Below are 72,089 nucleotides of genomic sequence, written 5' to 3'. Positions count from 1 at the left end.
ATTGAAATATTTGGTTGAATTAAATAAACTATTAAAAATTGAGAACCAAAAAGAAAAAGAAAATTAGAGATAGAAAACTTATATATTTAAGTTGAGGCGTGACGTAAATCACTCGGCTTGAAATCAAAACCACTTGCAGTTTAACCCGAAAGTGCTGAGTGAAACCAGTAAACCCAAATAGAGAGAGTTTTATAAGAGGAGAAGAGATTTTTCATATATTTGAAACTGCAACGGAAGTCCTTATATAGACTCTGAAGTAGTACATCAAGCTTTAAACACCCGCACCCGCACCCAGCCCACGCCCAATCCAACCCATCCCGTCATGCACGCGGAAACGGACACAAACTCAGATTCGGACTCAGCTTGGCGTGCATGCGCGTGTGTGGTCAATGACATATATTAGAACTATTGGCATAGCCCCCTATAGGACCAAATTCACATGCCTCCTGAATGAGGCTCAAGCCCCAAGGTAAAAAAACCTATCTTATATACAAGAAGATTTTCTTTGAAAAATTCAATGTGGGACAAAACCCATAACCTAAAAGCACCAAAATTTCAAATGTGGAGAGAAACCGAAAAATTTGAAAATCAAATTTTAATGTTTATTTTTTAAAAAATACAATACACTAATCCAGATCATTAGTTTGTTGCATCCCAACGTGAATAGACAATGTTCAAATACGTCCTCGATGGAATGATCCTAACCCTTGGATTTGTAGCCCATAAATCTACTTTTAAGAAAATAAATATAGCAATGGTCCACACTCGACCAAAAAGTCTCAAGAACGTAGTAGATAGTGATTTCCATTCTGCTAGGATTTTGGAACACAATCCATCCAAGGGGGGTAAATTCGATCAATGGTCTGGATTACCATCATGGGCTCCACTTATCAGAAACAAAACCCAAATACAGTTAGAGCTGGGCATTGAGTCAAGTGGGACCGAGTTAGGGCTGACTCGACTCGATCCAGTTTTGAAATAGCCATGACCAGAACTCGATCCGACTCGATACTGAGTCTAGCATGCCTGACTCGATTTGAGTCCAGTCTGACCTGGATTGATCCGGACCAAGTTCAATCTAGTCAGAAGTACCGAGTTGGGTCGAGTTGGCATCGAGTCGGATTGAGAGATGAGGGAGGGAGAGACCGAGAGAGTGGAGAGGAGAGAGAGGAGGAGGAGGAGGAGGAGGAGGGTGATGGCTGTGGATGGTTGCCGAGCTTGGAATATAAGGAGGATGAGGAAGGGAAAGAGAGAGGTCAGGCTTGGAAGATGAGGAGGACGAGGGAGGAAGAAAGAGAGTTTGAGATCGGGTCGAGGTAGGGTGCGGCGGGTAAGTTTAGAAATGATAGAAATTAAATTTATTTATTTATTTTTATATATACCCAAACTCGAGTCGAGTCTAACTGAATCGAGTTTCAGGTCGAGTTAAGTCAATTTACTAGGTAACTCGAACTCAACTCGATTTGAGTTAGGATTGGGCGAAGCCTACTCGGTTTGGACCAAGTCATCCATTTGGTTTAGGTTGAGTCGGATCTGAACGAGTTGGACGAGTCGAGTTAGCCGGATCGAGTCGTCCCGTGCCCACCTCTAAGTATAGCATTGAAAGGCTTTGGAATATGCATAGGGGGGCTACCAATTCCAACTGGAATATGCATATCATCTATATTAAAAATAAAAAATAAAAAAATACAACATCCTGAAAAATAAGAAAATATTGGAAAATGTAACCTACATTGTCTGGTAAATCAAAAGAAGAGGCCCACTTTTTCTTAATCCAAATCGATCATCTAGCAAGCCCCTATCATGAAAAATACTCATCGTCCAAAGTTCGCCTAACCGATGGTTCCTATTTTCCATAGGTGGGTAACACCTTTAAATCAGCGGACAACCAACAATCTGACCTAACATCGTACACATGTGATACATTGATGGGAAAGATGGTGTAACGTGGTAATCTTAGCCTGATGTGGTTGTATGGATCATTTGATGGGAGTGATTCTTAGAGATAAAATACTTTCTTAGGAGAGCCATACTTCTAATAGGTTAGTGTGAAAAAACCATCTGTTCTTGTAGATTAAAAAAATGGCACAAATAAATTTAGTAAAACTAGTTATTTACTTAGTTTAACTAACTAAAATAGAAACAACTAAATATTTCATAAAAATGAGATTTTTCAAGGAAGCTTCAACTAATTAGACCAGTGGGATGACACTTGTGACTCAAGTAGAGCGAGGGAATTTAAAGAGAAAGGGCAAGGAAATTCGAAGAGAGAAAGAGGGGAGGGCGGATTTCTCCTGCATAGCCCACCATTTTTTAAGTATAAAATCTACTTGCTCATCATATTCTATACTTGATGTTAAGTCTTTCAATAAAAAAAAATCAACTAGATCTACAACTCAGATGAGTCACACCATATGATGAGGTGTGAATGAGATTCTGAACATGGGTTCATGTGTGGAACCCATGTGGTGTTTCTTTCATCAAAATTGTTAATTAAGTGTAACTCACCAAAATAAAGAGGAGATACAACTAAACTTATTAAAAAACTCAACTCACACTCAAACATGTGAACTTAGCAATTTTGAGAGTTTACATGGTCTCAATTGTTGTGATCAAGATGACTTTTCATGATGTTGTTATTCTATATATACAATTCAAATAATGATTCTTACTTAATAAATAGAGTGAATTTTACATTTATATATAATATGTTATACCTTACAAAGCGTTGCACCATCTCCTTTTCGTGCATGATAAGTACTGAGAAGAGGAGAAGAAATTGCAAGTTAACCGTGTTAAAAGAAGTTAATGAAGTAGCTAGGTGGACTTTGAATATTGAATGCATTTGGAGTGAAATCTTAATACTATATTGTTAAGCAGACACATAATATCATTTCAAAAATGTCTATAATTTTATTAAAAATGTTCTTTCATATCGATATATATATATATATACACACACACACACACACTATCAAGAGACTTTAATACTCCCTCGCACATGTGGGGTGGAACTTCGCACAAGAAAATTATGGGCAAGGGTGGAGGGACACTCACAACTCACACTATAATAGCATTTGTAATATCATGTTAAACACGAGAACTCCTACTTTGATACTACGTCAAATAACTATTTTTTTTTATAAAAACTCAAGCATTTAGAGAATATTGATGTATCAATGTATATCAATGGACTTCAACATATGCAACGTTGGCCGCCAACAGAAACTACTAATTTCGAAGCATTGAAATTATAAGAAGATAATTACTTAAGAAATGGAATAAGTTGCATTGCCAAAACTTATTATTTTCTCAATACAAGATTCATTAAATCTTACACCCTCATAGCATAACAAGTTATTATTTAGCCCATCTTCTGTTGTACTTTAAATTATTTTAAAATAATTTAGTGTTTTAAAATATCCATTGCGACGAGCTATGACTGTGGCCATAGTACCCTATGAATGTGTCTTTTCACTTAAGTTTGAAAGGTTGCATCCTTTCATTTTTTTTTTGAAAAGTTATATCCTTTTAAGCCTAAGGGTCGCACCAATTGGGTTTAAACCCTATAGTCACAATCCTCTGTGAAACGATGTCTCTACACCCTCAAGGGTGTCTTCATAAAGTTTATAAATAGACTTCTGATTTTAAGTTTTGAAATGGATTATAAAATCAGGTTTTCTCTTAAAAATGTGTTCAAGTATTTTCTAGTTCGGGTTAAGACTATAAGTGGTTCGAGCCTGTGTACAGTGAGTGCACAGCTGGGATTGGGTCATAGTTGTTGTATCCTGGAGGTCGATTGCTCTAGAAACCTATTGCACTTGAGACGCTATCTAAGGGGAGCAAATTCGATTTTAACCCGAGTGACTCACGTCACGCCTCGACTTCTATAAACTGATAAGTTTTCTCTTTTTCTTAATTTAAATTTATTTTATTTAAATAGTTTTTCAAACTCCATATCCCAACAATCTTGAAATCGAATATGTTTGAAAAACTATTTAAAATTATAGTTGTATCTATATGGTTGGAATAACCCAAAATAAAATCACTCCAACCTGATTTGTGAGCCATGACCCATATAATCTAGAGTCGTCATATCCCACCTAATGGTCAAGATCTTGTAAATAATTGTTATGTAAATTCTTTGCACCATATATACAAAAGTGAATATATGCACCGACTGAGAATGGTTAGAGTACTTTAGATCTTTATATCTATAAATAAGAATGGTTAGACTATGATCAAATATATAAGATGTCTGGATTCCTAAACAATTGGCCGAGTTCGTTGTAACCCCCGTCAGCATAGAGTATGATCCTCAAGTTGTTAGATGGGTTGGGATAAGACCATCTTAGGTACTAGAGTTATGACATACATATGGTCTTTATATCCCAAACACATGCCATTTTATCACACACATGTAATATCCAAGAAATCTATAGTGCCTACCTTTTGGATAATGTCAGGCCCTGTTTACTCATAAGAAAGCCTGTATTTAATAGATTTTCTCAAAATCATGATATGATATTAATGAACATTTCTTTTTAGATCTCAAAATTTACAATTTATTTTCTCATACCTTAAGCTAAACGTAACCTTCCCATGAAAATACTTTAACAGAGCAATGTGGTTCATACACATACAATCTATAATTTTATATGCTATATGTCTTTGGATAATCTAATCCAAGCCCAATTTTGTTGATCAAGACTATTAAGTTAATGTGCCGGACCATGTATAATGTATCACCAAAATATTCTTCCATTTGACAATCTTACATGTCCAACTTTATAAACTGCAAGTGGATGGTTTATTGTCTACTTTATGATGGAAGATTTTGGAAAGATATTTAATGGCGACTAATGGTGGGTGGCACAAGAGTGCATGGTTTGAATCGTGAAAAATAGGGTCTACTATATTGTTGGTGCTAAAACAAATATAACATATCATTTTGATCAAGTGCACGTTAAAGAGTTGATTTTTGTGTGATTGATGCGCATAGAATGAATATGTATATTGACGTTGATTTTTATAAATGCAGTAGAATGCACGATTTCACACTAAGGTATCACTGCACACATATTTATAATGTGAATAGTTCATTGGTGGGTTGTTCTTTGTATTTATAGTGACCTAAAAATTAAGTTATAACGTGGACCAACCATTAGTATGAATAACATTTATGATAATGAGTGCACACAAGGAATAAATGAGTATGTTATATTAAACTTGATCAAATCAATGGCCAAGTCTATCAAACCATGGGCTCACTTATCACTATATATCTATAGATAACGCACATTATTTTTTTGTATCATTGCATGTATCTTGTGGCCTTTGATCCATTCTATGTGTATTTATGATTAATATATTTGAGTCTTGTGTCCATGTGTCACATGTACAAAATATAGTCTTCCTATTATAATATGAAACATTAGACAATGTATGACACTTGATACGTAGACACTTAGAAATTGTACATATGTGGAAAAGATCTCATTTTTAAAGATTTTAAATTATGGGGGTTATGTACTTAAATACACTAGAATGTTCCAAAGTTATAAATCTATACAAATATTATATTGGCTCATGTGGTATGATTGGGCTGGTGTATTTTTAAAATATTATATTTTGAGGGCTCAATAAATGAAAGGTGTAGATCTTGCATGTATATTACTTTTATGAATATTAAGTACTTAATAACTAATGTTATATGAATGCTTATCTTTCTTGAGTTTCACTTACCATGAAGCAAATGGTGACTTGAATTTCTCAAGTAGACTAGTAATGAATGTGTCTTAATTCAATGTTAATTCTGACTTATATTTTATTATGTAGAAAGTGATATTATAAAATATTGGGTTCAATAATAGATGGACCATCGGCACATATTACTTAACTGTTTAACACACTTATCACTGCTTTTCTATAAACAATTCATATTATTGATCTTAAACATAAAGTTATTGATAGGGTGACGAGTACGCATGTATAATTTATGAGACAAGTCACATTCACTTTTATCATCATTTACAATACTTTCTACACAATATTACCTGCTTAGAAAGGTAGAGGAAATGTTATTTCCATCCGATTATGTAACAACCTAGAACACCTGTTAGATCTAGTCAATTCATATGATAGTTCCCATTAAAGATTTTTCTTAACACTTAATTAATTAATAGATTTATCAAGTGAGCCATAGATATATCTATCAAGGCAAATATAAATTGTGAGGGTGCACTCGGATACATAAACCACTTAACGCATGAAATCCAAATTTAGTCAATATGTATTTGATAAATGGGTTAACATATATAAAATTGAAGATTTGCACTAAGGAAACTATATGTTGAATAATATAGATCAATATGCACATGTTTTATGTTGACATGTATATCTTTGAGACAAGATATTTAAAATTAAATAGATTGCATGTTTTAATGATCTAATTGGTAGTTATCAAATAAATGGTCAGAAAGAAAAATTATTAGTGGTTTGAATTCAAAGATAATTGTTGGATCAATGAGATTTTTAAGTTATATTTTATTCTCATTGGAGGCTAGATTTGGACATTTGATATTGGTATTCATATGAGACTATTATAAATTTATGTGATGAACTATGTTGTTTTACCATCAACAAATGTATCTAATGGCCAAACTTATGCACATATGGAGCTCATTGTTTAATCCATCGAATAAGATACTTAATAATGAACTTAGACATTTCTTCTCCATATTCAGTTGTCAAATATCAATTGATTGTATTGAATTCTAATCACTAATTGATAAATTGACCAACCTTTCATATGTTAGGAAACATGTGATAACATAATAATGTTGGAATATGTACGTGAAGGTTATACTCTATTTTAGTTATCATATGTCTATGCATGACAGATTACTTCAGCCTCTTTGTATTGCAAATACAATAAGTTCGATTGACTTTACCACCAGTTGATTGAACGTGGGCTAATGAAGTTGGTTGAATAGTAAAAGTATATTCAAGTCCAAGAAAGTTGGTTGTATTCAGAACCGGTGATACGATAACTATCATAATAAAAGTGATGCTTAGCATATGTTAAATGATGGAATCGTAATTATTGACTCTGTGAGATTAAAAATGAGTTTAGTATGCGCTATCTTGAGATATAAATAATCAAAGAGGATGCGGCTGACTGCCGAAGACTTGACTAAGTAAAAAGAGGAATCTGCCTAAACAGAGGCCCATTTTTTTGTAGCTAGTTAGTGAAGCAATATCTTATTAAGATGATGATCCCTAGCTAATTTGAAAGGATGATTAGCCACAATGGGACTAAGACATGGCTAAACTCGTATGGGAGGTAACAATGGTGAATTTTTCGTAATAGGCGAAAATCTGATGGAGCAATGATGGGTGGAGGTAAAAGGTCTACGGGTCATAAATCTTCAGACCAAATGACTATCTAAAAGATTTGTTAATGATACATGAAAGGGAATGGGGTTGAGCCTAATATATGAGCTACCAGTGTTGACAACCCAACCTATACGAGTAGAGATCCTATTAAATAGGTTCAATGGGTAAACAATAAGATACGAGGTATACGATTGCACTGATATAAATAAGCCCCTTCTATGGTATACAGTGCGAGCAGCAACGCAAAAGGATGAGTTTTTTAGAACTTTCAATGAATCCATAGTTATATATTTGGTGGTGCATACAGTTGTTGCATATACTTGATGGAATTCACTTATATGGGTGTGGAGGTAGAGGCCGCTTCCTATGAGAATCTAGGCGAATTCTCTAGAGCACTCATGAAATCCAAGTAATGGTGCATGGCCGAAACGCACCGAACCGCAGAATCACTTGTTGTGGAAAAGTTGTGTGAGTGACATGTACTTGCGATCTACATCAAAAGGAATCAAGTTCAAGACTATGGTGTCACCTGATTCCTGTAGACCTGTCATGCTTACTCTAATGTCGGTTCAAGTCTATGGTGACACCGGCACCATTGCACAACTCTTCCATCTTAACCCGAAATGTCAAAAATTTTGAAACATGCGAGGGATTGTTGTATGTTAAATTATTTTAAAATAATTTAGTGTTTTAAAATATTCATTAGGACGGGCTATGGCTGTGGCCATAGTGCCCTATGAATGTGTCTTTTCACTTAAGTTTGAAAGGTTGCATCCTTTCATATTTTTTTTTTGAAAAGTTGTATCCTTTTAAGCCTAAAGGTCGCACCAATTAGGTTTAAACCCTATAGTCACAACCCTTTGTGAAAGGGTGTCTCTACACCCTCAAGGGTGTCTTCACAAAGTCTATAAATAGACTTCTGATTTTAAGTTTTGAAATGGATTATAAAATCAGGTTTTCTCTTAAAAATGTGTTCAAGTATTTTCTAGTTCGGGTTAAGACTACAAGTGGTTCGAGCCACAGTGAGTGCACTGCTGGGACCGGGTCATAATCGTTATATCCTGGAAGTCGATTGCTATGGAAACCTGTTGCACTTAGGACGTTGTCCAATAGAAGCAAATTCGATTTTAAGCCGAGTGACTTACGTCACGCCTCGACTTCTACAAATCGATAAGTTTTCTCTTTTTCTTAATTTAAATTTTTTTATTTAAATAGTTTTTCAAACTCCATATCCCAACATCTTCTAAAGGATTTATGTGATTGGTAGATACATCTTTGCACATTTTACAAGGGTTTTCAAATTTCACAAAGGAGCCTTTATGGTTTGCTAATCTAGACTGCTGGTTTATTTGAGCCCGGTCAACAAGGGAAAATGCACAAAAAAAATGTAGTTTATAACATGATATCTGGTTTCAACACTGGGGTCTTGGTATCGATTCCCTAGTGGGGGTGGCTAACAGTGAAGTGTGAACTGACAGTGGGTGTACTAACAAGCTAACAAAAAAAAAAAACTTATATCGATTTCTTTTCGGTTGAATTTGGACCGTTCTTGTAAATCTTAACCGTCTATCTATATGCCATAAACTAAAGGTTAAACTTTCAAGGCATCGTCCATCAAGAATGGGACACAACAAAACAATGGTCCAGAGTGCCAAACCATGGGCTAGTTGTCAGAGTTGAAAACCTGTGTATACTCTTGGAAAATGCAAGCGACATTTCATGTATTTCATCTACTATGGAAAAAATGTATTAAAAATCATCCAATGTATTTATAAACCATTTATAAATACTCATAAACTAAGGCCATACGTTATGGTAAAACAAGAGAATGGTTTAATACTCCTAGAGTCGAAAATCAGGCAAGGATGCTATACTTATATGCTACAATTTTTTAAGCATCCACATGTCATGTACCATCCAAACAGACCGTTTTAGTATTATTTGGACCATGTAGAAGGTCCACTGATACAGCCTTCTTCATCAAAACTACTATCGTTTTGGATAATGTAGGATATCCACTGATCTGATGCCCATTCATTGAAATAGATAATTGCAGTGATTGCGTGGCCAAAACATCAGACTGGAATCAATGCAAGGATGCTTCGGATTCAAATTTCGGCAAGTGGGTCAGCAATGGATCCATCATCATACACATCTTGAGAAAAATGGGAGCAGATTAGGTGAGACCACAGATTCACTCAAGACTGTGCGACCCTTACTGTGGGGCCCACCTTGAGGTAGGTATTCCATATCCACACCATCCATTTTTTCATATGATTCTTAATTAGGGCATTATCCCAAAATTGAAGCATATCCAATTATCAGGTGGACCGTACCATAAGAAACAGCGGTAATTGACCATTAATGAGCCACAAATATTTGTTTTTTTTTTTTCCCTTCATCCAGGCTCATGTGACCTTTCAACCGATTGGATGGTAAATAAGCACTATGTAAACATTAAGGTGCGCCCTAAGAAACTTTTAATGGTAAGGTGGTCAATCACTATTGTTTCCTTTGGTATAGGCCACCTGATAATTGGATCTACCTCATTTTTTGGATAATGTCTTAAAATGGTATGGAAAAATAGATGGACAGTGTGGATGGACCCCATAGTAAGGGCCGCACTGTCTGGGGCGAGGCTGGGGTCTCACCTAATCCACTCCCAAAAAACTTAGCCATGATTTAATTAAACAATACCATTTTAATGTGATCTTTATTTTGTTGGAAAGCTAATTCAATAGGCTTTCAAATAGAAAATTTTAATATCTTCCAATACACGAAAAGGTTAATTGCAAAATAAGTGTCCAAAATATTAAGAAAACTAAAATTTTATTTAACTCAAATTAAAAGAAATCTCTAAATAAACAATGTTGAGTTATTAGTCTTTGTTAGAGGCTCCTCAAGTGGGACCAACAATTTCAGCCCACTCTTCATTTAATCATGATCACGGTCCCCCAAGGTCAAAGACGTCGATCCACACGTGGTCCAGTGAATATTTGGGCCGTTGAATATCTGGATCACAAGACATTTGCCAATCAATGGTGTAGAAAATTTTGAAATCATTCTACTTACATCATTACACATCTGAGGGGCGGCATGGATTGGGATTATTTTAACCGTCCAATCAATAGCCAGCGTTTGATGGTCAACTAAAGTCATAGCCAATAGTCCAAAAAGGCGATCCGTCATCAAAAAAGGCTAACGATAATCTTGGTTAGGGTTTAAGAAGTGGGCCATCTAAGGAGGTGGCCCACTAGTGGCCTTTATGTCTGGAGGAGATGGCTTAGGCACTCTATTAAATATTAAACTATTTAGGAAATGAATGGGTTTATGACTTTGGGGAGAATGTTTGAAAATAATGCCATGGAAAAGCCAAAATGCATTTTCCTCTGTCATCCTTAGCTTTGACATTACAACGTCTTATCAACATCGAAAGAATAAAGAAAAATGAAAATTCCTGTCTCAAATAGCAGCTTGAAAGCTCTACCACATGGGTTCTATATTTCTATGAGAAATGATCCAGTGCTCCTTAGAGTATTATAAGTATTTTGGGACCCTTAGTGCCACATGGACATGTGGACAGTCTAATCAATTGATCTGGAGAATCAGTTAGGTTTATCTAACAGCTGATGGGCCACCTTGTGAAAATCACTCTGAAATGATGATTCTATACATCTGAACCTTGGCCTTCTTTTTCTGTCCATCATTTTGTGGAGGATTTTTATGATGAAAATAAATCCTGAGAAAATTAGGCATTGACTATTTTGAATTTTCAAAAGGATCCTCTGACTAAAACACCCTCGTCTATTTTCTTGTAAGAAAAGTGGCAGAGCCAAGCATTGTGAGGCTATGTGATGTGGACATCCTACCCATCAAACAGGTGGATCCCACCATGATTATCATATGACCAAATAATCAAGCCGATCTAATTATTAGATAGGACACATCACAGAAAACAACATACATTTCTCAAAAATCTTCAATTCAACGTGTGACCTATTTGATAATAGGATCAAGGTAATTTTTTGGGGCTCTTGATCATCACAGCTATGTTCACCTTTTGGACGGCCTGGATTTCATACACAAGCCATGTCAGCACCACAACACTTGGAAAAAAAAAAAAACTGACCGAGGGCATTTTTGTCACTGTGTCATCCAACCGTACAGTAACGGTCCTAATGAAAATTCAAAACATTCAAGGTTATTTCTTTTCATAAATTCAAGATTTTTGAGGTTTTTTTTTTTTTTTTTTTTTTCACAAAAATCCATTTTTTTAAAAACCTATGGACACCATGGTCATCGATCGCCTAATCAATATGTTTCTTTAAACAAATAATAAATCCATGGTGGGTCCCACCAAATGGATGCTTCAAACAGTTGACTGAACCTATTAGTCAAAAACACCAAACATAAAATAAAATCTGAACCATCCAGATTTATCAGCTAGCAATTGGATGGCTAGCTAGAACCATCCAAAAATGGATGCTTCAAACAGTTGACTGAACCTATAAGTCAAAAACACCAAAAATAAAATAAAATCTGAACCATCCATATTTATTAGCTAGCAATTGGATGGCTAGCTAGAACCATCCAATCCGTAATGACGTAATTTTCACTTGGTTATATACCCATGAAAAGTGTTCTAAACTAAATGGACAATCCAGATCAAAGAAGCGAATGTGTCCATTATGTTCCGCTATCATTTACAGTGCTGGTAGAGACGTGTCTGCATGTTTGAGTGATCCATTTCCATCACAATTGTAACCCTAACCTACTTCTATCCCCACCGTGACCACACATCACGGTGGGCCCACAGAGCTTGACCTCATGGGAAACCTCACGGTAACATATCTTAGACAGGCGCGCAAGCCTCATAGTACCATTTTCCACACACACATGGAGACACAGCTCAACATGGATTCAATGAATTTGTGGGACAAATTAAAATAAAAGGAAAAAAGAAGTAGAGAAGAGAATATTAAAGGGAGTATAAACATAGTCATTTTATTAGAAAATTTCAAGTGTCAAAATCACAGACGTTTTAATTTATATGTTTCATTCACGGAAAAAGAAAGACAAACTATCTTCCATTGTTTGCTTGGCCTACAAACAAACCTCATGTTGAGAAGTCGGAATTTTATTATTGTTATTCCTTTGTTTCCTCCGTCCAACTTCCTCTTTGTTAAAAAACACATACAGGTGCACATAACAAAATGTTCTTATTGTGGTTGTTGAGAGAGAGAGAGAGAGACCTAATGCTGAAATAAATAATTAAACAAGATTAGGTATAGCTGAACACCTCAACAAAATAAAATAAATCTAGAAAAAATATAAACTAAAGGTCTTTCAATTGAATTGATTGGAGCAGCCATGGCTTCCACCCACTCTTCTCAGTTATCTAGGTCACGCCGTTTTTCCAACCCGAAAATGGCATTAATTGCCTAAAAGGAACCAATTTTTTTAATTCAAATCCATAGGAAATAGCTCCATAATACATCTAATACCACATACATCCTATCGTACTATGAAATCTGGACCGGATCGACAAATGCGACCTATATACATTAGTAGTACTTGTTCTGCCATAACTTGTTGTGGTACGAGGCTATTGTGGGGCCACATGATGTGTGCATATCATCCACTCTGTTGGTTGTATTAGCCCTGTCATGTTCACCTTAGACCTGAAAAATCAGATTGATCCAAAACTTGGGTGGGCCATACCATTGGGAAAAATGTCAAATCCTGCTTAAAACATCTAAATAAACTTGGTGTGGCCCATATGAGTATTGGAATGGCTCAAGGTTTTTGGTGAATCACTCATTCTAGTGGGGTGTGTTTGATGAATGGCTTGGATGACACATATACAATATGGTGACCCCCACAATTCCAAGAGGTTTTATCGGTTGCCTATCCCAACCCAATTGCACCTATGGTGTGATACACCTGAGTTTCCGGCTGAATTTTGCCCTATACCCCAACGTGTGATGGATGACTGCGTTGGAGGAGGCAGGACTTGATGCACATATCACGTGGACCCACAGTAGATGTGAGTTTTTTCCTATATATTTATATTTATATATATTAATGTAGCACATTTGCCATTATGAATGTTGGACTGTTCTTTGAAAATCAGTTTGCCATTGTGAATGTTTGAACATTTTCTGAAAATCAGTTGTGATGCGATTGGCCAATGCAATATTTGAAGTCAGCATATCAAAGGGCTGCCCGGGCCGCCGCCGGATGCCCTGCTTGAAAATATGAGTTATGCCACATTTTTCATTCGTGGAAGTTACCAATAACATCACATATTCACATGTCATAAAAAAAGTTTGAGAAGTTCTTAGAAAAGGATCAATTAAATAAAGTCAAAGTTGATCAATTAAAATTAACACCCTATTTGGTTGCCACTTAAGAATGATTTCATCTCATTTTAGTTGACAATAATTACACATTAGAGATAATAATTTATATTAGTTACAGGTTACTAAGATTATTTATAATCTTTATTATAGCCAGAAAGAGATAGGCTTAAGGTTCCTCCCCCTTTCCATCTTAATCTATGAAAACAAAAAATGACATGATAGTAGGGATCACCCAAAATATATACACCTTACTAATAAGTCTGGATGTAACATAGAGAGATGAGACTCTATGACACCTTTCATGAAGATATCAAGTAATTAATCTTTAGAAGCGAGATGATGGGCAAAGTTGACGCCAGTAATAAGTTTTATTATTATTATTATTATTATTTTAACCAAATGATGATAAACTTTAATATGCTTGATGTCCTCATGGAAGGCTTTACTTGATTATTACAGAAGAAAAGCACTATGGTTGTTATAGGAATATTAAGATCATGAAAGAATTGTTGGCTCTAAAATGCATAGATATAACAAAGAATATAAAATAAAAAAATAAAAAAATAAAAATAAAAATAAAGAATCTAGAAAGTCAAGGTACGTTACTGTCACTACTGTCTTAAAGATAGATTTGACCCTACCGAAAGACGATTCTTGATGCACTGCATCCTAGCGAGTCCGCCCCCAGAATACAACAATTCTTCTCCGAGATAAATGACTTAGAACTAGTGCACTCTTGATCATAGTTACACGAATTCAAGAACACTCGAACTGATTTACCCATAGAGAACTCAAAAAGAAAAATCAAAGAGAAGAAATTTTCAAATGAATTTGCAATGAAGAATGGATATCTTTATAAGGAAAAGTTAGGTATGTTGATTAATGTCTTAAATCTGTAAATTAGCAAGTATGTCAATGACGGCTTGATGCTAATGAGCATACTTCAATGCCCTCGAAGGCTACTCAATGTCATCGGGAAAATTCGAAAATCTCACGATTTCATGCTGGACACTTTTAGTGTCCTACTCGATGCCATCGAAAAAATTCTGAAAATATATGTTTAGTCGCTAGATTGTTTTGGTGTTTTTATTTGATGAAATCGAAGACTATTCGATGCCATCGAATGTGTCATCAAACGATCGCGCAGAGTTATACAGAATTGCGCAAGTGTGGGATTTATTTCGTATTTTGATTGTGATTCTTTTAGAGGATATATATATATATATATATATATATATATATATATATATATATATATATATATATATATATATATATATATATATAGTGTAAAAGAATATATATGGGGTATCTTAGAGCTTTCTAATTCGTTCCTAGGGTTTCAAGGGTGTAGCTTGGGTGATTCGAGGTTTGTTCGAATTTTGGTAATCTCTATCTCTTATAATTTTTGCTCTCATAGTGAATATATGTTGCTTTGTGCCATGATTTTTTTTCCGCAAGGATTTTTCTACGTTGAATTCAAAATGTTTGTGATTGGACTTGATTGTTGCAATTGGATTACTTTTCTTAATTCATCTTTGTGTGCTTCCATGGTCCCCCCATAAGGTAGTCGTAGTAGCTTGGGCCGCGTTATAAATGCATGTCGGTGCTTTCCTACTCATTAATTATTAGGTAGGTGTGCAATGATTCTGTCTTCTCATGCACGAGTAAGACAACATGTGCAGAGAAAAGCAAAAGTGTCCGATCAAAGACACACCGTACTGCACATTGTCACGGCCCTGGCTACTCGCGCGTGTGTAAGGTTGCTCCCATGACATACTCTTTTACTCGAATAGAAATAATTAGTGAGAATTTTAATATAAAGGCTTGATTTTAGTAACAACTTTTCAATGTGAGACAAAACTAATCTCAATTAATGCAAGTTAATTAACAAAGGTAAATAAATTTTTTTTAAAAAAAAACACTATTTTTCTAAAATTTTTGAATCTATTTTTTAAACCTTTTAATCTAACAAGAATAAGTGTAACCAAATCACTTCACTAGTACTTTTACCCATGGCTCTATACTCTACCTTTATTTGAGAGTGAGCCATCATATATTACCTTTTACTATTTCAAGAAACGATTATTGCCCACAAACCTGCACAACCCAGTACAAATTTTTTTCTCTTTCTCTCTCTGTCCTGAATGTATTTGCAGTAGACTAACCTTGCATTTATACAATAGGTGAGACGACTGTTTTAAGAAGATTACAATAAATCAATCTTCAATCATATATAAATTTTTACAATGGTACGATAGTAATCAAATCTAACAAATTTGTCAATTAATCTTAATAAGTCATCTTAGTCATCCTGACTATTCAATGGATGAACGGCCATGATTGTGCAGTGCTTTAACACATGGACCCATGATTCATATTTGTAATGTTTACTTCCTTCATCTAAGTTGACTTACTTGATGAATAGACCAACCTAATTTTTAGGCCACTAAATAAATTCGGTGGTGCCCTTAAGATGGGACAACTTGAAAAAATGGGGGAGTGTGATCAGATGGCTACAGTGCGACTAGGCTTAATCTCTGTCTAATTTACAAAATCAATTTCTAACCACAATTTATGACAATTTATGGGTTTAATGCATTTTAGATGCATATTTTATCTATTAAACCATGATATATATATATATATATATATAAAGGTTCTATGCGGTCGAGCTCATGGGAACTTCCCATGAGGTCGAGCTGGGTGGGCCCCACCGTGATGCATGTCGAACATCTACCCCATCAGTGAGATGCACCATTCAATGTTGGGCCACAAAATTAAAAATCAAGTCAATCTATGATTTGGGTGGGCCACACCACATACAATAGTTGAGAAGGGTTATCCTCCCATTAAAACATTCACAATCATTTATTGGGCCCACCGAGATGTGGTTCACAAATCCAGACCATCCATTGTGTGTGTCCCACTTGGATGAGGGGTCAGACCAAGTTTCAGCCGCATCCAAAACTCGGGTGAGCCCCACTAAGTACTTTTATTAGTTTTAGGCATGTCTTCACATGGTTTTAGATGATATGGCCCACCTGAGTTCTCTATACGGCTTATTTTTTTTATATATCCCATAATTTAAGGGGAACCCATCAAATACATGTTGTTGATGTTCAACACGCATCACGGTGGGGCCCACACAGCTCGATAATATATATATAGGGAAATGCTCACTTGCACACCAGTTCGCACGGAACTGGTGCAAACTTTTTTGAGAACCCATCATATGTGATGTGGATCCAAAATCTGAACCGTTCATGTGAAGCAGCACCTCGTGAAACCCCCTAGGCCCAAGTTTTACTTTGATCTAAAACTTTGATGGGCCATGAAAATTGAAAATAGTTACCTCTCTTGATTTCCATTTCTCTTTGCTATGGCCCACCAAAATTTTAGATCAGGGTGAAAATTTATCACATGAGGTTTCATGGGATTCCGCATCACATGGACCATTCAGATTAGACACCCATGACACGTGTGCAAAGGTGCGCACGTGCGTAGGTGCGCAGGTGAGCATGACTCTCTCTCTCTCTCTCTCTCTCTCTCTCTCTCTATATATATATATATATATAGTTCTTATGAAACTTGTGCGAACTTTTTGAGAACTCATCATATGGGATGTGAGTCCAAAATCTGAACAATCCACGTGATGCAACACCCCATGAAACCCCAGGCCCAACTTTTACTTTGATCCAGTGGGACATGTGAAAGGAAAACAGTTTCCTCCCTTGACATGCATCTCTCTTTGTTATGGCCCACTAGAATTTTAGATCAGGGTGAAAATTGGTCCCTTGGGATTTCTTGGGATGCCGCATCACATAATTGACACTGTTCAGATTAGACGCTCATGATACGTGTGCAAAGGGGCGCACATGCATAAGTGTGGAGGTGAGCATATGTGTGTGTGTGTGTGTTGGGGGGGGGGGGGGGGGGGATTTCTATGCTGTTGAGCTCATGGGAACTTCCCACGAGGTCGAGCTGTGTGGGCCCCACCATGATGCATGTTGACCATCAACACCATGCATTTGATGGGTCCCCTTCAAATTATGGGATATCCCAAAAATCAGCCAGAAATCAAGTGGGCCATACCATCTAAAATCATGTGAAGACATGCCTAAAACATATAAAAGCACTTGGCGGGGCCCACTTGAAATTTGGATGCATCTGAAACTTGGTCTGACCCCTCATCCAAGTGGGACACACATAATGGATGGGCTGGATTTGTGAACCACATCTCTGTGGGCCCAACAAATGATTATGAATGTTCTAATGGAGGGTAACCCCTCTTGACTTTTGTATATGGTGTGGCCCACACAAGTCATGGATTGACTTGATTTTTAAGCTCCAGCCCACCATGGAATGGTGCATCTGACTGATGGGGTAGATGGTTGACACGCATCACAGTGGGGCCCACATAGCTCAACCGCATAGAACCTTTTCCCTGATAACGGAAGGAGAAAGAATCCAAGATAAGTCATATACTATAATTGGGAGGTTTTATTCAATACATCCCGTGATATGTGGGGGATGTAGTCATTTGGTGGGAGGTTCTTTCCAATTATCCAAACCATCTATATCCTGATGTGAGGGATTAGAAAATCTCAACTTGAAATATTTCAATCCTTTAATCATTATGGTTAAATAAACTGTCCATTTTCTAAAGGGAAAAAAAAAGTCAAATGATTAAAGGTTGTAGCATCCCAGTTCCGAAATTTTTTTAATCTTTGGAATATCTCATCCATGGTCAGGCTCATTCTATAAGTGGAACAAAAAACTGAAAGATGAACCCTAGTATATAGACTAAAGTTCTGATGTTGTAGCAATATATATATCCAAATATATTCTAGCAAATCTCTATAACTGGACCTGACTTCTAAGGTGGGCTGGCCACCAACTTAGCGTATGTTAAGTTCAGATACACATAAATTGGGTGTATGTTATCATTCATGAATTTCCAATCTTATGAATTATGGGGTTGATACCATTTACTAAATGGTACTGTACGCACACCCGTCCATTGTCGAATTTTAAATATAGGTTCATAAGACAGGTGGGTTTGGACATGGAGATTGATATTAGTATTTTAATCTTTTATTTTTTAAGTATTTGTGTGGGCTGTTACTCCATGGCTAAGATATTGACTCTAATTTTCATTTCTCTCTCATTATTGGAAGTTCAAGGTTGCGTTTGGGTGTCTTGATATCATGGTTCTTTGGAATTTGAATTTCTTTCAAAATTGGTAGGTGTTCATTTCATCTCATGCATGAAATAATAGGAAGATGGTGGAAAAAGTATGACCTCTAGACTTAAGAATGTTGTTAAAAAGGATATCTTAAATCTGAAAAGTTCTGGAAAAAGTTCGAATAGTCGAAACAAGTTCGACTAGAAGTCCGGCAACAATGTTTATAAAATTTCCGAGGTCTTCGACTAATCGAGGGACAGGCTCGACCAGTCGAAGCCCAGGCTCAACCTGTCGAGATGTGTACGGATTCTGTGCGGACTGCGTAAATTTGAGGTGGTTTCAGATTGGTGCGTAAGTGGAGTTTCCTAAACTATAAATAGGAGTTCCTAGGGCCATTCTAAGGTATAATAAGGCTTTCTAAAGGTATTTTAAGGATTTTTAGAAGGAGTTTTAAGGTTTCAAAGGGTGTAACAAAGGTGAGATTTGAGGTTGTTCAAATTGGATAAGTATTTCTCTTTGTAATTTATGTTTTCATAGTGGAGTTCTGTCGCTCTGTGCCGTGATTTTTTCCCGCAAGGGTTTTTCACGTTAAATCTGTGTGTTCTCTTGTGTTTGTTTGGTGCCATTGAATTGTTATCCTAGATCCATATCTGTGTGATTCCTCAGACCAAATCTCAATAAGTAGTATCAGAGCAATCGTTAGGGCACAGATCTGAATATGAGGGATAAGCAATAATGGTAAGCATTAGGTATGATATTGAGAAGTACTCAGGGAAAAATAACTTTGAGTTATGAAATATCAAGATGATCAGCTCTTTAATCAAGCAAAGCGAAAATGGTACTCGAGAAGCGAAAGTCTAATATGATTGATGATAATTGGAATACTCTTGATAAGAAGACCTTATCTTCGATCCATTTATGTCTCACGGATGAGGTTCTTTACAACGTCATTAGGGAGAAAATTGTGGCTAAGTTATGAGTAAAGTTAGAGGATGTTTATGCGAAAAAATCCTTTAAAAATTGCCTACACTTGAAGCGGCGGTGGTATAACTTCAAGATGACAAAGGGTGGAGATGTAGAGCCTCACATCAACAACTTTAATAAATTGTTTTGCAAATTGCTGGTATAGAGAAAGTAATGAAAGATGAGGAACAAGAATGTATATTGTTGAATTCTCTTCCGGCATCGTATGAGTTATTCAAGGACACAATGTGCACAACTAATAAAACCCTGAGTGTCGACATCGTTATCTCAACCCTTCAAGGAAAGGCCATGAGAAAGTTTAACGGTGATATGGGGACATCTTCTAATGCACTGTTTATGAGGGGCAGAAATTTTGAACAAGGTATAGGATGTTCAAGTTCTAGATCCAAATCCAAGGCCAAGGGCAAAGGTAGGTTAAAGTGCTAGAACTGTGGGATGGAAGGATACATGAAGAATGATTGTACAAATCCTAAATATAAGAGAAAAGAATCTAAGGCTTCATACAAGGAGGCCAATGCTGTCACGTCAGATGGATTGAGTGGAAGTGATGGTGATGTTTTGTTTGTGTTTATGATCAGACAGCCATATGATGATTATAGGGGCGAGTGAATTCTAGACATAGGGGCATCCTTTCACATGACTCCTCATCGGAGTTGGTTCACTAATTACAAAGAGTGCGATGGTGGACAGATGTTTATGGGAATAATATTGCTTGTAATGTTGTGGTTGTTGGTACAGTGCGCATCAAGATGTTTGATGGGGTGGAGCGTACCTTAACTGATGTTAAACATGTTCCTAAGTTAAAGAAGAATATGATTTCTCTTAGTGTACTAGGCAATGGGCTGCAAGTATACATGTATTAATGGTGCTCTTAAAGTATCTAAGGGGGCATGGGTAGTCATGAAAGTGCAATAACTCGGTAATCTTTACAAGTTGATTAGGAGCATTTTAAAAGGCGGAGCTGCAGTGGCTGTAGCGAATTCCACTTCTGCACGCGTGTGGCATGCTGGGCATGACCACGTGAGTGGGCAGGGCAGAAAGGATGTGACGTGCAGACAGAGATACGAGGCAGGTGGAGCAGCCACCTATTAGAAGAATCATACAGGATAATCGTAGGATATCGGTGAGATACATGAACGACTCTAATATCGCTTATGCTCTCGTTATAGGCGAGGGGGATCCGTCTACTATTCAGATGACTCTAAGCCCGGTGCTGAGAAGTAGAAGGTGACTATGGGCGATGTGATGGACTCGTTGTACCAGATCGACACATGGGAGCTGGTGGAGATTCTAGTGGGCCGAAAAGTGGTTAGATGTAGGTGGATCTTCAAGGGACACATCATAGATATAGAGCGAGGTTGGTAGCGAAGAGTTATGCTTAGAGAGAAGGGATCAGCTTCTTAGAGATATTCGCGACGACGGTATAGCAGGTATCTATAAGATTTGTATTAGCGTTGATTGACTAATACGATCTTGAGCTGAAAATGATGGATGTGGAGTCTGCACTTCTGCAAGGAAAATTTGAAGAACAGATCTACATGAAGCAACCAGAACGGTTTGAAGTTTAAAGGGGTTGAGAAAAAAGTTTACAGGAGGTCGTTGCATGACTGCACAACCTGTTGCCTAGGTAGTGGTTTATAATTTGATTCCTTCATGGTGAGTCAGGAATTGTATGTTGATGACATATAGATCACCAATCATGACTTGTCTAAAATCAATGTATTAAAAACTCGGTTAAGTGGGACATTCAAGATGAACGATCGGGGGGTGCAAAGAAGGTTCTCGGCATTGATATTCATATATACTAGAAGAGGAGTATGCTTTAGTTATCTCAGGTAAAATACCTTGGGTAGGTATTTCTTAAGTATGTGATGGACTAGACAAAACCAGTGAGCGTTCCCTACGTGTCTCTCCTCAATTTTTCCTCAAGACATGTCGCAAAACAGATGAGGAAATGCAAGATATGTCTCATGAGCCTTATTCGAATGCGGTTGGCAATGCATGCCCGTTTATATTAGATCGATTATTTCACAGACAATCGGTGTTGTGAGAAAATACCCCGGCAAGCAACATTGGATGGCGGTGAGATGGTTACTTCGATACATTCGAGGTAAGAAGACTACGTGTTTACTTTTGGAAAGACTGGTACAAAGTTAGTTGGGATATGGATTCAGATTAAGCAAGCAGTGTAGATTCCAGAAAGTCAACTTCAGGTTACTTGTTTGTACTAGCGGATGGAGAATTAGTTAGATGTCCATGTTATCTAATAGGTGCTTAAAGAAGGAGGCGTAACTCTGGAGAATATTCACACCAGTGTGAATTCGAAAGACATAATCACCAAGGTCGATCCTAAAGAGAAGTTCAAGTTTTGTGCAACTTCTCTGGGCTTGGCGATGACATAAAAGGAGGACGGAGTGTCTTAAATATGAAAAGTTCTGGAAAAAGTTCGACTAGTCGAAGCAAGTTTGACTCGAAGATTGCAACAATGTTTCTGAAATTTCTGAGGTCTTCGACCAGTCGAAGGACAGGTTCGACCAGTCGAAGGTTACACAGATTTTGCGCAGACTACGTAAATTTGAGGCAGTTTCAGAGAGATGCGTAAGTGGAGTTTCATAAACTATAAATGGGAGTCTCTGGGGTCATTCTAAGGTATGTTAAGGCTTTCTAAATGTATTTTAAGGGTTTCTAGAAGAGGTTCTAGGGTTTTAAAGGGTGTAGCAAGGGTGAGATTCGAGGTTGTTCAAATCGGGTAAGTCCCTTCTCTTTGTAATTTATGATTTCATAGTAGAATTCTGTCGCTTTGTGCCGTAATTTTTTCTCACAAGGGTTTTCCACGTTAAAGCTGCGTGTTTTCTTCTGTTTGCTTGATGTCATTGGATTACTATCCTAGATCCATATCTGTGTGATTCCACAGACCAAATACCAACAAAGAAGAGAAATTATCACATGCAAAAGGTGGGCCACAATATGATGATCATGTGGCATAAAAATGAGCTCAATCCATTGATTGATGGGTCATAAAATCCAAAATCTATGGACACGTGATGAATATTTCATAGTGGAATTATGTCGCTTTGTGCCGTGATTTTTTCCCACAAGGGTTTTCCACGTTAAATCTACGTGTTCTCTTGTGTTTGCTTAATGTCATTGGATTACTATCCTAGATCCATATCTGTGTGATTCCATAGACCAAATACCAACAAAGAAGAGAAATTATCACATGCAAAAGGTGGGCCACAATATGATGATCATGTGGCATAAAAATGAGCTCAATCCATTGATTGATGGGTCATAAAATCTAAAATCTATGGACACGTGATGAATATTTCAATTGATAATTGGAATGGTTGTATCAGATACAGCTGATGTATCTGATCATCAAGAATTTCTAAAGTATTCTAAGGGAGAAGGTTTAATGAAGGGATGAATTTCTTGCTCTGTATAGCTTCATTTCTAAATTTCCATTTGGCATGGACATCATTCATATGTAACAAGAAATCGTGGTCTTTGAGGACACCAAAATGAGCCGTGGTCCATGCATCCAGTGCCATGATGTAGAGTGGGTCGCGAACACTTTCATAGCCAAGATGGATTAGAAAAGGTCCGGTCAACGACAGAAGTGATCATGACCGTCAGAACTTAAAACGGACGTATCTTGCAAACCAGAATGAGCTATTAGACGTACCATGTATGATTTTGGGGTAGGACAAGCTACTTTAGTCACCCAACCCCGCTAGGCAGGGTTGCCCACGCCGAATTTGCAAAATACTACCAAATCAACAGTCCAAATTCTGTTTTGATTTCGTTTTTACTATTTATATTAAGTTTTAGTTTGGTTATAACTCTTCATGTGTTGGGCTTTAAGAGTTGCATTGAAGATGAAAAGTGCTAAGAACTACTACTTTTGGCCGAAAGCCATGGGCACTAGTAGACATCACAACGTCTATAAATAGTAAGTTTACCATTTATGGTAACTCATGAATTCTAGGAGTTTTAGTTGTAGTTTGATTATGAAACTTCTCCCATGACTTAATATCCCTATTTAAGGGGTTGTAAACTCATTTATTGAGATTATCAATCAAATTATGAAAATTTTAGAAATTATTTCTATTTTATTAATTCTTTTCTCATACATTCGAGAAATGTCCGTGAGGAGTCCAGAGAACTCAATAGATTTGTAGTTATCCTAGAGGAAGAAGGTGTTCGGCCTCTACACGTCCTTCCCTGCATCACGCCAGAAGTCACATTTAGGGTAGATTTTGTCGATGGGAGCGCTCCATGAATCTGGAAGTCAGCATCTTTGTGAGATGGGCCATACAGCTCCTTGCTCACAAATGCACATCGGTCGGGTCTTAGTCCATTCAATTCTCATTGTATGGTACATCCGAATAGCCTTGAACCTGAGGATCCTAAACATCTCATCAATAGGATGCGAAAAATAAACGGTCAAGATCAAGCATATAGAGTACATTTAATCATCAACTTGAAACATCTATGTAAATGGGACAAATCATGCCTGAGAAATGATCTGATACATCCATTTTCTTCCTCACCACCGTGTCACAAATGTAGAAGATCCTATCCGTACACAAGGTGAGCCACACTGTGATGATTATTGGGTAGGAAAAATCTGGCTGATCCACTCATCCGGTTGGCCACACGTGTCTACTAAAGTCATCTGTACAAGTGATTCATCCTGATCTGCATTCAAGCTGATCATCATGGTGTGGCCCACCTTTTGTATGCATACATGAGACGTTGACAAGAAAAAAAAAAAAAAAACTGTATTGGATCATTTCTTTCTCACAGTTGCTCAGATCATCCAAACCGTTCAAACCAGCTAGTTGTATTATAAGCCTATGATACGACCGGTTGTATAATATCTTGTTTTGATAACTATTAGTGAGTGGAAGGTGGAGAGGTTCTGCCTAACCCTAGCCCTGACCCACAAAAACCGTTGGACAGGACTGATTTTTAAATCTCCAACGACACAAGTAGGCTAGAAATTGCCAAGAAAGAGACTTGTGACTTCAAAGGCCATGACCAAACTCTCATGTCATGGCATTTTTCTATACCATATAAAACAAAATTTGTGGAAAATTCAAGCACTAGAAAGATGGTGTTGGGAAATGGGGATTGCAATGATGGAAAAATCCAATCCCATTCAGTATTTGGAAATCAGGGGTTTGGAGCCGAAAGAGGAAATGGGGCTTGATTAGGAAATCTCTAAGAGCCTTTGAATTATTAGGTGTTGGGGTCATTTGATACCGTGGGAGAATGAGGTGGTCCATTGCATGGACTCAAAATTGTACACGTGGCATATGCATAACTCAAATCAAAACCGTTCAGATCTTGGGACCCACTGCAGATAGGACATAGCCCAAAACTCAAACTTGATGGATGGCTGCATCCCATCTTATCAGCCCATTAATGTTTGAACGGTTGGCCATATGGAAGGTTACGTGAGTGTAATTTTTGGTTGGTTGGACCATCTGAAGTGGGCCACACAATTCGGATGGTCCAAACTTATTGATACGTCTGACTTGTGTACAATTTTTGAGTGCATGAGTATGAAGCATCATTGTCTACCAGAGTAGTAGCAATTGTATTTTGTGTTGGAGATGGTGTGGGGACTTTGCTATAAATAGAAAGCCTTGGCTGGGAGTAATGAGTGGTCCAGATCAAAGGGCATCCGTTTAGGGGTGGGAGGCAACGTGGGCCTTTATAATTCCATACCTTCAAATACAATGTAGAGTGGGCCCCAATGGGCCCTGTTTCCTTCACAAAAATAGTAAGTTTTATCTCCTTGGAGAGCTTTTCGGGAAATCTGTTTCAGCTTTCAACCCCATCTGATGGGATTCGTTACTTGTTTGTTGACTCCCATGTTGCTATTCATTCATTGCACCCCACTTTTTCTAGTGTGCCTACCCAAAGGTTCACAACCGTAGATCAGTGGCCAATGGATAGACCGTTGAGAAGATACTACGGCAATCGTTCACAACCAACTAATTAAAGATCATCTAACAATCAAAGTGTCGGGATATTCCAACGTAGGTGTTATTGAGCCATACACCATGCGCCGTGGGGGACCATCAGATCACTGGTCTTGATCACGGAACCATGATCCCGACATGGGATCCGCGGAATGTGTGCTTGCCCATGTATAGAACCCTAGAAGCACTGGGGCTCACCATGATGTGTGTATGGCATCCATAACCCCAACAGGTCACCACTATGAAAGGTGGAGATGGGGATTCCTACCAGGATAATGTCTCGTTTTACTCTTTACCGTGGTGTGGGACTCACCTTAAGAATGGATTGGATGGAATCTAAACATTAGGGTGGGCTCCAGGAAAGTTTTGATGGTGGCTTTTCCGTCTTCATTGTTTGGTATGATGTGATTGAGTTATGTATGAAAAACTAATATGCAACCTAATTCACTTTAATGATTTTATGGATGTGAACGACTCATCTTAGCTATTAATCTTGATGACCATAGTTTCTTTAGAATAAGTGTAATTTACTTTATTGATATCTAGCATTGACTTAAACTTAGGTTGAAATGTTTTTTCTTTGGTACTTAAAAACTTGATATTGAATGTAGTGATTATTGTGGAAGACAATTTGGTCCATGTATCTTATTATCAGGATATGTCATGACCATCACAAATGCTTATGACACATTTGTGAACATTATTTGTCAACATCAGTTCGAGATCCAATGGGCAGAAAACGGCTATTGTCAATGCCATCGATAAATTCATATATTTATGTTGATTTCTCACTGAACATATCTGGAGTATCTTCGATGACATCAAACGGTCCTTCGATGTCATTAAACTCAATCTTCGATGCCATTGAAGTTGTCCTTAATGCCGTTGAGAAAGTCAAAAATAAATTTGATTTCTTATTGGACAATTCTAATTCTTAATCGATACCATCGACGGATACTTCGATGCCATCAAACTTACAATTGGATTCCATCGAAGGTGGCCTCGATGCCATCAAGAAAATCAGAACAAATGTCATTTTGTTGTTGGACAATTCTGACTCTTGATCAATGTCATTGAAGACACTTCGATGGCAGGTCAATTCCATTGAACAACTATCGAAAGTTGTTGCTTTAGATTATCTTTTACACAATAGCTTCACACATCTTTTATCATTATTTATCATGTTTCTTTTAATTTTCTAAGGCTAAGAGATGATCAATTATATATTCATATTAAGCCTATATCATTTAGATGTCTAAGGTTGTTTTAGGTCAAAGGTTAGGGTAAAAAATGCACCTCATTTATCTGTTCTTTATCCCTTGATGCTTTGTTTTCACTTGTGTCTTCTGTCTTTACTTTCCAAAGGCTCAACTAATTACGTAACACAAGAACTCACATGATTAATAAACAAGATGCAAAAATCAGTGCACTAACAACAAACATTTTGGATCAAGTTTATAGTCATCTTGTGGATGGCGTTAGTCTCCCTAAACCCTTATAAGAAGAGTTAATGAGAGCTTTCTCACTCTCTTTTTTTGTGTGATAGAGGGTAACAAAAGCTTCATTGAAAAATTTTCCAGCAATTCCTTATTTAATTGTGTAAGGTAAGATCTCAGCCCCTTTTTGTGGTGTTTGATTATATATATATATAGGGAAAAGGTATTATATGCTCAACCTCACGATAAGCTCTCGTGAGGTCGAACTGTGTGGGCCCCACCGTGTTGCGTTTCGAACATCTACCCCATCAGTCAGATGCACCATTCCATCATAGGCCTAGGTCTCAAAAATCAGGTCAATCCGTGACTTGTGTGGGCCACACCACATACAGAAGTGGGGAGGAGCCGTGCACCATTAAAACATTCATAATAATTTTTTGGGCCCACCGAGATGTGGTTTGCAAATCCAGTCCATCCATTATGTGTGTCCCACTTGGATGAGGGTTCAGACAAAGTTTCAGCAGCATTAAAAACTCAGGTGGGCCCAACTAAGTGCTTTTATATGTTTTAACGGTGTCTTCACATGATTTTAGACGGTATGGCCCACCTGAGTTCCGTATACGGCTGATTTTTGGGATATCCCATAATTTAGAGGGGACCCATCAAATGCACGGTGTTGATGGTCGACACGCATCACGGTGGGGCCCACACAACTCGAGCTCACAGGAGCTTATCGTGAGGTTGAGCGCATAATAACTTTTCCCACATATATATATATATAGAGAGAGAGAGAGAGAGGAACGCTCAGCTACGCACCGGTTCGCATGTTATTATGTGTGAACCTCGCTATCAACTGTCGAATAAGGCAGACGGTCTGGATGAAGAGTTTGAAAGAGCGAGTTTTCTTTTCCGACACACCTCTTCACCTTATTCTCTAAATCTCTGAAAGATGCAGCAGAGGCCTTTCACATGAAGTTTTTCTGCTGAAAACCTAAGTGGGACCCACCATAATGTTTTTGAAATATCCAATTCGTCCATCCATTTTGTGAGATCATTTTAGGACATGAGGCCAAAAATGAGTGAGATACAACACTCAAGTGGGCCGAAAACGTAAGGAATGAACACACATGGTTGAAATATTCCTGGGGCTCAGAAGCTTTAAATCAGGCTAATATTTGTGTTTTTTGTTCGTCTTAGTGGTAATGACATTATGAACGGTATAAGTGGCATGTAAACATCGCGGTCGACCTTAGGAAGGTTTCAACGGTAGAAAATTCTTTACCCTCCTTTTCCTCTAGTTTAGCCCACTTGAGTCTTGCATCCTACCAATTTTTGGTTTCAAGTCCTAAAATGAGCTCAAAAAATGGATAGATGGGGTAGACTTCTCAAAAACATCATGGTGGGCCCCACCTAGGTTTCCAACGCCCGAAAGGCTTTCGTAGGAAATCCGCGTCCGAAACTAAGTGGGACTCACCGTGATGTTTTTGAGAAATCCAATCCGTCCATTTGTTTTGTGAGATCATTTTAGGACATGAGGCCAAAAATGAGCAGGATACAGTACTCAAGTGGGCCAAAAACGAAAGGATTAAACATATGCAGTTGAAATATTCATGGCGCCACAGGAGCTTTAAATCAGGCTAATATTTGTGTTTTCAATTCATATCAATAGGAATGATGTTACAAATGGTATGGATGGCATGTTAACATCACTGTCAACCCCAGGGAGGTTTTAATGGTAAAAATGTCCCTACCTACCTTTTCCTTTAGTGTGGCCCACTTAAGTTTTTTTATCTTACTCATTTTTTGCCTGATGTCCTAAAATGATCTCACAAAACGGATGGACGGATTGGATTTCTCAAAAACATTACGGTTGTCCCACTTAAGTTTATAGCGAGGAACTTCCTGCGAAAGCCTTTCGCAGGAAATCCGCAGCGTGGTTTTTTTGGACACGGATTTCCTACCATGATGTTTTTGAGAAATCTACCCCGTTCATCCATTTTTTGAGCTCGTTTTAGGACCTGAAACCAAAAATTAGCAAGATGCAAGACTCAAGTGGGCCGAACTAAAGGAAAAGATGGGTAAGGAATTTTCTACCGTTGAAACTTCCCTGGGGTTGATAGTGATGTTTACATACCATCCATACCGTTCATATTGTCATTACCACTGAGATGAACTGAAAACACAAATATTAGCCTGATTCAATGCTTCTAAGCCCCGGGAATATTTCAACTGTGTGCGTTCATTCCTTACATTTTCGACCCACTTGAGTATTGTATCCTGCTCATTTTTCGCCTCACGTTTTAAAATGATCTCACAAAATAGATGGACTGATTAGATTTCTCAAAAACATCATGGTGGGTCCTAGGTTTCCAGCAAAAGAACTTCATGTGAAAGACTTCAGCCGCATCCTTCGTAGAGTTAGAGAATAAGGTGAAGAGGCGTGCCAGAGAAGGAAACTCGCTCTTTCAAACTCACGCTAAAAGTGCCTTCATCCAGACCGTCTGCCTTATCCAACGGTTGCACGTAATGACGTGCGAAGTAGTGCGTAGCTGAGCATCTCTCTCTCTCTCTCTCTCTCTCTCTCTCTCTCTCTATATATATATATATATATAATATATATATGGGAAATGGTACTATGAGGTCAACTTCATCAAAGTTTCCCATGCAATCAAGCTCTATGGGCCCCACCGTGATATATGCCAAACATCCATACCATGCATTTGGTGTCCCCTCTAGGTTATGGGATATCCCAAACATAAGCCGTATTCGTGTGGCCACATCACATACAGAAGTGGGGAGGGGCCATGCACCATTAAAACATTCATAATCATTTTTTTGGGCTCACTAAGATGTGGTTTGTAAATCCAGCCCATCCATTATGTGTGTCCCACTTGGATGAGGGTTCAGACCAAGTTTCAGCAGCATTAAAAACTCAGGTGAGCCCCACCAAGTGCTTTTATATGTTTTAATGGTGTCTTCACATGATTTTAGATGGTATGGCCCACCTGAGTTTCGTATACGGCTGATTTTTGGGATATCCCATAATTTAGAGGGGACCCATCAAATGCACGGTATTGAGGGTCGACATGCATCACGGTGGGGCCCACACAGCTCGACCTCACGGGAGCTTATCGTGAGGTCGAGCGCATAGTACCTTTTCCTATATATATATATATATATATTGAAAATAAAAATTCTTGAAAAAAAAATGTTGAATTAGATATTGGGATTATACAGAGTTTCAGTTTTGAAACCACTTTATTTTGGGGCTCACGTCCTAACATAAGTTGCGCAGATAATGAATAAAGTGGATGACATACATTACAGTGGGCCTCACAAAGATCCTTGTGGCACGAGCTCCCTACAACAACTGTTGCAGTAAATTCTCCTAGTTTACGTACAAGTGTTAACATAAACGGGAAGACTTCCGTAGGAACTTCCTGCAACAGGAAGCTAGGTGGGGCTCACCATGATAATGTCTGTGAGAAATCCACCCTGTGATATTTATATGCCATCAATACCGTTCAGCAGGTTATCCCAACTGTGATGAACTCGAAAAACAAAAATATTAGTCTTATCCAAAACTTCTGTGGCCCTACAAAATTTTGAATGTTTCATCGGTAGAAGTTCAAATCTCACTATTTCCTATCGTACGCCCACCTGAGTTTTGAATCTCGTTCATTTTTTAACCCCAAGGCCTAGCATCGAGGAGAGCACCTGATGGACGGAGTGGATGTTTACACATAGAATACGGTGCGCCTCAAAGAGCCCGCGCTGGAAAAACAGGTATTTTAGCCGATTCCCGTCCAGTGCGAAAGTGCGATCCCTGGAGCTTGCCACATCTTAATTTGCACCTTCCTATAATCATATTTAATATTTGGGCCTGGAAAGGACCTAGAACTTGCTAATGGGCCACAAATAGAGAGGACATGGTGACCGACCTAGGGGCGCAATGGACTGGGTTTTGGCTGGGAGAGTCCCCTAAGCCGGACAGGGGCGTGGCACAGAAAGTGTGGGTCCAACAGAGACTAGCCTGAAAATTGATCAAATCCCTGTTTTCGACAGTGCATTCGTGCCAAACCAGGCTGGGCTAAATGAACTAAGCCCAAGACCAACCTAAAATTGATTAGGCTTTTCATGCCAGGCCTAAGATGAGTGGAGCACACGTCTGTCATGATTGAAGTAATACATACTAGCCTGGATCCTCAGCTTGTGAGTGGGCCCAGATCCACAGGTCATGGTGCGCGTTTTGAAACAAGCATCCCTCAAGTAAAAATTGCAATGAGCCAGGTGCCCGCCCACCCTGACACGCCTGACCTGGCTTTGGACCGGGCTTGTCCTTATTAGTTTCTCCCGTGGTCCCATTGGGCCTGCATGCACGGATTGATCAATCTTCAGCCTAGGCTTGGGCTCAAATCAGTTTAGCCCGACATCCAACCCAAGTTCATATGTACATGTGTTAATTACTACAAATATGCCACTCCAATCTTCAATTAGTCAACTCAGGCATTTGGAATTTAGACAATTGGTTTTCTTCCATAAAATGTCTATTTCTTTGTGCTTGTGTGGCCCGCTTTTATCAATGGATAGATTAGTAACATTCAAGTGGGGAAGAGGGAATTTTTATTAATTTTTGGGCCAGATAAGATTGGGCCTGAGCCCAACTAATTTTTGGGCTTAGATAAGGCCTACTTTGGTAGGCCCATGCTAGGATTGGGAATTGGCCCTTAATCTCTGCTGTTCATCGCCTGCCCAGCACAAATAAAGCCCAGTTCCACCCTCACCACCGAGAACCATTTGCCCCTCCATCTGACTGCTTAATACTCACAGTAGAATAGGATGTATGTTCATCCACCAACCAAAGTGAAATACATGTCCTGTCCAGACCATCCAAATGGTAGGCCCATTTTGAACAAAGTATAGGCTGACGATCAAACTGATCCGACAATCCAACCATAAATTTTGCGGCCATCAAATGGACGGTTGAGATGAAAATGGTGATGGTCGAGATCCATCCGATCAGTATCTTTTTGTTATGTCCCACTGCCAATGGAGCCCCAGATTGGGATGAAATTCTATGACCTATATTTGGTGGATGAATTGCCACATTTTAATAAAAGGTCAAACGCATCTTGTAGCCTAACCAAACCAATGTATTTTAAAGGAGAAATGCTCTCAGAGCACTGTAAGCTATAGTGCTCCTAGTTGCATCGTGACACGTAGACAGTGCAATCCATGGATCCAGGCTGTTCATTAAGTCCAACGCACATTTTATAAGCTACCATGCAAACATTACGCCAATCTTACAAATATTAACCATTTGATCAATATCCTTTAATATGGATGGTCAAGATTTTTATACAAAAATAGGTCCAATCAATAATTTAATTTCATCTATTTGTTAGCCATGAAATGTGATCAGGACCTGATAGACAGCTCAGATCGCTCCATTGGACTGTCCAAGTGTACCTATGCAACTGGGAGCACTATAATGCGCACTCACAAGTCACATAGTTACTGGACGGTTAAAATGAAAAATATTCAATGGTCGTATTTCAATGAATAACTGTCCACAAATAACATGTTCCGATTGTTCAACGAATCTGATTTTAGCGTTATGTCATAGCGACAGTTCACTTTCAACAATTTAGTCAGTTTATTTGAGTTATTGTATTCCATGTGTCCACTCTCTGAGTGCCTGAGCATCAAGTGCCACATTCTACCAGAGTACGAAATAGCTCCCTATTTTAAGGTGGAAATATTGGACAGACGATCACAGAAGTGGGAGCTACTTTTGGTGATCAGACCGTTCATCTTGTAGCCCACGTCATGGATTGCCCATCTCTAAAATCATCCGCCACAGGGAAACCTAACTATCTGATGGGTGGATTTTTCTTCTTCTTCTTTTAAATGTGGACCCTTGGCTATATTTGTTTTGACTTCTAATTTGCAAACCACCAGTTGAACGGTTAGGATGGTCTAGTAGAGATTTACTGAGGCATACTTCGTCCCATGATGTGGCCCACAAAATGACCGGTCTAGGATACCGAAAGGTGGTCCATAAAGCTACGGACCTTTTCACCCCTGATAACTTAAAAACTTACAACCATGTGGGGCCCACTGAATCCCGTCGGGCTATTATGATGTTACTAGACCAATGAAAGAACACTATGGCGCACATTAGCGCCAAGGATCCCTATTAAAATCATCAACGTAAGCACCAATATCTTCGACAGCTGGAATTCTAGAAACATCTATTTCTTCCGACGCAACCAATGAACTCAATTTTAGGAAACGGATTGGCTACTCCCCCTGCCACCGGCCAATGGATGGTGGTCGGTGCTCTGTGGGCCCTACCATGATGTATTTGTCTCATCCATGCCGTCCATATATTTTTCTAGATCATTTTATATTATGAGACCAAAAATGAGGTATATCCCAATCTCAAGTGGACCACATTACAGGAAACGGTGTTGAGTGAACGTCCACCATTAAAAAAATTTTGGGGGCCATAATAGTTTTGGATCAAGCTGGTCATTGTTTTATCCCTTCTTCTGGGTATGTATGACCTAATCAACACATTGGATGTCAAATAAACAGTACAGTGGGCCTTAGGAGGATTTTAATGGTGGATATCCAATCGCTATTGTTTTCCTGTGGTGTGGTCTACCTGAGATTTATATCCCTCTCAATTTTGGGATCAAATCCTAAAATGATCTGTAAAAATGGATGAACTGAATCGATGAAACACATACATCATTTGGGGCCCACAGAGCACCGACCACTAGCCACCGGGCTGGTGGCAGGGGCAGGAGCCAATCCGTTTCCCAAATGTTTCCATTTCCATCGTAGAAATGATTCAATGCGCTAGAGCTCCATGAGCTCTGGTGCTACCCAGTTGCATCAGGACATTTGGATAGCTCAATCGGTCAATCCTGACTGTCCATTAGCATTCATCATAAGTTGCAATTGAAATGATCTGAAAATCGAATTTATGAAATGATCCAGTCCATCCATAACTGGGTCTTACATTTTATACCCATCCGTTTCCAAGCCACGGGTTGCATGGTCTACATTCTCTGATAGTTCTTTACAACCATAAACAATCCATGCTTCCACCGACCCCCACAAACCAAAAGGAGTCTCCAACTGTTGATTAGGCCTATTAATATGTAGATGATCTTGAACGTCCATCTTATAGGTTATTGATCAGAAGATTAGAATTATGGAATCGACGTGGTTTCCACATGGCAGCCTCTGAAATGTTCTCTGGACCTAATGGACCGGTCAGATCATTCGGTTGGACTGTCCAACCATCAAGATGAAACTAGGAGGACTATAATCTCTAGTGTTCTCAAAGCATTAGATCATTTCTCATGCATCATATCACCACATTTTAACCATTATTTGTAAATCATGGTCGACATGTACCATGCATGCTTAAAATACATATCCAAATATCCAATAATAATCAACCCAAAAAAGAAAAAGAAAAAAGTCTGTGATCTCTATAACATGGAAAAAAAAGGCCCATAAATATATTTTCATGTTTCACCATCAAAAGGCCCACTTATACAATGATGTTGAAAAAACCCATCTCACAAGACGCATTCCAGGCATGTATGTATGTGTATGTGGTGTATGCATGTATTTGGGTTTGTATGTGTGCATGTCAAGGAAAGTAATGGAAAGGGAAGCGGTGGTGGTGAAGAGGGTCAGGGCCGGTGGGAACTTGCCTTGCTGAGGTTGACGGATGAGATAAGTTTTTGCTGTAAAATCTGTTAAACAGACGGTGGTAAATGCCGCTGACCATCTTCTCTTCCACCTTTTAATGTGAAGAAAAAAAAACCTTTTAATGTGAAGGAAAAATAAAATAAAATAACCAGCAACAACAAAACAAAACAAAAATATAAACCATATCAGCAATAATAATAAAAAAGAGTGAAAAAAAAAAAAAGAATTAGCTACCTGTGAGTTTGCTACCATTTGTCCACCTTCTATACCTGCTGAAATCAGAAAAAAAGAAATGCTGTCATTTGAGAGAGAGAGAGAGAGAGAGAGAGAGAGATGTTACTAACTGGGTCCAGAAGCTTGGATGAATGGAGTGAGAAACGCCATTGAAATGAGGATTGTGGTGGTGAAAGCACACATGAGAAAGATGCCAGGAGTCTTCATCTCTCATGAGAAGAGAACCACAGTAAAAAAGACGTGAGTCTTTTATCTCTGGCCGGGGTTGTTTTTTAGAGATATTTTTACTGAGGGTGTATAAAATGCAGGTAGTCCGTGGACTGCTGAAGAACTATATCCATCCGCTTACGACTCTTTCAGGAGGTCAGGCCCACCATGTAAAGATGATCCTGACCATTTGAGTGTAATCCCTTAACCACGTGTGATTTACGAATACCTATTTTACGGTGGGACCCATCTCTTTAACTGTGCGGATACCATCGACCTGCTGTGAAACCGTTGGACTGGTGGTGGGTCGAGGTTCAAATGTCACTGTCCCTGAGGCAGGCACGTGCGTGTGAGCTGGCCATTCCATGGCGAGAGGCAGGGTGTTATATGCACGCGACACGTGGTGCACCAGGGTACCAGATGGCAGGTGTGCGCAAAGAAAATTAGTGTCCTGTGCCTATCAATCTCGACCGCAGATGCAAGCGTTAGTTGGTGATCAGTATCCAATCACCGACGCTGCCCTACCATGGATGGCCCATGGTATTAAAAGTAGCAGGTACACCTTCACAAGAATCCCACCGTCGGATTTTGAAAATTTGGGCTGGGCCTGTAGAGATGGCTCTATTCAAAATGGGACTTTTGCACCTTGGCCCATCGATAGTGTAACTACGACATGGATGGACTCGATCATGGTATATATGTACTAAATGTATGGAAGAGATGGTCATGAGACACACTTTTGGAAGCACTTGCGGCACACCGATATTATGATTAGCGCAATTCACGCCACGCATCGGAAAAGAGCGCAGGCGAGGAGATTCCAATCATTTGATGGACCCCACATCTCTCCAGCCGGCATATGCTCAGTGGGGACGGATTGGCTACTCCCCCTGACACCAGCCCCGTGGCGGGTGGTCGGTGCTCTGTGGGCCCCGCCGTGATGTATGTGTTTCATCCATTCCGTTCATCCATTTTTACAGATAATTTCAAGGGTTGATAAAAAAAATGATGTGGATATAAATCTTAGGTGGACCACACCACTGGAAAACAATAATGATTAGATATCCACCATTAAAATACTCCTAAGGCCCAATGTACTGTTTATTTGACATCCAATCTGTTGATTAGGTCATAAAGACGCAGATGAAAGGTAAAAATAAATATCAGCTTGATCCAAAACTTTTATGGCCCCCAAAACTTTTTAATGGTCAACATTCATTCAACAATGTTTCCTGTAATGTGGTCCACTTGAGATTGAGATATACCTATTTTTTTTTTATTCCATAAAATGATTTATAAAAATAGATGGACGGCATAGATGAAACACATACATCATGGTGGGGCCTAGAGAGCACCGACCACCAGCCAATGGCTGGTGGCAGGGGGAGTAGCCAATCCGTTTCCATGCTCAGTAGCGGGTTAGCGATAGCCCCGCTCTCACCCAATACAGTGCTGCCGTTGCCGTGAGTCCACCTTGATGTATGCATTCTCTGTTCATGCCGCCCATCCATTTTACCAACCATGTCATTTTATGACACGATTCAAATTTCAGGTGGACCCTACCATTGAAAACTTCCTATGCCCACCATAATTTTTCAGTAATGTTTATTAACGGTAAATGATGACTTTTCCTATAGTATGGTCCAACTGAGGATTTGATCTGCTTTGATTTTTACTGATGTCATTGACAAAACGGATGAACAGGGTGGATATATAATAAACACATCACGGTAGGTCCCACAGTAAGGGCCACACGGTCTTGAGTGAGGCCGGGCCGCACCTAATCGGCTCTATGTTCAGGCAGATCCTCTTAGGAACAAGAAGGCCCACACTTAAAAACTTCTTGGAGACCATAAAACTATTGGATCAACATGATATTTTTCTTTTCCTTTAATTTAGGTTTGTCTGACCTAATCAACAGGTTGGATGGCTAATAAATATTACAGCAGCCTCAGGAAGTTTTTAATGGTGGGCCTTCAATGACCACTGTTTTCCTATAGGTTTTGGGATCATTTCATGGAATAATGATCCAAAATAGATGGACGGGGAGATTTTGGAAATATAACGGTAATATCGCTATCAATAGTGCTTCGAGTTACATAAGAGTAACTTGGACGGTCCAATAAATAGATCTGAACTGTCCATTAGGTATAAACACATTTCAAGGTCGATCATGCTAAATAGATCTTTACCATCTGCATTGGAAACCATTGATCAAATGGTTAAGATCATCATATAAATGTGAACAGTCTAAATCAATCAATAAGACTGTTTAACTGTCCCAACGAAATTAAGAGCACTAACTCCACTCCCTAATAACAAAGGATCGTATGTCAATGAGGGCCCATCACGTGAGCCAGAGATCTGGGAAAGGCAGCACGATCTGGGCCATTCAGGAGGTAGGGTACTCTGAAACATGCTATAGATTAAAAAATAATATTGTTGGTCCTCTGATCATGCAAGTCAAACTTGTACGATAATGATGGTCAATGAGAAAATAAAAAAATTAAAAAAAAATCCAACCTTCCAAAATCAAAGTACACGTGTGGCTCACCTAATGAGCATGCTACCCTCATTTTCGGTACATAGCACGCTCACACTGTACACTACCTGATGAATAGCCCGGATCTCTGGCATAAGTTCAGTTCACTCAGATAGCATACTCGTGTTCAAACCCTGGTTGAATCATGGCCCTTAGTGCCCTTTTAAATTCCAGGGCCCATATCAGAATGCTTATTAGGTTGTGGGACTGTCAATGGGTATGGGTACCCGGACTGGGTCTCATTTTTTTGACCCACTAAGAAACTGGGCCGAGTTTCGGCGTCACATTTTGGACCCAGTTAGATGTTGGGTCTAATCAGGTTCGGGTCAGGTCTGTGTAATGGGCCCAGTTATAAGTTGGGTGAGGTCGGGTCTAGCCGGCTCTGGTTCAGTTAGTTTTAATAATAAACTTATATATAATAAGGAGGTTCTAAGAAGAGAACCCGATGTATGATGAAGATAGGCCTGTTTGGCAGACACCTAAAAATGAATTCATCACATTTTAGTTTATGTATTAGAGATGATGATGGTTGATTACCAAGATTCCTTTTGAGTCCTTACAAAAGACAAATATAATCTCTAACACAAAATTATAATTAACTAAAATGGAATGAACTTATTTTTATGCGTCTACCAAACACGAACGAATATTTTCGACCAAAAGGACCACCATTCTGCAATCTTTCATGGATTTAAAAGTTTTAGAAGATGCGCTAAAGAAAGAAACAAAATCATCAATACCCAAGTTCCTCCCCCATGAGAAAACAGAACTAAAAGTAAATCTGACTCTATCAGCATTTTGGTATCATATGCTCTGGGTGTGCTTGGATGCACTATCTAAATTGCAATTATTACTCTTAATAAAAAGAGAGTAATCAAATTGTAATTTCCTTAGCATTCAAATATAAGGTCTCACAAGAACTCATGAGAACCTTTTGAGAACTCATCTCACGTGACGTGAGCCCAAAATCTGAACGGTCCACATGATGCAACGCCCCATAAAACCTTTAGGACCCAACTTTTACCCTAATTCAAAACTTTGGTAGGCATTAGCAAACGGAAACAATTTCCTTCCCTGATTTGCATCTCTTTTTTTGTTACAGTCCACCAGAGTTTTGGATCAGGATGAAAGTCGGGCCCCAAGGGTTTCATGGGGTGTTGTATCACATGGACCGTTTACATTTTAGGCTCACATCATGTGAGATAAGTTCTCAAAAAGTTCTCATGAGTTCTCATAAGCATATGCGTGTGAGGTAAGAAATATTATAAATAAAGAATTCTAAAGGAGAAAAATAAATAAATATTCTATGTACTCTTCTTTTTCCCTATTTCAACAATCATGAATGAATGGTAGGAACCATTATTAATTTTTTTGTATCCCATTTAATTAGGGCACATTTGATTTGATTCGACCAAATGTGCAACCAAAATAACCCAAGCCAAATGCTACGACAACCAAAATGTGCCACTTCAAGAATCAATGAGGCACCACTCAACTTCAACACTGGCTACAAGATATTGTAAGTTTGTAAGCATTGGATTAGTAACAAGTATCTTCTTTGATCACACCTTGATCCATAGCTCAAGTGGTAAACTAAGTGAAAGATACCTCGTTTCAACACTGAGGTCTTGGTATCGATCCCTAGTAGGGGTGGCTAACAGTGAAGTGTGAACTGACAGTGGAAGAAACAAACAAACAAAAAAAAAAGTATCTTCTTTGATCATCTTCCGAGTAGAGCCAATTCAATTCCCCTGCGGAAAACATTTCCCTTTTGAACTAGTTGTGCTGATTTGGCTTCATTTCATCTAAATAAATACTTTTATAGCATGGGATTTAAACTAGCAAATTGCTACAGCTAATAGAATCTGAAAATATAACAAATGGAAATCGAAGTACAGCCCAACTCTGGATATTGCAAATGACATATTCCTTTGGGTTAATCTCTCCAATCTCAATATATAAAGATAGGCTAGACTTACATATTAGTTCCGCACAACTTAAAAAATGGTGGAGACTCTTCAACCAAACACATGGCATCGTTTTGCAGCAGTCCAGACTAACCAAATCACTGACCCAACTGTGGATGGAGTATAAACTAAACATTTCACTGAGAAGACAATATTAATCACCTGGTTTTTCCCTACTAATCTGCACAACTCGCTGCTTTTACCATTAACCATCCATTTGATAGCCCATTAATTCAATGGTTAGAATTGCTTCATCAGGGTGAGTTTAGAGATATGCTCCATACACAGTGGGACTCACTATTTCGATGATCAATATAGCTGTACATCAGTGCTACATGTGAGGAGGATGAGTCACTACCGTTTTCTAAATTGTACAAAACTAACACAGGAGCCTCCCCACATAAACATATATCATTAAGAAAAATAACACTAGAATGATGTAAAAAGATGGGTTAATAATCGAAGATGGTATTCAAGAACTGATCGAATGATGTGAAAAGACAGGTGAATCATCAAAGATGGTATTCAAGAACTGACCAACTACAACCAGTTGTATGCTAGAACCATTTTCTAATGGCATTAGAAAACATTATATATTTTCCCAAGGCAAAATGCTTGTGAAGACAGGTTGTAGGTTAAAACTTCAACTGCTTGTAGGAGATTAGTCTTCATGGTTTATTTATTTCCAAGGAAATGCTACAATATTGCAACCCAGCTTTTAATCATGAGAATAAGAACTCACTGATTTTATTTTTTTCCCCCTTTTTTCATGAATCCATGAATCACTAATACCCATGGAAGAATAAATTGAAAACCATGGCATTCATCCCATCAAACGAGGAGTGATCATCATGTGTTAATTGACCCAAAGAAATCTAACGTCCCCTTTTGCACTGAGAGATAGTCTCTGCAACTCAATAGAAATTAGAAAAATCAATAGCTTTACCCTGTAATTAAATAGTACATGGAAGAAGACAACTCTCCCACTTGTGCGTGAGATCCGTAACCTTCATAAGGTGTTCCCCACACATATGTGCCATGGACTGAAAATCAGGCCGGCTCGCTCGTGGGTGCGTCGCATGTGTAAATCAAGTGTACACAAGTGGCTCACCTGATGACTGGACAAGCCTGATTCTCAGGGCAATCCACATATAAGGTGGGGCCCAAATGATGAATGGGCCAGAGTTTGCCACATTGGCATGTGTTGGTATCCTACACATGAGTATCCTTGACACTAATCAAATCAAATATGTTGCTGAAAGATATTACTTACACTATGATCCACCATGATATGGCATTAAGTCATCGTCGTCCATTAAGAAATCTATATCAGCATCTTCAAATTCAAGAGGAAACGGACTCCTCAACCCGAACAGGCCATCAGTCAGAGACCCATAGGGACCGTCGACAAGCTTATCTTGCTCTATCTGGAATGGATCTTTCACCAAGTCCAGTACATCCCTGGCAATCTCATTTGCATTTACATCCAATGTCAGCCCGTGCCTATAGCCATGACTTCTATTCTGAACTGTGGTATCCTCATGCCCGATTTCGTGATCAACCATGACCAATTGCAGCTGCTGTCTATCATTAGAGAGCCCATATCTGCCAGACGAGCCGTAGAAACCAAAAGTATTTCCAGGTTGCATATCAGACTTTTGCAAGCCCGAATGTAGTAAGGGCTGGCCACAAACATACATGCTGTGAGCAGCAGCATGAGCAGGCGGCGAGATGGATAAGCTGTTGAACCCTGATACAGACAACTGGTGCTGATTCTGTAAATGTCCTTCTTGAGACATCAAAGATGGATTTCGACAATTTTCCAGCTGAATGCCAGGCATATGATATCCGTCCCGCTGCAAGACCGTATAGTTCATATCAGGGAGACAGTTTCTGGATTCCCCATTAGGATATTCACAGTGGAGAGGCACGGCCAACTGATCAACTGGCTTCAAACTTGGACGGGGTGTTTTTCTCCCACATTGCTCTTCTACCTGATCTTTATCTCCTACGAGTTGGTGGGCATTTTCATGAGGTCGGTCTCTACAAGGTTCACTAGCCAAATGTGGATTTCTCCTGTCATTCTTCGACGAAACAGAATCCCTACAGTCTTCGAAACCATCGGCGCCATAATCAGAACTGTTATCTGTTGTAGTTTTTCTTCTTTTCCTAGGACTGCTGGGCCTCATCTCAGTTACATTAGATACCACATTCTCACCACTGAGCTGCTGGAGTAACAATTCCTCCCTGCTCAATACGCCCAACCAAATCGAGCTCTCCTTGGCCGTCATCTTATCTTGCAGACACTTCGACTTTTGGATTTGCATTCTGATCTTTGCAACATTGGGCAACATGTGCTTGATCACGGCCGTCAGCACCCCGACTTTCCAAATCTTCTTCAAACTGTGGGGCTTTGTGTAAGGAGGAGTCTGACCTTTTGGAAGTCCCAAACTCACCCACCAACCTTCGTTCCCCGATGGCCACCAAGGTGGTGGAATTTTCTTCACCAACGGGTACTTCCGCTGCGGAGGGTCACAGTGTTGCATCAGAGAGGATAGAAGAGAGCCCAAAGTAGCATCTTGGAGGTCCTCGAGTCCATGGAAGTTCCCATTCCCCTCGTTTTGCAAACTCCTATCGGCCGTATTCTCCTCTTCGTACTTTGCTATGGCTGCAGGCCCGTTCTTATCGAATTTCACCTTCTCTTTCCACCAAGCTCGTATGTTATCAGACGCTCCGCTCACGGGCTTCCCCTTCTCAGGTATGATCCCATAGACGAAACCGCGGACCTTGCACACCTCCATCAACTTCAACATGTATTTCAAAATACCATCTTGGGCTCTCATCATCTTCTTCCTCTGAGCTTCAGGGGACGGCGGTTTGTGCTCCTGCTTGTCAGCAGCTTGCTGGACTGTGAGTTTCCGCCGCTCCTTGATTCTCCTAAGCTTTATCTGATCCTTCAACATTCGGCTTTCCAACTCTTCGGACTCAATCTCTTCATCACTAACATCGTTCTCTACAAGATTATCAATCCCAACGCCATCAAGTTCAAAATCGGAGCCATCAGCCAAATCAACAATCATCGCAAGTATGTGAAGAAACAAACGGAAATACCAAAATTCACCAGAATTTCAAGAACACAATGCCCCCTTTTTCACAATTTAATCACAAGCATATTCCAGTTGATCTAAATCCCCTAGCTAAGAAACTGCTAACGCTGCCAAAGCACAAAATGAAAACCCATTAATCTCCATAACCCAATTCTCTTTCTCGACCACTTTCTACCATGATTTCCGAACCGTCAAAAAACCACTTCTTGAAATTCAATCCCGACCTCCGGATCATACTACCCAAATCCAGTTCGACAAAAGCATCCAGCAAGAAGGTCGAAGAGAACCGAACTTCACGAACAGACCCAATTCAATTCCTTGAAATTTCCAACACCAACTTCGTGATCGAGCGCTTCAAAGATTCCAGAGAGACCATTTCACGAAATCGTATAAAGCGAAAGAAAGATTAGCAATAAGCAATGCAAATCTACTGCATCAATGAATTTACAGGGAAAAACGTTCAAAACCCATACCAGATTTCAGCTCCAAATCTCTTCTTAGTCCATCATCTTCCGAATAAAAAATACAAAACCGATCTGCAGCAAATCCTCTACCTGAAAAAACGGTTTTCGTTCTTTCAGGAATTTGGGTCTGCGAAGGAAAGGGAAGAGCGAAGAAAAGGTGGGAAAAACAGAGCGTACGAAAAGATTGCGTTTTGGTGGGAACGAAAGAAACAAAAAGCGAGGCCCGGAATCGTTGAGTTTTACGGAGCTGCACGAAAAACCCAAGATCTGTGGGCCCCACCATTTTAATATGCAAATCCACTCCATTCATCCCACTAGAACCATTTTTTAAACCGCGTAACTATTAAATATTCAGTTGATAAAAACCTCTGGTGGGCCACACCAATGTGTCCAGCTTAACATTTGGATCAGGCTTATTTTTGGGCGAGGCTTCGGTGGATCCCGGATCCACCGAGGTGGGTGGGATCTCTGACCGTGGGATCTACCGTGATGTATGTTCCTTATATCCACGCTGTCCATTTATTTTGAAAACTTGTTTTAAGGCATGATTTAAAAAATGAAGCAGATCCAAACCTCAGGACGACCATAATACAGGAAACAGTGGTAATATACTATTAAAAACCTATCGTGAGCCACAAAAGTTTTGGATGAAGCTGATATTTGTGTGGTCTCGTCATTCAGATCTTTGTGACCTTATCAACAGGTTGGATGGGAAATAAACATTACGGTAGTGCCCGTGAAGTTTTTAATGGTGGGATTCAATCATGACTGTTTCTGTGGTATGGTCCACCTAACATTTGGATCAGATTAATTTTTAGGGTCATGACTTAAAATGAGCTATCAAAATGTATGGACTGCGTGGATGTAAGGAATATATATCACAGTGGGCCCCGGAGTTAGGGATCCACCCAAACCGCGCTCCTGATTTTTTTCGCGCTCCTGTTGTTGAGTCCTGCTGGTTAAAGGATTTGATGAAAGATAACACACAAATCTAGGTTGGCATTTCATCCGCATTGTTCCCTGACGTGTGGCCCACCTCAGTAGTGTATCTTGCTTGTTTTTTATCCGGGTCCTAGAATCGAGGGTGGAGTGGATTTTAGATGTGGTGGGCCCCACAGTGTCAAATAGGTATTGTAGAGGAATCCGGTGTCCCAAAGGAAAATAAGAAAGGAAAAACGCTAAAACCCATTCATTTGGAGAGATGCTTGATACTCCGGCTACAGATGACGCTTGATACGCAGGCACTAAGGAATTGTACACGCAGCTGAAATCAACTTAAACTGAACAAGCTGTGGATATCACTGTATCTAAGTCAAGAGTCCGAATCGGATTCGTCGAACAAACCTAACCGAATTCAAGGACACTTGTCTGTTGAAACGGGACATTTGGACATTTTTCATTTTTAACCGTCCAATAAATGCCCACCAATTTGATAGTCAGATAATCTAATAAGGGTAATTTTTTTTCCATGGTTAGAAAAATATAATCTGGATTGTTTAATTTCACTTACTTATATTCCACGTATGCAGTTTCCTAGTAATTTCTGGGTGCCTGAATATCATTCATCTACTCTGCCGGAGTATTGATGTTTTTCTATCCGCTTTTTTTCGGATTTTGCGATCTGAAATCCACTCAGCTATTGAATATTGAGAAATGATCGTACACAGCGGCTGTATAATTAGGTATGATATAGCCATTTCTATTTAGCGAATTTATCACATGTGTAAATTATCCAAACCACGTAGAAAGTAGTATGAATTACTATTGTTATCTGAAGTGAAAATCAGATCCATCCGATGGGTCCATAATAGTTCCCTCAGTCAAACAATTTTCTCTCCTTTTTTTTAATATCGTGTCCAGATCCATGAGTAAATACGCCTAATTTTCATCTAAGTCATGATTATGGTTTGGACCGACATTTTTGACGGATTAGATATTTTTAAAATATTAAAAATTGGTTGTAAAAATAATGAATGTATGAAAACCTATTATACAGCCGCTATGTTCGATCAATTTCTCTTGAATACTTACCGGAGAGAAATGGGTTAATGTCCAGCCCATTCTTCCGGCTGACGTCTCAAAAATTCGATCCTTGCAAAAGGGGGAAACCACCATGAAGATCGCTTGATATGAAAATCAAATCGGTCCACAACTGTACAATGAGTCATATCATCGGCTGTCCATCGTGTTATTTATTTATTTATTTGTGCCCCTCCCAATGAGTAGATGGGCCTGATTCTCACAACGGATAATCATCATGGTGTGGCCCACCTTGTACGGCTCAGATATCGTTCATAGGGGACATATTGGCAGGAAAGGAATAGTTTGTATGAGAAAAGTTTTAAGTACGGTGTTGTATCATGTATGTGATTATTTCTTTTGTGAGTTACTAAGCCCACACGCGCGTACACGTCAGCTAATTCACACGCCATTACATCTGCTAGAGTGGTAGGTAGGTGAAAATCCAACCCAGCCATCATGTGGAATTAACTGTATAGATTTAATTCTAAAAGATGAAGGTGGTACGACTCAGTAGGTGCGTGAAATTATATTTGATTTTTCACAGACTTTCATTTGTTCATTTAAATGTGGTCCACATGAAAAGTAGACCATAATGATTCTTGAATTAAGGAATCTACATAGTGTTTCATTTCTGATGGATGGATTGGATATTTCACATATATGTCAAGATGGCATATCTGATGGCGTGAATTAGCTTAGTTGTACACGCGTGTGGGCTTTGCAAAGCTGAAGAAAATATGCTTCTCAAAATTTCCGCTGGCCGGACTGGAATCGTCGTCTGCAACACTTGCCTTTCGATCTGCTTAAATAACCTAATTTATATGGGGCCCACCATGTTTAATATTTAAATCCACTTGAACCGTAACACAAAAGATCATCCAATGAAAACTTTGATGGGAACCATCGCAACAACGGGAACAATATAGAATTCGGATTACGGACTGAGTAACTCAGTACCCCTTTATGGTACTGAGTAAACTGTGTTGGGCCCCACCTTGAATGCATGTGGTTTATCCACTCCGTCCATCCGTTTTTCCAGATTATTTTATAGGTTGAGCTCAAAATTGAAGCACATCCAAAGATTAAGTGGATCACACCAAAAGAAACAGTGGGAATAATGATTTCCACCGTTGAAACTTTCCTATGGCCCACAGTGATGTTTATTTGTTATCCAACCTATTCATAAGATCACACAGACATGGATAAATTAAGGGAAAACACAAATATCAGATTGATCCAAAACTTCTGTGGCCCCAAGATTTTTTCAATTGTAGACGTTCAATCATTCTGTTTCCTGTTGTGTGGTCCACTTGAGATTTGGATATGCTTCATTTTTTGGTTTAAGCCATAAATTTATCTGGTAAAATGGACGGACGAAGTAGGTAAAATACATAAATCACGAGGGCCCCATACTCAGTACGCAACAATATAAACACCTCTTCTCACGGTGTAGCTTTCCTTGCACTTGTATCGGGCTGAATTACACCTGCTCGACGGGTTTGATGAAAGTTATACAACATGATGGCCACACAAACAAACATATGGTTGGCATCCATCACCGTTGTCCCTGTGATGTGGCCCACCTGAGTTATAGAGGTCTAGATCGAGGATAGAACCTGATGGAAGGAGTGGATTTTACATATAAAACATAGTGGGGCCCGCGAGCTTGTGTGTAAAATGGGTGTTGTACAGTAAACGATTCCGGTCCGTTTATGGAAGCTGGTTCCTTTGTAGATGAGAATTTGGTGCAACTAGCTGCATGTCGGGCTACAGGTGGGTGCGTATGGAATCTAACGGCATGTCGAACACAGAACAGATTCGTACGTTCCGGACTCCAATGATATACCCTACCACCAGTTTCTAAGCTGCCGTGCCTCGTTCACTATACACGTGGCATGCATGTGAGGCCATCTGGACAGTCCAAACCGTTATCTTACCAAAAATTCCACCGATTGAACAGTCTTAACCATCCAATTTTGCTGACCGAATTTGAAACACTGAGAATTTCATTCTCAAATAGTTACCGTCTATTGATAACCAACAGTCAGATGCGTTATGGCTCATCAGCATGGTTTCCAGCAATGCTCCATCGACCGTGGTTCAACGTTCTGTAGGCCACAGCGGCTCCCTTTAAAAACTCGCCAGGCAATATATGCGTGCGCATGTGCGCACTAAAAGTTAAAAGTGCTTCTTGTCGATTAAGGACCCATTAACAATCCAGTCGAGCATTGTGAACCATTCATTAGGTCTAACCCACACACAATGTGAATGAGCCAGGTTAGGGCCATGCTAACCTCTGTTCAAGCTCAGCTCGCATTGTTCAACGTAGACCCAAGCACAACTTGAACCTGTGTTGGGCTCCACTCAAGTCTAGCTTGAACATGGAATAGAGAGAGAGACCTTTCCTTCCTCTTCTCTAATGAAATCTTCAGGGAGAAAGCTCTTAGTTTACATACAATCTAAGACTTTTTTGGAATCCATATCTTGCTCTGAATGGAGATGATCTGTTGTTGAACATCAAGATGGGCACCCTTTAGATCGTGGCTTCATCACTGCGGCAAGATTCGGTCAACTGCCATTCTCTTCGTCTCGATCCTCTAATAGAGGGTTGGATTGGGTGGGGTGGGGTTTTTATTTTTTTGTATTTTACAAAATTACCCTGTAAAACTTCATGGGTCGGGCCGGGCTGTATTTGCGCCAGGCTAATGGGTTGTTGTACATGCTCCAAATCTGATCCATTTCAAAAACGGGCTTCACTTTTCAGCCTCAGCCCAGCTCTTGGACCTGATACTTCAGTACAAGTCTGGCCCGACGGGCTACCCGAGCCCTTTGGCAACCATAGACTGCTATAATTATCTGATGAAAAGCCAATGGACCCATCAAATGAAGGTTCAGCTTAACAATTGGATCTGCTTTCACATCAACTATCTGGACCAACCATTTTACAGGAAGGTGATTGGATTGGCAGCGTCATTTGGGCTGAACCTCTTGGATACAGTCCACACGGACTGATTGGACGACTGTCAACATCCCAAGGCAACTTTTAGAACTATAACTCACCGCGCACTCGAGGCAAGTTCATTTTTCTACTTCAAGTTATAATATATTTCAATAAGACGATAACAACATCTGTTAAATAAAAAAAAGGATGCTAGCTATACATCACATATATTGCCACATCTCACAGTGCTCTGGAAGCATCCAAACCCTTCACCTTGACCTAATAATCTCTTCTTTCATGGCCAATGAGAGAGCATCTAAACAACCCCCACTCTCCACTCTCACACCAGGCATGACCACTGCCCTACTCCCCACAAACCCACCTTCTCCAACCCTAATCTTCCCAAACTTCACCTTCCCTTGCTCCCCTTCATATATGTGCCCAAACAGAACTGCATCTCTCCCCACACACCCACCTTTCTCAATCTCCACCATCTCAGGGTTCAAGACAGCCTCCATGCTGTCCACATACACACCTTGGGCCCACTCCACATCTGAGCCCATGAGCCTCATCCAAACCCCAAACAACACTGACCCACTTGCCATTTCCATGAAATACTCTCCCACCAATGTCCTCAGTGCCTGCCATATAGTGTCCATGAAGGCCTCTTTGCTCCAAACCAGCACCATTTCACCTTCTTTCTTCTTCCCCACCAACACCCATTTGGCTACAACACAGATAAATCCAGCCAAAATCCCTGAGGCGACCCAGAACAAGGGCAGAAAGTAATGCGATGGGAGTTTCTTCAGCTCCTTCATGCAAAGAACCCAGTTCAAAGGACCGAAAACCGCCAATCCCAAGAAAAAATAAGGGAGAAATGTCTGTAGAATGGGTTGAAAGAATGTAGCCCATAAGGTCTGGTACCACCTCCTTGCCAGTGTCACGCCTCTAACAGGTTTCTCCATTGAGGCTGCCGCCATAGGGCAGCCAGAGAAGTCGACTTTCATGTCAGACTGTTGGTCCACGAATACCCGCCATGCTGCCGGAAGCGGTTTGCCATTCCGCAAATGCTGGCATATCTCATAGACTAACGAACGGCCATGATCAATGGAAGCACTCTGCGAGCATGTCGTGGCACGGACGATGTCCACCTCATTGCAACGGATGTATGGATTAAACTCTATCCTTTCCGACTCTTCTGCAGTAAGGCTCTGGTCGATCGTGATCTGACCCAAATCGATGAATGGGAACTCGGCCTCATCCCAAGCACGGGTGCAGTCAAGGACCGCTTCGCGGTCCGCTTCATCAAATGGAACCGGCCGGCATTGCAGCTGGAAGACATATTGGACTCCACCAGGAGAATTGACACGGCGGTGGAAGTCATCAGCAAGGAAGAGCAATGGACGAGTATCGCTCTCATCCCTCGGGATTAAACCAGTTTCCGGCGGGAGTATCCCTGTTGGCTGCACCTCCCCTGAATTCTCACCGATCTGGCTGTCAGCTGGTCTCAGCTTGAATTTCACAAACATCTCCTGCCCATCTGAACACCGCAAGAGCCGGCACAAATTTGAAAAATAATGCAGCTCAGTATAAGAGTCAGCCCTTCGGAGGGAAGTCCATACAGCATCACAGATATGCGGATTCTGCAACACATGTGCTACCCTTGTATGCCCGGATACAAGCCATGTGGCGAAGTCAGCGATCGTGCGTGCATAGAATGCCTTGCCTGTCTTTAATGTAAGATCAAGAAGCGGGACCTTATTGCTGCCGTCTGAAAGAATCTGTACCGCTGCACCACGTGCATCAATCCTTGCATCATCATCGGTGCTCAAGCTGTTACTGTGGCGTATTACGATTGGATAACATTTCCCGGCACTGAAAATCTTGTGATCTGGCATCCCCGGCAAGTCGTCAAACAGCTTTAGAACGCCCCTCCCACTGACCCCAATCTGGTGGAAGTACCTGGACTTGACTTTCATGGTTGTCTTGGCGAAGTTCCCGGCTAAATTTCCGACAATCTTCTTATATTTCTCATCCATCTCTTCAACCCTCTCATCCAATTGAAACATTGTGTTCTTCACCATGACAGGAGTGTCAGACCCGACGTAGATGCCACCCCTTTGGAGAATTCCATTTACAGGAGCAACTGAAAGCGCGCCAAGAATAACGTCATTTTGAATAACAGAGCCAGGTAGAATGAGGCTCTGGCTCCCAACTATTGAGTTGTCCTGCACCTCTATTCCCTGGCAATGGAACCCGCTGGATGAATAGAACCCGGCAATTATCCGGCTGAAATCGCCCAGATGAACACCATCACCAATCGAAATGAGGGCCGGGTCTATGACTGGGTTGATGGCTCTTATGGAACAATGCTGACCAATCTTCGCTCCCAGAAGACGTAAATAAACACAGAAGGCTTCAGTTCCAGAGAGAAGTTTGGCGAATCTAACATGGCAGGAAGTGGTCACCCGGTGCCGCAGCCATGTTTTCAAGTGGGTCTGTTGCAGTTCTTGTGTTCTGTCAATGAACTGGGTCAAGATGCAGGTGATGAGGCTGAGGATGAGCCCATGGGCTACATAAGCAGTGGCAATGGCCAAAGCGAAAGCTGCCGCATTAGACGGGGTTGCAGCGAAGATGTTGGCGTAGGCAGCAAGAACAGCAGGAAGCCAGTGGAAAGATCCGGCAATACAGAGGAAGGCAAAGTGTTGAAGGGAAGGAGAATTCTGAGATAAATGGATGTAGAGGAAGTAAAGGATAGCAGCAGAGAGGGAACTGAGGAAACCAACTGCATAGATGCCCATGAAGTGGTAAAAGGCAGTGTGTGTCTCCGGGAGCTCTGAGTGCATTTCGCCCTGCAATTGGAATGAAGAACGGGTTTCATCAGCAGGATTTTAATGCTCACATTCAGCTGAAAGACTGAATATGACCTATCTATTTGATGTTTATAACAGATACAGAAAAAGCAGTAACTAAAAAAGATGAAATTTTGAAGTTTTAAGAGGTTTCTTCAGATGCATACCTTTCGAATTTCACCAGCCTTTTGGTTTCTGAACACAGTTTTTCCTCTCTCAGTCTTCTGCAAGGGAGGAACCTCAGCTTCATCTCCCAAAACACTTCCTTTCTGAATCACAGAGTAAGGACCGACCGAAACATTCTGGCCAATCCTTACCAGCATGAAGCTTAAAACTCCATCCCTCACCTCATGGCTTTGAACCATTGCACCTTCTGCAATCACAGCTCCATTTCCAATCAAAACCAGACAGGGGTCCGTAATATCGACGGTGTCAAGCAGAACCAATGATCCAACCCGAGCTCCGAGCATCTCAAACCAGTAATTCAGGAACACTGTTCCTCTCAGATGGACTGCCAGAATTCTCCCAGCGACTTCTTGGGCCTTGTAGAGAGCCCACCATTTCACAAAATCCGTCGACCAGATGGAGATCTCCGGCATCAGTGCATAATTTGGTTGTAGGAACGAGTTCCCGAAAAAGGATATACAAATGCAGGTGAGAAACATGTAAAGCATCCAAGCAAGAGGAGCCAAAACCAGAGGAATCAGATAATTCAACAACAGATCTTTGCTTATCATGGTATGATTAGCATAGAGCAGCCTCAGAAAAACAGAGGTTGAAAGATAGGCTGGTAGAATAAGCATGGCAGAAGTGTAAATAAGAGCTAGAAGTTGGAGAAACCCAATACCCACTTGCCGGGATCTCGAAACCTCGATCACTGGTCTGACAAATTCCGCCTCAGACTCGTGAAGGTTGGATGGAGTTGTGCTGGACTGAGGTTGAGACTTCAGCAGTGCATTCTCTGAGAAACTTGCCAAATCCAAAATGCAGGTTGCCGTGAAAATATCTACAGCTCCAACCGGAACTCCAAGGTAATCTGAGAGTTTCTGTGCTGCTCCAACCACACCAATTGAATCAATCCCGTAAGAAACCAGGCTTTCGGTAGCAGAGATTTTTGCAACAGGAATCCCTGTTTGCTCTGAAACAAGTCCTCTCAAGAACTCCGTAATCTCATTCTTGCTCTTACTAAGAAATTGGGAAAAAGGGGGAGCTTTTCCTAGACAAGTTCGAGGCGTATTTCCCTCCTTACAAGTACCTGTAGTGACAGATCGAAGAAAAGACCTTTTTGCAGGAACGGGTTCCATAGCTAAACTCAGGGTCCCATCTTGAAATTGTTTCAGGCACTCAAATCTCCTTATCTTCCCTGAAGTTGTTTTAGAGATGGTCCTGGGCTTAATCAACTTGACAGAAGATACGGAGACGCCATGTTCTTCCGCAACACGGGTTTGAATTTGTTCGACAAGCTCCTTACCAGCAGGCTTGCCTTCTCTGACCTCCGCAATGACAACTAGGCCGACCTGATCAGAACTTTCTGGAACGGAAATCCCTTTTGATGCCAAAATTTCCTCTGGAACACCGATCACAGCACAGCACCCCGGGCGTAGAGCTTCAGACGCGCTTTCGACCGTCTTTTCCACATCAGCAGCATATATGTTTCTTCCAGCAACAATGATCAGATCCTTTATTCTTCCAGTAATGAACAGATTCCCCTCAAGAACTCTACCCAGATCTCCTGTCCTGGTGAATTTCTTGCCAGGATGATTCCGAAGCACATTGCCGAATGTTTTCTGGCTCGGCTGTTGCTTGCCCCAATACCCAACTCCAGCACTTGGACTGCTGATCCAAATCTCCCCCTCTTTTCCATATTCTTCATGCTCTTCATCAGTTTCAGGATCCACAATTCTGATATCGACATCTGAATCCTCAGAATTCACATACCCACAGCAGACTCTGCCCTGCCAATCTATCAAGATTGGCTTCCCTTCTCCAAACGCGCAGCTTACGAACACACAGTTTTCAGCCAAACCATAACCTGGAGCCATCACCTCTTGAGAAAGGCCAAATGAACGAGAGAGCTCAGCAAACTTTTTCAAGGTCGTCTGCCTCACTGGTTCAGCTGCAACCATGAGAAAAACCATGGAAGAAAGGTCGTAGCTCCAGGTCTTATCCTTATCGGACTCTAATCTTCTAACAACAAGCTCGAAAGCGAAGTTGGGCCCTGCACTGTGAGTGGCTCGGTATTTGCTCATGGTCTGAAGCCATAGAAGTGGGTTCTGGATGAATGTCATTGGGGAGAATAGAATTGCAGAACCGCCACTTACCAGAGCTGTAAAAAAGCCCCCAATTAGTCCCATGTCATGGTACTGAGGAAGCCAACTGACTAAAACAGTCCTTGAGGTGCTCTTATATCTTCTCCGCATCAACTTCACATTGTGAATGAGCCCTCCATGAGTGATCATCACCCCTTTTGCATCGCCTGTTGATCCAGACGTGAACTGCAGGAAACAGAGGTCATCTGGCAGAGGATCAGATTGAACTGAAATGGCCTCCATGAGATCCACTGTCTTGGATTCACCACGAACGTTTCTAGAGTTCCTAATCCATGATTCTGTGTGTAGCCATGGAAGGTCAGGCCAGCGACCTGAAGATTTCCCATTGTTCTTCCCCATTAGTATCAAATTCCTCATGGAACCTGCCCTAACAGCTGCATGATAAGACGCTGTAGATAGAATCGCTACAGCATTGCATGATTTGGAGATGTTTTCAATCTTGAGAAGTGCCTGTCCACCTCTCTGGAATGGATCGGGGGGGAGGACTGGAACTGGCAAAACTTTAGCTCTCAGACACCCAAAGAAGGCATCGACGAAGTCCAGGCCTGGAGTATGGACCAGAAGAACTCTGTCACCGGGCTTGATAACTGGTTTGTGGCTTATTAAGAGCTTATTAGCAATCTGCGATGCATTGGCATGAAGTTCACCATAAGTCCTCTTGTTCACAACCTCCCCTTCATCACTGATCCAAGTATAGAGAGTTTTGTTCGTTGTGATCCGATGAGTACCCCAGAACTTCAAATAGCCATCTAGAGTGGAGAGATCAGGAAATTCTAATCCAGGGAGTTCCATCAATTCTCTTGGATAACAAGTCCCATGATTGGAGTGCAATGGTAACAATCTCTGCAGAAACATATATTTCACAGTCAGTAAAGTGACCAATATCTAGGACATGAAACTTTGACATTCAAAACTCTAATCTATTTGTTTCTAATTCACACTTCCAATGGATTCTGGCCTGAGGTTGATGAAATTCCGTTTCAAATTACCTTAACATATGGTAACATTGGTGAAGCACCATCACTTGCAAAGTGCTTGCAGACCATAGCCATTGCATAAGATGAATTTCTTTCTGTGAGCTCGAATGCCATAAGCCCGCCTACATAGTAAGTATTCTGCAAACCTTGTAGTTCAGACTCCAACTTCTCATAGAACCCGCCCCTCATATCTGTATAGCAAATTTTAAAAAATTAGCATCTCAAAGCTGAGAGAGAACACATGAAAAAATGCATAGAAAAACAGTGGACAGAAACGTATTGAGTGGACCTTCACTTTTGACATGTGGAAAGTACTTGAATCGGCGCTGTAAAACCACTTTCTCAACCTTTCCTCCCATATCCTTCACCACATCAGTAGCAAGCTTCATAACTGCCGGTCCCATGATATCTTCAGAGTTCCCATAAGACCAGAATAGGAAAATATCTGTGTCTGCATAGAATCTCTGCATGGCTACTGGATGGCCAATAGTAGCAGGATCATCCATGAATTTGCTGAAGTAGTAAAATCCCATCGGTATATGTTCAAGTCCTTTAATTTTGAAAACGGTGGTATAGTAATCTATGGTCTGTACTTTACAGAATAAATCTTTCTCGAGCTCATTCGTATCCATTACCTCAGCTTCTACAGATGCCAAAAGAATAGAACATTTCTAGTTAAAAACATTTTAAAACAGAAAATAAATCCTGTAAAAAAAAAAAAAAAAACCATGAAGTTTAAAACTCACCAGCTGAAGCTAGAGAAGGAGATCTGTAAGTTCTTCCATTCTTGAATGGAAGAGCGCCTGACATAATGATCTTATCGAACTCCAGAACTTCATTTTCTCCATTAGCATTCTTGATGTTTATGCTAACATCGTCCAAGCCACGTTGGATAGCCAAAACTTCTGTGTTGCAGAGGACTTCTATCGGCAGAGACTCGCTAAGTTTCTGCCATACACTCATATATCCTCCTTTAAAACGCCGAATCTTTCCAGCCATGGACGTCCGGGTGAATTCATGAATATAAGCATATGGCATGTCTTGAACAAACCCATAACCTGAAGCAGTGTATCCATAAGCCACTGATTTTGGAACAGATTCAAACCCATGAAGCTTAAGAAAATCGGGAGTTGGGTCAGATGCAATTTCGCTCACAGCATGGATTCCAAAACAACCTGAGCTCTTTGCCTCATCCTATGAAGAAATAAAGATAATAGACTTAGGTCTTCAGCTCCCAAATCAAACAAATTTATCTGGATCAATGCTAATATTTATAAATGGGTCCTCATATATTTGGAAAGGTATCAACAGGCTAGCCCCTTCAATTTTTGTTAGGTTGAGATTCTCCGTGGGAAATGGTCTTAGAGTGACGTTTTGGGTGGATCCCTGGTTAGGGGACACCTCCCTCATTACAGATCTCCCAGATCTAGCCTCCCTTTGCCATGATATGAACATTTCAGTTCCTTCTTGTTTCGGGCAGAGGGGAGGATGGGTCGTAGATTCTCCCTTTTAGGAGAAATCTGAGGGATAGTGGGATTGAGAGCTTCGCTTCATTGTTGTCTCATTTGCAGGGTTTTTCCCTTTCTCCGGATCAGGAAGATTCGATGACCTGAGGCAGAGTGCGTATGGTCTCGTTTCGGTGCATTCCTTATACAGGGCCTATTTGGAGATGGATTCACAAGGGAGCCGTTGCTGCTCCACAAGTCATGCCCAAAAAAAGTCATGACTTCTGCGAGTAGGTTGCTAACTATTTATAATCTTCACAAAGGGAGAATGACTCTCCTAATATCTGCTTGCTGTGTTATCAAGACACAGCATCTGTGGGTCATTTGTTCATGCATCGTTCATCCATTAAATATCTCCTTTCCTCATGACACGCGGTGGATGGAGGGAGAATGGGAAGAAAGAGATGAGGCTGGCTTTGCTAGATATTCTGTTGGCAATTTGGGGATAAATGAATGATTGTTTCTTCCACGACAAAAGCATCTCAGTGGCAGGGTTTTCAACAAAGTTTTCCTGATATAAAGCAGGTTGCGGACACTTTCATGGCCAGGATGCACCAGAGAAGGCACGATTGGAGGGGAAGTGATCAGGACTATCAGAACCTTAAAACAGTAGTATCTCATAAATCAGAATGAGTTTTTGGACATATCATATATGATTTTCAGGTTGGTGAAGCTACTTTAGAAGCTATGTTGGGTTGCCACGCCGGATTTGTGAGATTCCATTAGATCAACAGTCAAAAGTCCATTTTATTTTCATTTTTACTAGAAATAGTGAGTTTTAATTCGATCATAATTTTTTATTCTTTAAGTTGGAGGAGTCGTGCTGACATGAAAAGGGCTTAGAAAATTAGGTTATTAACGTGGTTAGGCCCAATTGGACACTTACTAGTTTTGTCCAAAAACCAAGTCTAGTAGGAATCATGACCGCCTATAAATAGTAAGTTCATTATTTTGAGACTATTGAGGTAAGGCTGAACTCCATAGTTTTAATAGTTTATTACGTATAGAAAACTTCCTCAATTGGTTAGCCGAAATAGAATGATATTTTGATTACATGGACGTACCAGAATATAAGAAGGTGAAATTGGTAGCATTCAAACTAAAATCTGGTGCTTTTGCATAGTGGGAACAATTACAACTCTCACGTGTCCAACAGAACAAGGCGCGCATCCGATCATGGCCTTATGACTGATACTGCAAAGCAATGGGATTTTAGTTTCAAAAACTTTTCTTTCTGAAGTTTTAGTTTTACCGCAATCTTACAACTTTTCTTATATAGGGCATTGTAAGCATCTTGAAGATCTTCTTCATTTTCATGATCACTATTCAGATTTTCTTCACTAGTTGAATCATTATGATATGAAAAAGTGAACTTGGCTAGAGTCATAAGGGCTTTGACTTCATTACCCGACTCAGTTTCAGAATCTTCTGATTCAGAAGAGGCTTCAGAGCTAGAAGATTCATCCCAAGTAGCCAACATACCTTTCTTTTTAGGTTTGTCCTTTTTAGGACACTTGTTCGCTAAATGCCCATAATCATGGCAGTTGTAACATTGACTATCTTTTGAAGATTTCCAAGTTTTAGATTTAGATCTTTTCTTATCATTTAATTTTTGAAAATCAATCCTCTTTTTACTTTTGAAAATCTTATAAAACTTTTTAGCTAAAAGGGCCATATCATCTTCAGAATTTTCTAAATCAGAATTACTATTTTCTTGAGAAATACATTTAGAAGATTTAAGGGCGATGGATTTACCTTTAGGAGCTTTAAAGTTTAACTCATAGGTTTGTAAAGAACCAACTAACTCTTCTACCCTCATATTATTCGTATCATGAAGTTCTTGGATCGCGGTCACCTTTGAATTGAACCGTTCAAGTAGTGAACGTAGTATCTTTGCACAGACTTTAGTTTCTGGGATTTTATCACCGAGACCTCACATAGAGTTAACAATGTCATTCAATCTAGTATAACAGTCCATGAAAGTTTCACTTTCCTCCATACTTATTTCCTCAAATTTGGTTGTGAGGATTTGGACTTTAGATTTCTTGACGATTGTTGTTCCCTCGTGTGTCATTTCTAAAATATCCCAGGCTTGCTTTGCAGTATCATAGCCACGGATGAGATGTCTTTTTCGATCACAATTTCTCCCCAGTGATTACGAGCAGTTATTATTCCAACAATACCAAAATTGCCGACATGGGAATCGAACCATCACAAATTATACTAAAGAATTCCAATGGTTGGCAATGGGGAATGACTTGGCGAAGACCGAGTCGCAGAAGATAGCACGGTTCATAGGCGGTTTCCGACTAAAAATTCAGGATTGAGTTCAGATGCACCCAGTTGGGACTATGGATGAAGCGGTTCAGTTGGCCAATAGGACAGAAACACAACTCGCAAGAGTCCCTACTTGACCATATCCTTCGACTTAGCCACCAATGATGAGTCCCACACATGATTTGACGCTGATCAAAGGAAAGGAACTAATAAGAAAGTGTCATCAACCTCCTACAACCACAACCTGTGACACGAGGAGCAGTTCATCTAGGCCTCAACATGAAGCACCCACGACAACAGGTCCGAGTAGGATTTCAAATCCTTATGGTCAACCAAGGCCGAACAATTGCTACCGTCGCGGCCAACCGGGCCACTTATCAAACACCCGCCCTCAACGCCTCGCAACCCACTTGGCCATTAACAGTGTTGTCATGTGCAGTCGCATATGCGAATATGTGATTGCATATGCACATATATGTGGGCCGATCGCATATGCGGCAGTGGCATATGCGATCCCATATGCCAAATGTGCCAGCATATGCGATCGCATAATGGCCAACGGTCAAATTTCTGACCGTTTTTTGACCCTTTTTTTTAATCCGAATTTTTACTCTATAAATATGCATTATAAGCATTCCTACTTGCAAAAAAAAAAAACTCAAACTTTCTCTCTCTATTCTCTATTTCTCTTACTACATCCTCTCTTACATTACATATTTCTAATTCTAACTTCTAAGCACTTTACAATATACATTCTACATTCCACTCGTCTCCATCCATATTTCTTTTCTTTTCTTTCAACTTTCAAGAATCAAGAATCAAGGAAGGGTACAAGAATCAAGAATCAAGAATCCAAGATACATGATACATCATACCATTACCATCCATATTCAAGAATCAAGATTCAAGAGTCAAGAGACTCCTCCTCACTCCTCTAGTCCTCTCCAATCTCTATCCACTGAGTTTTCCAAGTTCTAACTTCTAAGTTCTAAGTTTCTAATTCTAAGTTTCTAACAACTTCTTTCTATCATTTTTTTATATATATTTTGTTTGTTAATTGGTTTGTTACTTTGTTAATTGTTAGTTGTTACAACTTACAATACAAGTTACAAGTTTGAAGTTACAACTTACAACTTACAAGTGACAAGTTAAACTTACAAGTTACAACAAGATTTCAAGATCAATACTCAAGTGAAGGAGCAAAGGTGAAGAGAAGATAAGTAGACGACTTAGAGTCAAATTTGGAAGTTGAAAGTTGGAAGTTGGGAACTTCTTTTAGATTTGTTACATTTGTAAATTGTAATTTTACTTTTATTTGTGTGTAAATCTCTCTCTCTCTCTCTCTCTCTACAAGTGTAAGTGTGTAACTCAACTCTCTCTCTTTTTCTCATTTTCTTTTCCCTCTTCTTCTCCCTTTGGACCCTTTTTACAAGTATAAGTGTGTAACTCAACTCTCTCTCTTTTTCTCATTTTCTTTTCCCTCTTCTTCTCCCTTTGGACCCTTTCTACAAGTGTAAGTGTGTTACTCAACTCTCTCTCTCTTTCTCATTTTATTTCCCCTCTTCTTCTCCCTTTGGACCCTTTTTACAAGTGTAAGTGTGTAACTCAACTCTCTCTCTTTTTCTCATTTTCTTTTCCCTCTTCTTCTCCCTTTCTACAATTGTAAGGGTGTAACTCAACTCTCTCTCCCTCTTCTTCTCCCTTTCTAGTTTCTATAAGTGTAAGTGTGTAAGTGTGAGTTACACTGTGTAACTCTCTCTCTCTCTCTCAAGTCCCATCTCTTTAGGCTCTTTACTCTTTACTCTTACTTACTCTCTTAAATCTACTTCTTTCTTACTTCTTAGTTCTTCTTCTTACTTCTTAGTCTCTTACTGTACTTTAGTTTTTTTTTTATTTGTAGTTTACTTTCTAGTTTCTAGTAAGTAGCTAGCTAGTTACTTTTTAATTCTAATACACACACCACCATCCACCATCATAATATCTTCTTCCTAATCTTCCTCTTTGAAGCCCAAGTCGAATGACCCGGGTTAGACGTATGAGCACTACCGTAGTGCTACCGAAAAGACTCACATAGTATGTGAGTTATGTAGGTTTGTGAGTTCTGGTGGCATTGCAAGGCACAAGCAACACCTTGCTCATTTACCGGAGTCAAATGCAAAAGCATGCGACAAAATTACTCCAGAAATCCGAAGGGAGATCATGGAGTATAGGAAAAAATAATCAAGAAAGAAATGCGATAGTGTCATACGTCAGGAGGAATATATGGAACAAGATGCATATGAAGATATAAATGTAGTAAATGTAGATGAAGCTAGTCTCACTCCCCCTACTTTGACAAGCCGGTCTAAACCACAAGTACAACCATCGAAAAGAGCCCGAGGGCATGGGCCCATAGATAGATGGTGTAGACCACACCCCGAGGATGTGGTCGACCAAAGGGGTAGAGGGAAAGGGCCGGCTCAAACAACTTTAGAGAACCGGTATAAACAAAAAGATAGGAAAACCACAATTCAATATATTGCTAAGTGGTTTTACCAAACCAGCGTTGCTTTCAACGCCGTTAAATCGAAAAGCTTCGAAGTAATGATTGAGGTTATATGTCAATTTGGACCTTGGCTTAAACCTCCTTCATATCATGAAATGAGGGAGACATGCATAAAAACTAAAGTTGAATATATACAATCATTCATAGCTGAATATAGGGAATCATGGAAAATATATGGTTGTTCACTAATGGTCGATGGATGGACCAATAAATCTGGTCGGTCTCTCATTAAATTTTTGGTAAATTGTCTAGTTGGGACAATGTTCTTGAAGTCAGTGGATGCGTCGGGCCATTCACACACGGGAGATTTGTTTAACTTACTAGATAGTGTAGTTGAAGAAATATGTGAGGACTATGTTGTACACGTAATTACAGATAACACAACCCCTTATGTAATGGCCAGTCGTCTTCTTATGGAGAAGAGGCAACCTTTATTTTAGACCCCTGTGCGGCCCATTTTATTGATTTTATGTTAGAAGATACAGGTAGATTATTTATAAATGTGATTGCAAGGGCTAGAAGAATCACGGTCTTTATGTACAAACATGCCCTTCTTCTCAATCGAATGAGAAAACACATTGGGGGTAACTTGCTACGTCCAGCAGTTACCCATTTCGCTACAGCCTTTTTAACACTACAAAGGCTACATGCAAAGAAATCAGAACTTAGAAGCTTTGTAGTGTCGGCTGATTTTACAAGTGGGCCTTGGTCAAAGAAGGTTGAAGGGAAACGGGTTCAACAAACAATTCTTTCTCAAAGTTTTTGGACTCAAGTGGTAAAGGCGCTAAAATCATCCGAGCCCTTAGTCACTATGTTGCGATTGGTGGACGAGGATGAGAAGCCCGCAATGGGCTACATATATGATGCGATGGAGAGAGCGAAAAATTAAATCATGGACCATTTTAACTATAGAGACCGTGATTACAGGCCAATTTTAGATATTATAGATAGAAAATGGGGCAGTGAAATGTCATCCCCATTGTATTCGGCTGCTTACATCCTTAACCTAGCCTATTTATTCACTTCTGCTGATCAAGCAGAAACACTAACTATGCATATGGTTGGATTTATTGATGTCTTGGAAAGAATGAATCCAGATAGAGGAGAACAGGACAAGATCTCAACTTTGCTGGACTTCTACACAAAAAGTGAAGGGATATTCTCAAGGGATATCGTAATAAGACATCGGACAATGAAATTACCCAGTAAGTACTTCTATGAATGAATGTTAGTGTACTATCAACTGTGTACTAAACTCTTACAAAAAGTTTTTCTATAAAGTGTCTCTAAGAGACTAAGACTCTAACCTATATTTAAACTGTTTTTCTCAGCTGATTGGTGGGCTGCCTATCAAGTCGACCCGAACAGGAAGGATCCAGCTTTAAAGAAGCTGGCTATGAAGATTCTTAGACTCACGTGTTCTGCCAGTGGTTGCGAACGCAATTGGAGCATGTTTAAAGCGCTAAGTTTAGACTATTTAGTAATTGTTTTGTTTTTTTGTAAACTTTAATTTTTTAGTAACCTAAGCTAAATTAATTACCTAAATAGCTAATGTCAAATGCTCTTTCTTTCTTGCAGATTCATGCCAAGAAAAGGAATCGCCTTGAGCAAAAAAAGCTCAACGACTTGGTTTTCGTTCAATACAATCAAAAATTGCGAGAACGATTCTAAAGTAAGAAAGAAAAGCCCGGCTTCTTTGACCTTATCTGCTTAGATGAGTTGGATACGGATAACGAGTGGCTCGTAGAGACGGATGACCTAGTATTTGCTGGAGAGGATCTGACATGGGCACAAGTTGAAGATGCCGCATATGGATCGACACCTACTGAAGGTACTAATACCACTCGAAGGCGAAGGACGGGGGGGAGCCAGGAGGCGAGTAGTAGCCGTCAATCCGTTGATGAGATTGAGGAGATTGAAGAAGGAGAAGGTGATAATGATGATCAAATTGAAGATCATCCACCATTAGATGTTGATGAAGTATTAGTACGTACAAATGACGAAGAAACGGAAAAAGAAGAAGTGTATGTGGAAGAAGGAGATGACTCGAATGATGATGGTGGTGGTGGTGGTGGTGGTGGACCTAATGGTGATATGTCATAATGGATGCTAAATCAATGTATATAATTAATGATTATTGATTAGATAAATAATAAATACATAACTTCTTAATTTTGTTTAATACTTGTCTCATAAGTCTAAGTGTGTTGATGTTGATGTTGTTGATTGTTGATAACTTGATATATTATATATTGTATGATTTGTATCATGTACATGTAGTGTTGAATGTTGAATATGGATATTTGATATTTCATATTTCATATTTGTTATTGTTATTTGTTAAATGTAACTAAAATGTTAATTGTTAAGATTTAAAAAGTTAACTATATTATAATTTGTAAATTGTAAATGTATGATGTATCATTATCAATTTATCATACATTCATATGTACGTAATTGGTTGGTTTTTTTATTTTTAACTTAAATTAAATGTATTTCATGTCCCAATGACAAATAATAATTTATTTTGATTTTTCTGATTTTTTTGAATTTTTTCTGATTTTTCTGATTTTTTTTTTTATTTTTTGAAAAAACGCGAAAAAAAAATATGCGATTGTGCGATCGCATATGCACACACGCATATGCAATCACACAGGATCGCATATGCTATTTAACAACATTGGCCATTAATGAATGGGTCACTGAAGCTGATGCAGCGAAAGAAGGCCCTCGATTTGATGAAAATGAAGGACCTGGTGCTGAAGAATGGATGGTCGAGGATCATGGCGAATCCTTGGTCGTGAGGCAATTATTGTACACTCAAAGGAAGGAGGTGCACCCGCAGCGACACAATATATTCCATACGCGATGTACCATCAACGACAAGGTCTGTAATGTAATCATAAACAGTGGCATTAGCGAGAACATCATTTCGAAGGTGATGGTGGATAAGTTACGACTACCTCTAACAAAGCATCATTCTCCTTACTCGATTGGCTGGATAAAAAAGGTGAATAAGATGAAGGTAACTGAACAATGCATTGTCTCGTTTTCAATTGGAAGAAATTATAAGGATCAAGTACTTTGTGATGTGGTCAACATGGAAGTATGTCATACGTTACTCAGTCCACCATGGCAATCAGACCATGATGCGACCCACCGAGGACCAAACAATGTTTACGTCTTCGTCAAGAATGATCGAAAGATGATCGTTGCCCCGATGGCACCAGAGAACCACTCAAAGCTTCTAAAGTAGAGGAGAGCTCCCTCCTGACCAATTAGGATTTTATTGAGGAATTTAAGGAGACCAGAGAGGCGTACGTCAAGGTGGTAAATTGCGAGGAATCGAAGCCTTTAAACATTCCTCCAAGTTTAAGGAAGCTGCTGAACGAATTCAAAGAAACCTGGCCCGAAGAGTTACCTGATGGATTGTCATCCATGCAGGACATCCAATATCACATAAACCTTGTCCCTGGGCTAGCTTGCCCAATAACCATCACTATCGGATGAGTCCGAAAGAGTGTGAGATACTTCAAGGCAATGAGATGAATTGATCTGTAAGGGTCTTCTGAGAGAGAGCATGAGCTCATGTGTCGTGCTAGCGTTGTTAATGAATAAGAAAGATGGGAGCTAGTGCATGTATGTCGACAACCGAGGAATTAATAAGATTATTATTAAATATTAATTTCCAATACCGCAGTTGAACGACATGCTCGATATACTAGAAAGTGCCAAAGTGTTCTCTAAACTAGATCTACAGAGTGGGTACCATTAGATTCGTATCCGAACCAGTGATGAGTGGAAAACGTCATTCAAGACCAAGGGTTGTATGAGTCGTTGTTCATGCCCTTTGGTCTATCGAACACACCGAACACTTTTATACGTCTGATGAATCAAGTGTTAAAACCATTCATTGGCCAATTTGTGGTAGTATATTTTGATGACATCCTCATATATAGCCAGGGTGAGACATAGCACATGTAATATCTCAGATAGGTGCTACAGGTCCTGACAATTAGCAAGTTGTACACCAACTTGAAGAGATGTAGTTTTTTAACGGACATCCTGTTGTTCTTAGGATTTGTTGTGATGTCCACAGGCATCTGTGTGGATGATAAAAATGTGCGATTCATCAAAGAATGGTCGATCCCAATGAACATCCATGAAGTGAGGAGTTTCCACGGGTTAACGACCTTTTATCATTGATTTGTATGGAATTCCAGCACTAGTCACACTCATTACAGATTGCATGAAAAAATGTCCATTTCAGTGGACCGATGAGGCTAACAAGAGCTTTGCTGAAATCAAGCATCGATTGCCCACAACACCGGTCTTGCTTCTTCCCAGTTTCGATAGTTGTTTGAGGTTGAGTATGACGCCTCGTATGTCAAAATTGGAGGAGTCTTATCATAAGAAGGCAGGCCGGTAGCCTTCTATAGCGAGAAGCTCAGCGAAGCATAGACGAAGTAGTCGACATATGAGATTGAGCTGGACATAGTGATTCAAGCGTTGTGACATTGGCGGTATTATCTGATTCAGAGAGAGTTTGTTCTCTATACTAACTATCAAGCCTTAAAGTTTATTAATAATCAGACGAATGTAAATCGTGTGCATGCTAGATGGGCTGCATTTTTGTAGGAATTTACGTTCATTCTGAAGCATAAGTTAAGGCAGTGGAACAAGGTAGTTGATGCACTTAACTGACGTGTATTACTACTTGTTATAATGAGTAATGAGGTAGTTGGATTTGACTATGTCAAGGAACTATATGTCGAGGACAAGGACTTCAAGGATGTATGGATGAGGTGTCAAGAGAGTTATTTTAGTGTCCTACATATGTAAAATGGTTTCCTCTTCAAAGGGAATCAATTGCGCATCCTCCAAAGTTCTTTGAGAGAGTAGATTATTCAAGAGCTATATGGAGGTGGCCTTGGTGGATACCTTGGCCGAGACAAGACGCAAGGTCTTATTGAAGGGTAGTATTACTGGCCGCAATTGGTACGTGATGTGGGCAAAGCAGTGTAGCGCTGTTGTGTTTATCAGACCTCCAAGAGGCATTCTCAGAATACGAGCCTCTACACCCTGTTACCTGTGCTTACAGCCCTTGGAATGAGTTATCTATAGACTTCGTGCTTGGTCTCCCATGAACACGGCGCGGCATGAATTCAGTCTTCGTGTTGGTAGACCATTTCTCAAAGATGACGCACTTTATCCCATTTAAAAAGACCCTCGATGATCAGGACTGTCAAAACCTTAAAACAGTCATATCTCGCAAACCATGATGAGTTTTTGGACATATTATATATGATTTTCGGGGTAGGAGAGGCTACTTTAGCCAACCAACCCTCTTTGTTGGGTTTCCCACGCCTGATTTGCGAAATTCCATCCGATTGATGGTCAAAAGTCCATTTTATTTTTGTTTTTACTACAAATAGTAAGTTTTAATTCGATCATAACTTTTGATCCTTTGAGTTGGAGGAGTCGTGCCCAATATGAAAAGGTCTTAGAAAAATTAGGAGAACAACGTGGTTAGGCCATATTGGACACTTACTATTTTTGGCCGAAAACCATGAAGTCTAGTAGGAATCATGACCATTTATAAATATTAAGTTTAATATTTATAGTACATCACGTATTTGGGGAGATTGAGTCTAAAACTTCGTAGTAGCTTCGGGCTCATTATTTAAAGGAGAGCTCCGTGGATTTGGAGTAGTTAAATCCCTGAGGAAGACGGTGATTGACCTCATCACATTCTTCCTTGCGTCACTTCCTCCTCTTCCAGGATTGAGCTCCTTGATTTGGTTTTTTTTGGTCCCTGGGGTTCTCTCAGCCTTGGGGCTGCTTGTTGTTGTACTTCTAATTTTGTTTTAGGTCTTCTGTAGGTTCTGTTTAGGTAAATGTTTTTCTAGTTGCTGTTTAGTTTTTGCGGTTTTTCTTTTCTTTTGGCTGCAGCCTGATAAAGCATCATCTTTCAAAAATAATTGGAAAAAAAAAATGGATACTAACCTGGATTTTTAAGGTCAGTGAGATGACAGATAGGTAATCATCCGCCACTTTCATGTCCCAATACTTTCCAGTAGAACCATCAATGAGTGCAAACTTGTGAGACTCCATCTCTTCAAGTTCGGATCCCAAATCCTTGGCCAGGTTAAAGATAACAGGAGCACTGTTTGCAGCTAGAACTTGACCTCCCAGATCATATATCTTACCTGAAAAAAAATGAGAGAGACAGAAAAAATAAAACTTACAGAAGAACCAAAATGGTGACAGATAATATGGGACAGTTACGTAAATCCCCTACCTTCTATTTCGGCTGATTCACACATTCCCCCTACTGTTTGGTACTTCTCCAGCACGGTCACATTACTGTAGCCAAGCCTAGCCAATGCATAGGCAGCAGACAAGCCACTTGGTCCAGCACCTACTATTCCAATTCTCGCATTCACAGGTAAGCATGGATGCAACTTAGAGAACTGGTCGTCTAGTGATTTCTCAGTATCCATCTTTCCGCAACAATCCCCTCAGTTGCAGAACCTGTTGAAATCAATTAAATAGCAGGGTGACCACCAGCATTCCCCTTCAAATCTATCTATTTTCAAATTATATTTTATTTTTTTTCCAAGGGCCTGAATTCATACAAATAAGGCCCGGATGAGGAGAAAGAGACCATGAAAACATATTGTCCCAAGTACAAGAGAGCCTTACTTAAACAATCTGAGATTATGGGAAATTTCACCTAAAAATAAGGATATTTTCTGTCTTCTTCTTAAGTTAGAACCAAAGACTTGTACCAACCCCCACGTCTCTCAAACAATCAGAATATCAAAAACAGAAATCCACAAAAGACAAAATTCTAGCGATCAAATCAAAGCTCCTACTTCAACAGACATTCTTGGGTTGGGATATTTGCCCATGTGGAATTGGAGAGGAAAATTTTCCACATAAAAAAAGGTAGCAATGAAATGTTGTGCTGATTTGGCTTCATTTCATCTATCATTCTGAATAAATACTTTTATAGCATGGGATTTAAGCTAGCGTGTTGCTGCAACTAATTACAACAGAAAATAGAACAATTAGAAATCATAGAAGAGCAGAACTCAGGATCATGCAAATGGCATATTCCTTTGGGTTAATCTCTCCAATCAAACAACTTTAAAAAATTAAAAAAATAAAATTGTGGAGACTCTTCAACCTTACACATGGCATAGTTGTAAGGCAATCCAGACCAACCAAATCATTGACCCAACCGTGGACGGAGCATAACCTAAAAGACTTAGAAGATTAACCATCTGATTTTTTCCTACAAATTTTGGACCACTCACTATTTTATCCTTACCCAACCATTTGATGGCCATTAATTCGATGGTTAGGATTGCTTAATCAGGATGAGTTTAGAGATACGCTCCATCCACAATGGGATTCACAATTTGGATGATCTGGATAGCTGTACATCAGTGCCACATGTGAGTGAGGGTGAGTCACTGCAATTTTCTAAATTGTGCAAAACTAACACAGGGGCCTACTCACATAAACATATATCATTAAGAAAAAGAAGACTAGAAGGATATAAAAGATACATGAATCATCAAAGATGGTATTCTAGAACTGACAGCCTACAAGGCTACAACCAATTGTATTTTCTTACAGCATTAGAATTTCTATTCCCACTTTTGCCCTTGAAAACATCATATATTTTCCCAAGGCAAAATGCTTGTGAAAACAGGTTGTATGATAAAACTTCAACCGCTTCTAGGTGATTTGACCTAATGGTGTTTTTATTTCCAAGGAAATGCTACAAGATTGCAACCCAACTTTTAGTCATGGGTATAAGAACCTATTGAATTTTTTTATTATTTATTTATTTATTTATTCTTATTATTATTATTTTATGAATTCATGAATCACTAGCGCCCATGGAACAATAAATTGAAAACCATGGCATGCATCCCATCAAACAAAAATGTGTGATACAGTACATTCTTGTAAGCAGCTAACATGAAGAAGAAGAACAAACCTAACAAAAGGTTCAGAGCATCGTCATGTGTCCATCGACCCAAAGAAATCCAATGTTCCCTTTTCAACTGAAAGCCAGTCTCTGCAACACAATAGAAAATAGATAAATCAGAAGGTTTACCCTGTAATTAAGGAATACATGGAAGAAGACAACTCCCCCACTTGTGTGTGAGATCCAGACCATTCATAAGGTGTTCCCCACCCATATGTTCCTAGGACTGATAATCAGGCCAGGGTGCTCATGGGTGTGCCACATTTGTAAGTCAAGCGTTTACTGCGTCGAATTTTTCTTAACTGTCCACTTCTCTTTTTTTTTTGTATATTGGACAAACCTGATTCTCAAAGGTCAGCCACATATAAGGTGGAACCCACATGATGAATGGACCAGAGCTCACCAGCATGTTGGCATTGTAAGATTCAAAATGCTACAAATGTAAGTAGCCTTAACACTAATCAAATCAAATATGTTGCTGAAAGTCATTACCTACACTATGATCCTCCAAGATAGGGCATTAACTCATCATCGTCTGGTAAAAAATCTAGATTAGCCACATCTAATGAATTAGTATGTCTCCAAATTCGAGAGGAAAGGGACTGCTCAACCCAAACAAGCCATCAGTCAGAGACCCATAGTGACTATCTTGCTGTGTCTGGAACACATCCTTCACCAAGTCCTGTATATCTCTGGCAATCTCATTTGCATTTACATCCAATGTCAGTCTGCACCTGTAGCCATGACTTCGATTTCGAACTGCAGTATCTGCCCAATTCCATGATCAACCATGACCGATTGCAACTGCTTTCTATCATTTGAGAGCCCACATCTGCCGGACAGGCTGTAGAAACCAAGAGTACTTCCAGGATGCATATCAGCATTTTGTAGGCCTGAATGTAATGAGGGCTGGCCATCAATGTACATGCTATGAGCAGAAACTTTAGCTGGTGGCAAGATGGAGAAGCTGTTGAACCCTGATGCAGACAAAAGGTGCTGGTTCTGTAAATGTCCTTGAGACATTGAAGATGGATTTGGACAATTTTCCAGCTGAATTCCAGTCATATGATATCTGTCCGGCTGCGAGACTGTGTGGTTCATATCAGGGAGACAGTTTCTGGATTCCCCCTTAAGATAGTCACAGTGGAGCCGCACAACCGTCCGATCAACAGCATCAAACTTTGACGGTGTGTTTTTCTCTAAGGTTGCTCTTCTAACTGCTTTTTATCTCCTACAAGTTGGTTGGTATTTTCGCGCTGGCAGTCTCTGCAAGGTTCAATAACCAAATGTGGATTTCTCCTGTCATCTTTTCCCATGACTGCTGGGCCTCATCTCAGTTACATTAGACACCACATGCTCCCCACCGAGCTGCCAGAGTACCACTTCCTCACTGCTCAATACTCCCAACCAAATCGAGCTCTCCTTGGCAGTAATCTTATCTTGGAGACGCCTCGACTTCTGTATTTGCATTTGATCTTTGTAACATTGGGAAACATGTGCTTGATCACGGCAATCAATGCCCTGACTATCCACATCTTCATCAAACCATGGGGCTTCTTGAAAGGAGGATTCTGACCTTTTGGAAGTCCCGAACTCACCCACCAATCTTCATTCCCCGACGACCAGCAAGGTGGTGGAATTTCCTTACCAGCGGGTACTTTCGCTGTGGTGGGTTGCAGTTGCATCAGTGAGGATAGAAGAGAGCCCAAATTAGTATCTTGGAGGTCCTGGAGTCCATGAAAGTTCTCATTCCCTTTGTTTTGCACACTACTAAGAGACGAATTCTCCTCTTCATACTTTGCTATGGCCACAGGCCCGTTCTTATCGAATTTCACCTTGTCTTTCCACCAAGCTCTGATGTTATCAGACACTCCCCTCGCGAGCTTCCCCTTCTCGGGCATGATCCCATAGATGAAACTGCAGACCTTGCACACCTCCATCAACTTCAACATGTACGGCTGTTTGTGCTTCAGCTGGTCAGCAGTCTGCTAGGCTGCACAATGCTCCTTGATTCTCCTAACTTTATCTGATCCTTCAACATGCGTCTTTCCAACTCTTCAGGCTCAATCTCTTCATCGCTAACATCATTCTCCACGAGATTATCAATCCTGTTGATGCTAAAATCTGGTTCACCCTTTGCTGAGCTCCGAGCACTCAAACCGATCCCTGTAGCCTGCACAAGAGAAGGACAAAGGAGACCCTAGCTAGAGCAAGGGATCCTCCGATGCCAAAGTCAGGATATGAATCCGGGTCTAAGTTGTGTAGAGTAGGCTTAGGGTATCAGATCTTGCATACCTGTTCCTGTAGATATGTTCCCTATTTATACCTTTTGATTGGAGTGTACGTACCCGTCAATCTCGGCACAATCTCTGCCATTAGGCGAGAGCTACGCGTGCGCTGATGTAGGCTGTTACCCGGAGATCGTGCGCTGGATGTTGTTCCAGACATGCGTTACTGGAGTTAATTCCTTAGCGTAATCATCGGACATGTTCTCATCCGAGCCGACCCTAAAATCTAAGCCTCACTCACGACCATCCGAGCTGATCCTAGTCGGAGCCAACGGATGGGATATATAATGGCTTCTTCCGGATGTGTAATGGCTTCTTTCGGGTTCCAGGTTGGTGTCAAACCTCTACAAAAGAACTTAGAAGCCCAACCTAGATTGTTATAACTAGGTCGGTGCGGATGAACTACTATCAGTCCAAGGCTTTGCTCGTCAACTTCTCCAAGTCGACCTCTGTCGGGTTCAGCTCGGGTTTTCCCCATAACAAATCCCAACCCCGTCAAATTCAAAATCAGAACCATCACCCAAAGCAATCATCATAAGTATTCAAAGAAGCAAATGGAAATACCAAAATTCACCAGAATTCAAGAACCCAATGCCCCTTTTTTCACAATTTTAATCACAAGCATATTCCAGTTGATCTAAATCCCCTTGCTAAGAAAATGCTAACGCTGCCAAAGCAGAAAATGAAAACCCATCAATCTCCATAACCCAATTCTCTTTCTCGAGAACTTT

The 72,089-nt window shown here is 39.9% G+C and overlaps 2 protein-coding genes and 1 long non-coding RNA gene across 5 annotated transcripts; all 3 read right to left on the bottom strand.

Moving 5' to 3' along the window:
• Nucleotides 1–34,738: 34,738 nt before the first annotated feature.
• LOC131224009 (uncharacterized) lies at nt 34,739–35,712 on the bottom strand. The gene is made up of 3 exons (XR_009160795.1): nt 35,440–35,712; nt 35,330–35,367; nt 34,739–35,186 (listed from the first exon to the last, which is right to left on the bottom strand). It is a non-coding gene; the product is annotated as an uncharacterized LOC131224009 (long non-coding RNA).
• A 5,078-nt stretch (nt 35,713–40,790) lies between these two features.
• Nucleotides 40,791–43,803, bottom strand: LOC131222456 (ETHYLENE INSENSITIVE 3-like 3 protein). Of its 3 annotated transcripts, XM_058217525.1 has the most exons (3): nt 43,626–43,803; nt 41,319–43,469; nt 40,791–40,952 (listed from the first exon to the last, which is right to left on the bottom strand). In XM_058217525.1, exon 2 carries the CDS (start codon nt 43,123–43,125, stop codon nt 41,320–41,322), a length of 1,806 nt encoding a protein of 601 aa, XP_058073508.1. In that variant the 5' UTR covers nt 43,126–43,469; nt 43,626–43,803; the 3' UTR covers nt 40,791–40,952; nt 41,319. The 3 variants fall into 3 exon arrangements, with proteins under 3 accessions (XP_058073508.1, XP_058073509.1, XP_058073507.1); XM_058217526.1 differs by lacking the exon at nt 40,791–40,952 and having other exon boundaries at nt 41,269–43,504; XM_058217524.1 differs by lacking the exon at nt 40,791–40,952 and having other exon boundaries at nt 41,269–43,469.
• Nucleotides 43,804–48,534: 4,731 nt separating this feature from the next.
• On the bottom strand, nt 48,535–71,171 carry LOC131222455 (uncharacterized). The gene is made up of 9 exons (XM_058217523.1): nt 69,567–71,171; nt 69,080–69,160; nt 67,367–67,599; nt 67,072–67,274; nt 55,485–55,932; nt 55,028–55,381; nt 54,751–54,929; nt 51,599–54,604; nt 48,535–51,431 (listed from the first exon to the last, which is right to left on the bottom strand). The coding sequence occupies exons 3-9, from the start codon at nt 67,566–67,568 to the stop codon at nt 48,849–48,851; spliced, it is 6,975 nt and encodes a 2,324-aa protein (XP_058073506.1). The 5' UTR covers nt 67,569–67,599; nt 69,080–69,160; nt 69,567–71,171; the 3' UTR covers nt 48,535–48,848.
• Between the last annotated feature and the right edge of the window lie 918 nt (nt 71,172–72,089).

This window comes from Magnolia sinica, chromosome 13 (assembly GCF_029962835.1).
Source record: "Magnolia sinica isolate HGM2019 chromosome 13, MsV1, whole genome shotgun sequence".
Classification (NCBI taxonomy): domain Eukaryota; kingdom Viridiplantae; phylum Streptophyta; class Magnoliopsida; order Magnoliales; family Magnoliaceae; genus Magnolia; species Magnolia sinica.
This window is presented reverse-complemented; position numbering and strand designations above follow the sequence as displayed.

Coding starts and splice junctions, on each gene's coding strand:
- LOC131222455 (XM_058217523.1), bottom strand. CDS start 67,568: ATGGATACTGAGAAATCACTAGACGACCAGTTCTCTAAGTTGCATCCA. Junction 55,933..67,071: donor CACTGACCTTAAAAATCCAG/GTTAGTATCCAT, acceptor ATTTCTTCATAG/GATGAGGCAAAGAGCTCAGG. Junction 55,382..55,484: donor TCCTTCTCTAGCTTCAGCTG/GTGAGTTTTAAA, acceptor TGGCATCTGTAG/AAGCTGAGGTAATGGATACG.
- LOC131222456 (XM_058217525.1), bottom strand. CDS start 43,125: ATGATTGTTGATTTGGCTGATGGCTCCGATTTTGAACTTGATGGCGTT.